Here is a 72089-nt window from a genome sequence, read left to right on the forward strand (position 1 = left end):
GACACAGAATTGTTACTGAGGGCCACATAACCGTTACTTAGGGCCACAGAATTGTTACTCAGGGACAGACACAGAATTGTTACTGAGGGCCACAGAACCGTTACTTAGGGCCACAGAATTGTTACTCAGGGACACAGAATTGTTACTGAGGGCCACAGAACTGTTACTTAGGGCCACAGAATTGTTACTCGGACAGACACAGAATTGTTACTCAGGGACACAGAATTGTTACTGAGGGCCACAGAACCGTTACTTAGGGCCACATAAACGTTAATCAGGGACACAGAATTGTTACTAAGGGCCACAGAACCGTTACTTAGGGCCACAGAATTGTTACTCAGGGACAGACACAGAATTGTTTCTTGAGGGACACAGAATTGTTACTGAGGGCCACAGAACCGTTACTTAGGGTCACAGAAACGTTAATCAGGGACACAGAATTGTTACTGAGGGCCACAGAACCGTTACTTAGGGCCACAAAATTGTTACTCAGGGACAGACACAGAATTGTTACTCAGGGACACAGAATTGTTACTGAGGGCCACAGAACCGTTACTTAGGGCCACAGAAACGTTACTCAGGGACACAGAATTGTTACTGAGGGCCACAGAACCGTTACTTAGGGCCACAGAATTGTTACTCAGGGACACAGAATTGTTACGGAGGGCCACAGAACTGTTACTTAGGGCCACAGAATTGTTACTCAGACAGACACAGAATTGTTACTCAGGGACACAGAATTGTTACTGAGGGCCACAGAACCGTTACTTAGGGCCACAGAAACGTTAATCAGGGACACAGAATTGTTACTGAGGGCCACAGAACCGTTACTTAGGGCCACAGAATTGTTACTCAGGGACAGACACAGAATTGTTACTCAGGGACACAGAATTGTTACTGAGGGCCACAGAACCGTTACTTAGGGCCACAGAAACGTTACTCAGGGACACAGAATTGTTACTGAGGGCCACAGAACCGTTACTTAGGGCCATAGAATTGTTACTCAGGGACACAGAATTGTTACTGAGGGCCACAGAACCGTTACTTAGGGCCACAGAATTGTTACTCGGACAGACACAGAATTGTTACTCAGGGACTCAGAATTGTTACTGAGGGCCACAGAACCGTTACTTAGGGCCACAGAAACGTTACTCAGGGACACAGAATTGTTACTGAGGGCCACAGAACCGTTACTTAGGGCCACAGAATTGTTACTCAGGGACAAAGAATTGTTACTGAGGGCCACAGAACCGTTACTTAGGGCCACAGAAACGTTAATCAGGGACACAGAATTGTTACTGAGGGCAACAGAACCGTTACTTAGGGCCACAGAATTGTTACTCAGGGACAGACACAGAATTGTTACTCAGGCACACAGAATTGTTACTGAGGGCCACAGAACCGTTACTTAGGGTCACAGAAACGTTACTCAGGGACACAGAATTGTTACTGAGGGCCACAGAACCGTTACTTAGGGCCACAGATTTGTTACTCAGGGACACAGAATTGTTACTGAGGGACACAGAACTGTTACTTAGGGCCACAGAATTGTTACTCGGACAGACACAGAATTGTTACTCAGGGACACAGAATTGTTACTGAGGGCCACAGAACCGCTACTTAGGGCCACAGAAACGTTAATCAGGGACACAGAATTGTTACTGAGGGCCACAGAACCGTTACTTAGGGCCACAGAATTGTTACTCAGGGACAGACACAGAATTGTTACTCAGGGACACAGAATTGTTACTGAGGTCCACAGAACCGTTACTTAGGGCCACAGAAACGTTACTCAGGGACACATAATTGTTACTGAGGGCCACAGAACCGTTACTTAGGGCCACAGAATTGTTACTCAGGGACACAGAATTGTTACTGAGGGCCACAGAACTGTTACTTAGGGCCACAGAATTGTTACTCGGACAGACACAGAATTTTTACTCAGGGACACAGAATTGTTACTGAGGGCCACAGAACCGTTACTTAGGGCCACAGAAACGTTAATCAGGGACACAGAATTGTTACTGAGGGCCACAGAACCATTACTTAGGGCCACAGAATTGTTACTCAGGGACACAGAATTGTTACTGAGGGCCACAGAACTGTTACTGAGGGCCACACAATTGTTACTTGGACAGACACAGAATTGTTACTCAGGGACACAGAATTGTTACTGAGGGCCACAGAACCGTTACTTACGGCCACATAAACGTTAATCAGGGACACAGAATTGTTACTGAGGGCCACAGAACTGTTACTTAGGGCCACAGAATTGTTACTCAGGGACAGACACAGAATTGTTACTGAGGGACACAGAATTGTTACTGAGGGCCACAGAACCGTTACTTAGGGCCACAGAAACGTTAATCAGGGACACAGAATTGTTACTGAGGGCCACAGAACCGTTACTTAGGGCCACAGAATTGTTACTCAGACAGACACAGAATTGTTACTCAGGGACACAGAATTGTTACTGAGGGCCACAGAACTGTTACTTAGGGCCACAGAATTGTTACTCGGACAGACACAGAATTGTTACTCAGGGACACAGAATTGTTACTGAGGGCCACAGAACCGTTACTTAGGGCCACAGAATTGTTACTCAGGGACACAGAATTGTTACTGAGGGCCACAGAACCGTTACTTAGGGCCACATAAACGTTAATCAGGGACACAGAATTGTTACTGAGGGCCACAGAACCGTTACTTAGGGCCACAGAATTGTTACTCAGGGACAGGCACAGAATTGTTTCTTGAGGGACACAGAATTGTTACTGAGGGCCACAGAACCATTACTTAGGGCCACAGAAACGTTAATCAGGGACACAGAATTGTTACTGAGGGCCACAGAACCGTTACTTAGGGCCACGTAAACGTTAATAAGGGACAGACACAGAATTGTTACTGAGGGACACAGAATTGTTACTGAGGGCCACAGAACCGTTACTTAGGGCCACAGAATTGTTACTCAGGGACACAGAATTGTTACTGAGGGCCACAGAACCGTTACTTAGGGCCACAGAATTGTTACTCAGGGACAGACACAGAATTGTTACTCAGGGACACAGAATTGTTACTCAGGGACACAGAATCGTTGAATTAAAGAGTATGTCAGACAACATGCAGAGGAGTGGCAGAGGAGGCAATGTTTTAGGAGCGAGCAGACGTGGCAGCAGAGGAAGGGGTCGAGGCAGCACTATTCGCAGCCAGAGGCCAGTGCTCCCGGTGTCATCCAGCGGTCGTGTCTCCACCGACAACCCTGCCGTCATCGATTGGTTGGCTCGGTCGTCTTCCTCTTCCCAGGTCACCTCTGACACCTACAGCCAACGGTCGGTGGGTACGTCAGACACAACCGTTAGTTGGCATGGCCCGGGAGCAAGCCCACTGAAATCACGTGTCCTCTACCTGCCCCTGTCCTTTGCTGTTCCCTCACCAAGCGAAGTATCGCATGCTGTGGGCTCAGCCCCACTGTACAGTGAGGAAGAGCTAACAGAGGGCAGTCAGGAACGGGGGGAGACATCCGCCTTTCAGCAGCCAGGCGAAGAAGTACTGGCGAGGAGAGTGGCTCGGTAGCCGGTCTAGAGACAGGTCTGTCTCCTGACCCAGACGCAGCCGAGGGGGCTAGTAGTGAGGCGGAGACCCTACTTGATGATGAGGAGGTTGATCGCACTTGGCAGCCTCGTCGTCATCAGGTAATTTCTTCCGCATCATCAGGAGAAGAGGGTGCCAGCTTGGCAGCGAGCGAAACAGTCGGTGGGTTGCCCAGGAGGCAGCAGGGTCGCAGCAGTGTCAGTGGAGCCAAACGGCCACGGAGTAGAGCACCAGCTCCACTGCAGCCTACCACCACGGCCAGTAGTGGTGCCGGTGCGCACGGAGGAAGTAGCAGTCAGCCAGTGAGGAGTAGCGGGGGCAAAGTTTCCTACTCGGTGGTGTGGCAATTTTTCGTCAAGCCGCCCGAGGAAGTAAACGTAGCCGTATGTCGACTATGTGGCCAGAAAGTAAAGCGTGGCCAGGGGGCCCATGTTGGGACTACAGCGTTGCGTCAGCATATGCAGCGTCGCCATTCGGTGGCCTGGGAAAACCGTGATAAAGATACGGCGGTTCTGCCTGCCCCAGCCCCCGCTCCATCACCCGCTCCGTTACTTGCTCCGTCACCCGACGTCAATCGCCCTCTATCAGCCAGTCAAGGCTCCAACACCTCTGCTGAGGGGAGTTGTCGCTCGTTGGCATCTTCCGCTCGTTCAGATGCTCCTTCTCCTGCTACTCCTCTTCTCGGATTCCGTCAGCAGTCTTTCTTGGAATCCGTTTCCAAGAGACAACAGTTTGCGAGCACGCACCCGACGGTGCAAAAGCTGAATGTCCTCCTGTCCAAGTTGCTGGTGCTGCAGTCCCTCCCTTTCCAACTGGTGGACTCAGCACCTTTCCGAGAAATGATGGCTTGTGCCGCGCCGCGGTGGAGAGTGCCAAGCCGTCATTTCTTCGCCAAAAAGGCAGTGCCAGCCCTGCATTCACATGTAGAAGAGATGGTGGGCCAGTCTTTGAGCATGTCGGTCTCTGCCAAAGTGCACGGCAGCGCCGACGTGTGGAGCTGTAACTACGGTCAGGGACAGTACATGTCATTTACGGCCCACTGGGTGAACGTGGTGCCGGCACAGCCGCACCAGCAACTTGGACAGGTCACGACGCTTTTGCCTCCACGTTTGCACGTCCTTGGTCCAGCAAACATGTCCGCCTCTACCACCTCTTCTTCCGCCATGTCCTCAGCCGCCACCCCCGTGCCAAGTCCCATTACCCGACCGGCATATCACATGTGCAGGGCGCAACGGTGTCACGCTGTGCTGCACCTGGTATGCCTTGGCGAACGTAGTCACACAGGGGAGGAACTTCTGAGTGTAATGAACAGAGAAATCGACAGATGGCTGTCTCCGCGCAAACTGAAAATCGGAACCATGTTGACCGACAACGGAAAGAACATGGTGTCTGCTCTGCGTCAAGGAAGGTTGTGCCATGCGCCATGCATGGCTCACGTGTTCAATCTGGTTGTCAAGCGGTTCCTAAAATCCACCATCCCACTGCAAGACATCCTTAAAATGTCACGTAAACTTTGCATGCATTTCAGCCATTCCTACACCGCAAAGCACACCCTCATTGAGCTGCAGCGGCAGAACGGAATTCCACATCATCACCTGATCTGCGACGTTGCAACAAGGTGGAATTCAACCCTACACATGTTAGACCGCCTTTACGAGCAGCGAAAGGCCATCACCGATTTCCTGATGTTACAAGCGGATAAAGGTACTCCCCTGTGTAACTTCGATGTCAGCCATTGGCAGCTCATGCGTGACACCTGCCGCTTGCTCAGGCCCTTTGAGGAGGCCACGCTATTCGTGAGTCGGCAGGACTATGGGATGAACGACGTCATTCCTCTGTTGCATGTCCTGGAACAAATGCTGTTAACAATGGCTGGTCAGGGTGCGGTAGACGTGGCGCACAGATCTCAACGCCACATGACCCCTGTGGGGGCAGGACAGGAAGAAGAGGAGGAGGTAGAGGAGGACATTTGTGCTCAGGAATTATTGAGTGAAATGGGTGGTTTTTCCACTCAGCGGACAGGAGTGGAGGAGCAGGAGCATCTGGTAGAGGAGGAGGAGGAGGAGACAGAGGACCCAGACGCACCGTGGCAGTATGCTGTGGAGATGGAGGCAGGGAGTCCCTCGCATTCCTTGGCGCAAATGGCCCATAGCATGCTCGGTTGCTTGCGTAGCGACAGCCGAATAATAACCATCAGACAGAGGGATGACTTTTGGCTGTCCACCTTGTTGGACCCTCGCTACCGTTCCAAAATGGTGGCCTTTTTCACACCTGCTGAGAGGGAGGCCAAAATTACGTACTATAAAAACCACCTATGTAGTCAGTTGGTCTCTGCCTTTCTGCGCCAACGTCCATCCTCAGACACTGTGGGCCCTGTGCGCTCGCGTTCCGCTGCCATGGCAGCAGGGGAGGGGTGGGGTGGTAGGAGCAGTGGCAGCTCCACCAGCAGCGGCTGCCTCAGTCTGCAGTCGATGATGAGTAGCTTTCTTCACCAGCGCAGTGAGGAAACTACGAACCAGCCGCAGCAGCAGCAGCAGCATCAGGTGGACCTGGAGCAGGAGCTCAAACAACAGGCTTGGGCCTACTTGGACAGCACCCTGCCAACCGAGGTAGACAATCCCCTTGACTACTGGGCAACGAAACTTGACCTTTGGCCCCAACTAGCTGAATTTGCCCTTGAAAGGCTGTCATGCCCGGCCAGTAGCGTGGCATCGGAGCGCGTGTTTAGTGCGGCAGGAGGTATTGTAACTTCGCGGAGGACACGACTGTCCACCCAAAGTGTGGAGAGACTCACGTTTGTGAAAATGAATCAGGCGTGGATTAGTCTGGATTTCAAACCACCAGTTCCTGACACAACTGACTAAATCCGCCATGAATCATGCCACAAACATGTGCCACTTTCAGGTCTCCTCACACACTGCTGGTGTGTTCCATTTTTTGTCATAGGGTGCTGGCAGATTACGGGCCTCCCATAGCTGCTGCCAGGCCCCTAATCTGCCATGGGCCCCTATACCGCCTCCTCATGCTGCTGCCAGGTCCACAGTCTCTCATGCCATGTGCCACTTTCAGGTCTCCTCACACTGCTGGTGTGTTCAATTTTTTGACATAGGGTGCTGGCAGATTACGGGCCTCACATAGCTGCTGCCAGGCCCCTAATCTGCCATGGGCCCCTATACCGCCTCCTCATGCTGCTGCCAGGTCCAGAGTCTCTCATGCCATGTGCCACTTTCAGGTCTCCTCACACTGCTGGTGTGTTCAATTTTTTTGACATAGGGTGCTGGCAGATTACGGGCCTCCCATAGCTGCTGCCAGGCCCCTAATCTGCCATGGGCCCCTATACCGCCTCCTCATGCTGCTGCCAGGTCCACAGTCTCTCATGCCATGTGCCACTTTCAGGTCTCCTCACACTGCTGGTGTGTTCAATTTTTTGACATAGGGTGTTGGCAGATTACGGGCCTCCCATAGCTGCTGCCAGGCCCCTAATCTGCCATGGGCCCCTATACCGCCTCCTCATGCTGCTGCCAGGTCCACAGTCTCTCATGCCATGTGCCACTTTCAGGTCTCCTCACACACTGCTGGTGTGTTGAATTTTTTGTCATAGGGTGCTGGCAGATTACGGGCCTCCCATAGCTGCTGCCAGGCCCCTAATCTGCCATGGGCCCCCGTACCGACTCCTCATGCTGTGACGTTGCAACAAGGTGGAATTCAACCCTACATATGTTAGACCGCCTTTACGAACAGCGAAAGGCCATCACAGATTTCCTGATGTTAAAAGCGGATAAAGGTACTCCCCTGTGTAACTTAGATGTCAGCCATTGGCAGCTCATGCGTGACACCTGCGCTTGCTCAGGCCCTTTGAGGAGGCCACGCTATTCGTGAGTCGGCAGGACTATGGGATGAACGACGTCATTCCTCTGTTGCACGTCCTGGAACAAATGCTGTTAACAATGGCTGGTCAGAGTGCGGTAGACGTGGCGCACAGATCTCAGCGCCACATGACCCCTGTGGGGGCAGGACAGGAAGAAGAGGAGGAGGTAGAGGAGGACATTGGTGCTCAGGAATTATTGAGTGAAATGGGTGGTTTTTCCACTCAGCGGACAAGAGTGGAGGAGCAGGAGCATCTGGTAGAGGAGGAGGAGGAGGAGACAGAGGACCCAGACGCACCGTGGCAGTATGCTGTGGAGATGGAGGCAGGGAGTCCCTCGCATTCCTTGGCACAAATGGCCCATAGCATGCTCGGTTGCTTGCGTAGCGACAGCCGAATAATAACCATCAGACAGAGGGATGACTTTTGGCTGTCCACCTTGTTGGACCCTCGCTACCGTTCTAAAATAGTGGCCTTTTTCACACTTTTTTTTTCCATTTTGTCATAGGTTGCTGGCAGATTACAGGCCTCCCATAGGTGCTGCCAGGCCCCAAATCGGCCATGGGCCCCCGTACCGCCTGGTCACGCTGCTGCTGGTCCCACAGTGTGACCTGGGTCCCTGTACCACCTCCCATTGCTCCCACTCTGCCATGTGCCACTTTGAGGTCTCCTCACACTCCTGCGGTTTTCCATTTTGTCATAGGTTGCTGGCAGGTTACAGGCCTCCCATAGGTGCCGTCAGGCCCCAAATCGGCCATGGGCCCCCGTACCGCCTGGTCACGCTGCTGCTGGTCCCACAGTGTGACCTGGGTCCCTGTACCGCCTCCCATTGCTCCCACTCTGCCATGTGCCACTTTGAGGTCTCCTCACACTCCTGCGGTTTTCCATTTTGTCATAGGTTGCTGGCAGGTTACAGGCCTCCCATAGGTGCCGCCAGGCCCCAAATCGGCCATGGGCCCCCGTACCGCCTGGTCACGCTGCTGCTGAGCCCACAGTGTGACCTGGGTCCCTGTACCGCCTCCCATTGCTCCCACTCTACCATGTGCCACTTTGAGGTCTCCTCACACTCCTGCGGTTTTCCATTTTGTCATAGGTTGCTGGCAGATTACAGGCCTCCCATAGGTGCCGCCAGGCCCCAAATCGGCCATGGGCCCCCGTACCGCCTGGTCACGCTGCTGCTGAGCCCACAGTGTGACCTGGGTCCCTGTACCGCCTCCCATTGCTCCCACTCTACCATGTGCCACTTTGAGGTCTCCTCACACTCCTGCGGTTTTCCATTTTGTCATAGGTTGCTGGCAGATTAAAGGCCTCCCATAGGTGCCGCCAGGCCCCAAATCGGCCATGGGCCCCCGTACCGCCTGGTCACGCTGCTGCTGAGCCCACAGTGTGACCTGGGTCCCTGTACCGCCTCCCATTGCTCCCACTCTACCATGTGCCACTTTGAGGTCTCCTCACACTCCTGCGGTTTTCCATTTTGTCATAGGTTGCTGGCAGATTAAAGGCCTCCCATAGGTGCCGCCAGGCCCCAAATCGGCCATGGGCCCCCGTACCGCCTGGTCACGCTGCTGCTGAGCCCACAGTGTGACCTGGGTCCCTGTACCGCCTCCCATTGCTCCCACTCTACCATGTGCCACTTTGAGGTCTCCTCACACTCCTGCGGTTTTCCATTTTGTCATAGGTTGCTGGCAGATTAAATGCCTCCCATAGGTGCCGCCAGGCCCCAAATCGGCCATGGGCCCCCGTACCGCCTGGTCACGCTGCTGCTGAGCCCACAGTGTGACCTGGGTCCCTGTACCGCCTCCCATTGCTCCCACTCTACCATGTGCCACTTTGAGGTCTCCTCACACTCCTGCGGTTTTCCATTTTGTCATAGGTTGCTGGCAGATTACAGGCCTCCCATAGGTGCCGCCAGGCCCCAAATCGGCCATGGGCCCCCATACCGCCTGGTCACGCTGCTGCTGGTCCCACAGTGTGACCTGGGTCCCTGTACCGCCTCCCATTGCTCCCACTCTGCCATGTGCCACTTTGAGGTCTCCTCACACTCCTGCGGTTTTCCATTTTGTCATAGGTTGCTGGCAGGTTACAGGCCTCCCATAGGTGCCGCCAGGCCCCAAATCGGCCATGGGCCCCCGTACCGCCTGGTCACGCTGCTGCTGGGCCCACAGTGTGACCTGGGTCCCTGTACCACCTCCCATTGCTCCCACTCTACCATGTGCCACTTTGAGGTCTCCTCACACTCCTGCAGTTTTCCATTTTGTCATAGGTTGCTGGCAGATTAAAGGCCTCCCATAGGTGCCGCCAGGCCCCAAATCGGCCATGGGCCCCCGTACCGCCTGGTCACGCTGCTGCTGGTCCCACAGTGTGACCTGGGTCCCTGTACCGCCTCCCATTGCTCCCACTCTGCTATGTGCCACTTTGAGGTCTCCTCACACTCCTGCAGTTTTCCATTTTGTCATAGTTTGCTGGCAGGTTACAGGCCTCCCATAGGTGCCGCCAGGCCCCACATCGGCCATGGGCCCCCGTACCGCCTGGTCACGCTGCTGCTGGGCCCACAGTGTGACCTGGGTCCCTGTACCGCCTCCCATTGCTCCCACTCTGCCATGTGCCACTTTGAGGTCTCCTCACACTCCTGCGGTTTTCCATTTTGTCATAGGTTGCTGGCAGATTACAGGCCTCCCATAGGTGCTGCCAGGCCCCAAATCTGCCATGGGCCCCCGTACCGCCTGGTCACGCTGCTGCTGGGCCCACAGTGTGACCTGGGTCCCTGTACCGCCTCCCATTGCTCCCACTCTGCATGTGCCACTTTCAGGTCTCCTCACACTCCTGCTGGTTTCCATTTTGTCATAGGGTGCTGTATGGCCTCCCATTGCTGCTGCCTCCACCGCCACACTGTGGCTCCAAACACTGGTTTTGGCCCCGTGACTGGCCAAATGAGTGAAGTGTGCGGTGATTCTAAGATCGACGGCACTCATCTGCATGTCATACTGACTGACAGTATTATTTCTCTTCCCCAGCAGACTCCAAGGGCATTTAAATTAAAGGTACAGTGTTCTGCACTAATATTAAGTCTCTCTGAAGCCTAGAAACACCCTTTTTTAAGTTAAATTCACAGCGAATATATTCGACTCGAATCTAATATTTTCCACGAATTCGCCGAATCAGTCGAATCGAATTTTTGAATACTTCGCTCATCTCTAATATTAATGGTTGAAAAAATTGAAATAAATAAATTAGCAGAAAAATAATAGCTAAAGACTGATGAGAGAAGGAATTAACTGGGACAGAGTAGGTTAACATTTAATTGAAAAAAAAAAAAAGAAATTGATCATTTGACCCTTCTAGTTTGGGGTAACCCACTGCAAGTGTCAAATTTATTTTTTTTAACTGGAGTTCAGCTTTAAAGAAAAATCATCATTGCAACTTTTTTACGTGCTCATTTCCTTTGCTTTATTTTTAGTTATGTTATTTGTTTCTTTGACCTTTTTTTGCGGGCGCTCATAACACCATTGACATGTTCCGGAAAACCAAGTCCTCATACGTTCTATACATGCTAATATTTAGCCACAAAACTGCAATGATGGTCCAGTACACAGCTCTGATAGTCTTCATCTGTAAGTATCTACTTTTACTATTGTCAGTATTTAATTATCGACCTATTTACCTTTATGTTGCCATATACACTCACCGACGACTTTATTAGATGCAATTGCTTGGTAACACAAATTGTTAATCAGCCAATCACATAGTAGAAACTCAATGCATTTAGGCATTTAGCCGTGATAAAGACGACTTGCTGAAGTTCAAACCGTACATCAGAATGGAGAAGAAATGGGATTTAGGTGACTTTGAACGTGGCATGGTTGTTGGTGCCAGACGGGCTGGTTTGAGTATTGTCAGGGCAGGGCTGTGGAACGGACAGGTAGGCCTAGTGGCAGGGTAACGCACTGGCTGACGACAACCACCACCAACAGACTGAAGTCCCTCAGGGCGCGGAGTCTAAGTCCCAGGCTGCCCTTCACCAGGGCCCCTGATGGTGGGGATGGACTTGACGCAACCAGGGACCAGGTCGCGGCCCCCAAGACACCCCAGCTGCGGTAATGGCCGCCGCCAATGGCGTGTAGTTGGTGAGAATGACAATAGCGTAGTCAGACAAGCCGGGTCAATAACAACGGGACAAAACAGTACAGAACAGTAGACAGAGAATCACAGGTCACGGGCCGGGTTCAGCAACGGAAGGTCAGATCAAAGGGAAACGCAGAGAATGGTCTTAGTCACAAGCCGAGTCAGAATACCAGAAGAGTCACGAGCGTATACACAGAGCTGTAGCAAGACAAAGACACAAGACACAAGTGCAAAGAGCATGTGCAGATCCCAGGCTTATATGTACTCAGCCACACCCCTCTGGGGGATGGACCTCAGAGACCTGAAGGCATAAAAGATTCCCATCATGCTCAGCAGAAATCCAAGATGGATGCTAGCACATGGAGTAACATAACCTCTGGGAAAAGGTAGGACCTTGACAAGTATGTCAAAAATTGCTGATCTGCTGGGATTTTTTCCACAACCATCTCTAGGGTTTACAGAGAATGGTCCTGAAAAAGAGAAAATATCCAGTGAGAGGCTGTTGTGTGGAGGAAAATGCCTTGTTGATGTCAGAGGTCAGAGGAGAATGGGCAGACCGGTTTAAGATGATAGAAAGGCAACAGTAACTCATGACAATATGGACCAACATCTCTGAGGAATGTTTTCAACACGTTGTTGAATTTATGCCACGAAGAATGAAGGCAGTTCTGAAGGCAAGAGGAGGTCCAACCAGATACTAGCAAGGTGGACCTAATAAAGTGGCCGTTGAGTGTATATCCTACATGTTGTTACTTATTCTACTTATTCAGTGAACGAGGATCTAGTCATTTTTTTTAACACAGTTGTGAAAAATAGAATGATTTTACTTGAAGAGGCGGGACATTCTATCATCCTCATGGGACTTGTAGTTTGGCAACACCTGGAGGGCCGCCAGTTTGACACCCGTGCTTCTAGAATGCAGGGGAAAACATTCAAACCAGCAGACTGTGAAGCACAGAACAGTCCAAAGCAATCAACAACTCCACTGTAGACAACATTAGAGTTTGAGCTTCACTGATTACAGAGGAGCCCAAAAGAACTAAATTTGCCAAACAACCTAGCAACCTAACTGAGGAAGGGGGGGGGGGTGATAAAATCGTATCTCCATCCCCTTCATCAGGATTTGAACAAACCAGCTGCTGATGGTTTGCTGTGCAAAATCACATTGTCAATAAAAAAAAAAACTTGTATTTTGACTTGAGTATTATCATATGGGGCTTCAATTATTACTCACAATTAACACATCATACAGTATATTTATATATATTTATAATTCTTTTTGTAGACACAATGTTTTTGCATAGACTGCCATTTGTATTTCAAATATGTAACAGTTTTTGTTTTATTTTACAGCCACGATCCTTGGACACTCAGGTGAGTCTTTATTTTAGATCTATCATTCATTCAATCAATCAATCGATTTTGCTAAATTATTGAAATGGCAGAAACATAAAGAGGATTCTAGTAGCTATGGAGTTAAATTGTTACTTGTGAGCCACAAGGAGTTATTTACTAAATACAAACTATAATATTACTAAATTAAGTGCATAAAAAACATATATATTAGATCGCAAGGTACTACATACACCCTCTCTAGGTGTGTAAATGTAAACCATATAATCCAATTTTGTACCGCGCTCCAATATATTCTACCTCATGTGATATAGTGAATACCTGTGTGTGTCTCCAATTGACAAACAATTACATCAAACTATGATACTTAAATCCATAATTAGTATAAATGTGAAAGATATTAAATTTTCTATAAGTGAAAAAACAGAAAATAAGGTGAGAGAGGAGACTATTTCTATGCTATGATCTCCCAAATAGATTGATATTTCTCCTCTGTGTTTAATTTTAATCTGAACAAAACATCTATAATGTTAAAATGTATGTGGGGAAAAATATGTATATTTTTCTATTTATGTAGTATATTATTTAGTCATTCAGATGGGTACATCATATAATGTGCCGTTCAATTTGCCATATGATAGTCCTCCTCTGTATGAATTGAGATGGTATATTCAAACTGGATAATATTATAGATCTGTGTCCACTGTGTGAACCTCTCTCTCCTTAGCACAGCCTCCTCAATAGATCATTCTCCACTGGCTGCTTGGCTTAATCCTCCATATTTGGAACATAAAAAGAAGGGAAAAGAAACATAGTGTCTTATCCGGGATTACAGTTGTTTAATGTGCTTTGATTTTCCACTCACATGGTGAAAGATATAATAGCGCTTTACATAAAATGTATCCAAATCGCATTAAGATCAGCCTCATAGGTGTGTCTGCCTTCAGTGTGTATACTCGCCGTTCCTCTGTGGATGCGTGATGATGTCACCGCCCCTCCCCTACGCGTTACGCTACAGGGACTCGTAGCTTCCTCTGGGGGATGTAGTTTTTCTATTGATCTATTGAGAAGGCTGTGCTAAGGAGAGAGAGGTTCACGCAGTGGACACAGATCTATAATATTATCCAGTTTGAATATACCATCTCAATTCATACAGAGGAGGACTATCATATGGCAAATTGAACGGCACATTATATGATGTACCCATCTGAATGACTAAATAATATACTACATAAATAGAAAAATATACATATTTTTCCCCACATACATTTTAACATTATAGATGTTTTGTTCAGATTAAAATTAAACACAGAGGAGAAATATCAATCTATTTGGGAGATCATAGCATAGAAATAGTCTCCTCTCTCACCTTATTTTCTGTTTTTTCACTTATAGAAAATTTTATATCTTTCACATTTATACTAATTATGGATTTAAGTATCATAGTTTGATGTAATTGTTTGTCAATTGGAGACACACACAGGTATTCACTATATCACATGAGGTAGAATATATTGGAGCGCGGTACAATATTGGATTATATGGATTCTAGTAGCTACATACATACTGTATCTCAATGCACCCTTTCAACACTGAAAATACCGCATACTCCTGATCGTGTGGATATGATGTTTGTACATCATGATTCCAGAACACCGATCGCTGTACGGGACCTCTGTGTGAGGTCCTGATCATGTGATCACTGATTGGCCAATCACTTCTGACATCATTGCTTACTACGTGTGAATGATTACAGAGGTCACATGGTACAAGGCTATTCACAACAGCCTTGTACCATGTGACAAGCTTTTTAAAAATGATAATTTTTGGTTATAAACTAATTTGTGTTATTTTTTTTTTACTAAAAAGATAACTGAATAAATTTTGTCCAAGATTTATGAAGAAAGATTATTTATTTTCAAAATTTTATAAGAAAAACACTTTTTTTTGTTCCAAATTTTTGGAATTTTTCATTTATAAAAAATCCCAGTAGTGAATAAATACCACCAAAATAAAGTTTTATCTATCTCAAAAAAATGTTAAAAAATTCAAATGGGTACAGTGTTGCATGACCGCGCAATTGTCATTCAAAGTGTGATAGCGCTGAAAGCTGAAAATTGGTCTGGACTGGAAGGGGATGAAAGTGTCCGGACTGGAAGGGGATGAAAGTGTCAGGACTGGAAGGGGGTGAAAGTGTCAGGACTGGAAGGGGGTGAAAGTGTCCGGACTGGAAGGGGGGAAAGTGTCCGGACTGGAAGGGGATGAAAGTGTCAGGACTGGAAGGGGATGAAAGTGTCCGGACTGGAAGGGGGTGAAAGTGTCCGGACTGGAAGTGGTTAACTTTGTTGCCCTTCTCTGGACTCTCTCCAGTTCCAGCACATCTTTCCTGAGAACTGGTGACCAGAACTCATACCACTCCAGACCAGTCAGAGTATACACTATTTATCACCATCCTCTGTACGGCCCCTGTAACCAATTTTCTATCCATGTACAAACCCTATGGTTCATGCCTACAGACCTCAGTTTGTAAATTAAGCGTTTATGGGGACTGTGTCGAATGCTTTTACAAAATCTAGATACACCACATCCACAGGCCTTCCCTTATCTAGATGGCAGCTCACCTTCTCATAGAATGTTAACAGATTGGTTTGGCAAGAATGATCTTTAGTAAAGCCATGCTGATTAATACTAATGATACCATTTTCATCAGCAAAATCTTGGATGTTGTCCCTTATCATCCCCTCCAATAGTTTACATACTATTGATGTTAGACTGTCTGGCCTGTCGTTTCTAGGAACATATCTCTGGCCTTTTTTATATATTGGTACCACGTTGACCCTTCACCAATCTGCTGGTACCATTCCTGTCAGTATGCTGTCTGATCACTGCGAATCCCGCACTGCAGCAGTGTGAACCTAGACTCAAGTGACTAGCTTTCGAGGGACCCTTCTGTGACAGGATTATGTTTAAGGCACCCTGTGCCTGTTAAGGGGTACAGGGTGTGTATGTGAATGTCTGAGTCTTGTGTATAGTGTGTGTTCCTTTGTTCTCGGCCACATGGCTGTCCATTGTCTGTTTGCCATGTGCTACCCCCCATTGTGCTGTGTCTTCCTGTCCAGCCAACTATTATGGGATGTACTGTTTGTGTATTGGTGTGGGGGTTGGTCAATGTCCTTTACCATGTGTTTCATCCCATTGTTCTGTGTCTTGGTTGGATGGGGAGGGGTGATGAGGTGTTTCCTGCCTATACTGTAGCCCTTCCCACTGATAGGGTGGGCTGATGATGTGTTTCCTGTCCCTGGTTGTCTTTCCCTGCCCTCTGTATAAAACATGTTGTTTGTGTACAATAAAAGGAGTTGGCTTTCTGTCTTAAGAAGAGCTGGGTGTTGTATATTTTCCTGAGGGATTTCAAGGGTGTGGTCCGTGGATGGTGTTCGGACAGGGGAAGCTGCGGTATAACGGAATATACCCAAGTGCGGTCGGGTACCGGTTCTGTTACACCTTCTATTCTGCATTATAGCAGAATACTACAAAACTACATTTTATTGTGTGCAGTTAACTTGGCATAAGTTGCAATTCCATTTGAATCCTCTTCAGGATCAGCAGTCAGCCCTGTGGTAACCTTCACCCCAAATGTGAGGAAGATCTTCACAGTAGAGTCTATGAGAATGACGTGTGATGTGGGGTCTACTGCAAGCGGAGAGCTGACCTACGTCTGGTACAAAGATGGTAACAGGGTGTTTGACGGAAAAATCTATAACATTACATCTGCAAAGATTGTGCATAGCGGGAACTACAGATGCTGGGCCAATGGAGAAGGAAGTGACACTGTCAGACTGGATGTCGTTGCTGGTTAGTTGGAAATGTACAATTTAATGTGTTCTTTGTCCATGCCAGACCCTCTTAGGGTCTACTGTATATCAACAGGTTCTTTTTCCATAATCAGTGCAAGGCAGCCAGGCCCACAGCAACAGTCCATCCACAATGGCTCAATAAACAGTCTAGAGGTGTCTTGCCTTAGCACAAATAAAGAGGCTTTAATTACAAGATCCCAGTAACAGTCAGAGGTGTAGCCTCCAGTCTGGAAAAGAGGTGATGTCTAGGGATAAGCAGTCTAACTGGAGGAAAGTTCAAAACTAACCTCAGAAAGTACTATTGTACTGAAAGAGAAGCTGATGCTTGGAATAAACTTCCAGCAGAGGAAGTGAGCCAGTCAACAATAAATAGCTTCCAACATGCTTGGTACAAGCATAGATCTATACTCTAGACCAGTGGTCTCCAAACTGTGGCCTGGGGGTGGGGGGGGGCAGACGTGGCCCTTTGCATGCCTTCATCTGGCCCTTGGGGCACTATTTCAACAATGGGGCATAATTCCTCCCACTGACATATATGATGGGGCAGAATTCTTCCCAATGACACAAAAAATGGAGTCCACTAAAACCATTGATGGGGCACAATTCCTCTTAATGACACCAATGATGGGGCACAATTCCTCCCACTGACAGCAAAAATGGGGCATTGTTTTTTTCCCACTGATAGGATCTTTTCTGCTTCCAGTTGGTACAGTTCAGCCCCCCTAAAGTCTGAGGGACAGTAAACTGGCCCTCTGTTTTTAAAGTTTGGAGACCCTTGCCTGCTCTAGACAAAAAAGTTAATGAAAAAAACTCCCCAAAAAAAGGAAAAAAAAAAACAAAAATAAAAAAACAAATTGGGTGGACTCGATGGACCACTCGGTCTTTTTCTGCCGTCACTTTTCTGTGTTTCTATGTAATTGATAAAGGGAACATGGGGGTGCAGGGCACAAAGCATCTGTTGTATACCTATACTCAGTGCCGGGCCAAGACTATCCAGTCCCCCCTCCCAAGATTAGGTTTTCCCCGGTTGTCTTCTGCAACTGGGATCTATGATATTAGCACTACAGCATTGCCTGTTTGAGAGCCGCAAGATAAAACAAAATAAAAATTGTTGAGCGTCTTGCTGGCACCCCGAAATGCAGACCAGACCCTCACAAGCATGCCACTGGTGCAGTCAATGGACCGCACCATCAGAGACATCATTGCTCCTCTGTTCATGCTCCTCCTGTCAGGTAAGGCAGCCTGTAGGCAGCAGGGTGGGTCAGTAAAAGATGGAAGAGGTGAAGGCAGGTTCTCAGTCTGGTTGAAGGTACTCTGCAGGCTGCTTCCCCGCACAACACACTGCACCCGGGGCAGCTGCCCCTGCTGCCCCTCCTAGTCCCAGCTCTGCCCATACTACAAATGAACCTCATTGTAGAAGCAATACTGTGTCCTGTAACCATCATTTGATCGTGTGATGTGACTATGTGTTCCAGACCTGGTGATCCTGAAGGTTCCGCTCTATGTTCATGAAGGAGATGATCTGACTTTGGAATGTCGCCATCGTTTTGGCTACATGGAAAAATATACAACTTTCTACAAGGAAGATTCTGTCATTCCAAACCAGGGATATACATCTACATTACATGTAGGAATAGTAAACTGGATGAACAGCGGGAGATACAAATGTACAAAGGAAATAACTTTGTATCCAAATGCAACGTTCACAGATGAAGCTTTTATCTCCATACAAAGTAAGTCATAGGATCTTTACCTATCTAAGCTTTAACATAGCTTTAGGGTTTTATTAAACCTTTGGCTACCAGTTTACATTTGTGCCCACTTTTAAATGCACATTTTAGTCCTGAAGATGAGTTAAGCACCCAAACATTTTATATTTTCTGAAAGCAGAGACCCTGGGGAAAAAAATGGTAGTAGTTCCAATTTTTTTTATTTATGTCAAACGATGTTACTGCAATGTTTAATCAAACCCATATTTTGACTAGAGTGATGAAAGGTTACTTTTAGTGCACACAAACACATGATATTATCAAATTTTGGTGAAAAATATAAAATGGGGTTGCATCGAGTAAATAGACACCGAACATGCCAAGCCTTAAGAATTCACTCCTGAAATGGTGACAAACTTTGGTATCTAAAATTGTCCAAAGGCAATGCTTAAGGCTCCATGCACACTAGTGGTTTTTTTTTTAAGTTCAAAAAACGCTGGGAAAAAGCGCTGGTAATAGTTAGAGATGAGCGAATCGAACCAGGCGAACCGGAATTCGATACGAATTTCAGGAAAAATTCGATTCGCGGCGAATCCGAACATTTGCCTACTTCGGGTGCGCGAATCGGATTTTTCCCGATCAGCCGGCAAAAGTGTCCCTGCAGAGAGCTCCGCTATTTCTGACATTTCTCTGACAGTTCCTTCACATGTACAGCGGTTGAAACATTGTATCTATTTGTTTCCATTTAGGATACAGATGTTTCAACCGCTGTACATGTGAAGAAGCTGTCAGAGAAATGTCAGAAATAGAGGAACTCTGCACATACACTTTTTGCCGGTTTGGAATTCTTATTTTCATCCTACTTCTTCTTCTTCTTCTTCTTCTTCTTCTTCATCCTCATCCTCAGAAGAAGAAGAAGAGGATGAGGATGAAGAAGAAGAAGAAGTAGGATGAAAATAAGAATAATTCCAAGCCGGCAAAAAGTGTATCTGCAGAGCTCCTCTAAGTGTATCTGCAGAATGTCATTTATGGAAACAAATAGATACAATGTTTCAACCGCTGTATGGAGGGAATGTCCCAGAACTGTCAGAAATAGACTATTTCTGACAGTTCTGGGACATTCACTCCATACATGTCCCAGAACTGTCAGAAATAGACTATTTCTGACAGTTCTGGGACATTCCCTCCATACAGCGGTTGAAACCGCTGTATGGAGTGAATGTCACAGAACTGTCAGAAATAGACAGAAACTGTCACAGAACTGTCCTTCTTCTCATCCTTCTCCTTCTTCTCATCCTTCTTCTCATCCTTCTTCTCATCCTTCTCCTTCTTCTCATCCTTCTCCTTCTTCTCATCCTTCTCCTTCTCCTTCTTCTCATCCTTCTCCTTCTTCTCATCCTTCTTCTCATCCTTCTCCTTCTTCTCATCCTCCTTCTCATCCTTCTCCTTCTTCTCATCCTTCTTCTCATCCTTCTCCTTCTTCTCATCCTTCTTCTCATCCTTCTCCTTCTTCTCATCCTTCTCCTTCTCCTTCTTCTCATCCTTCTCCTTCTTCTCATCCTTCTCCTTCTCCTTCTTCTCATCCTTCTCCTTCTTCTCATCCTTCTCCTTCTCCTTCTCCTTCTTCTCATCCTTCTCCTTCTTCTCATCCTTCTCCTTCTCCTTCTTCTCATCCTTCTCCTTCTTCTCATCCTTCTCCTTCTCCTTCTCCTTCCTCATCTCCAAGGGCATTTAAATTAAAGGTACAGTGCTCTGCACTAATTTAAAGGCTCTCTGAAGCCTAGAAACCCTTTTTATAAGTTAACTTCGTAGCGAATTAATTCGCATCGAATCGAATTTCTTCCTGAAATTCGCCGAATCAGCCGAATCGAATTTTTGAAAAATTCGCTCATCTCTAGTAATAGTGTTTTTAGTAGCATTTTAGTAGCGTTTTAGTAGTGCTCAGCATTAAAAATGCACTGGAATGCACTGGAGTGCACCAAAAACGCACTGGAACACACATGTCCCTATTTGAATTGAAGAAAAAGAGAGGGAAAAAATTAATTGAAATGTATAAAAAAAGCACTGGAACACGTCAAAAACACATAAAAAAAAGCACCGGAATGCACCAAAAACGCCATAAAAATGCACATGCAAAAACACATCCGTAACGCATCTGGACTGCGCTTCTATATTGTGAACCAGCCCTTAAAAGGCATCAGGGGCATATTAAAGCTTTACATGTCACCTCTGGACCCCATTGTTCCATTGAAGCTGATCAAGAACAGATAGTGCTTGATCAGCTTTTTCCTCGGCCACAGTGGCCAGGGAATTATAAAAAAAAAGGACACCCATGCTTCAAAAACCTCAATCAGAAAAATAAAATGAACACATGTGTAAATCATATAAATATAGAAAATATGTATAGGCAGTATGTATAAAAATATCCAGCTGCAGCTCACCAAATGTATTTAAATACCTCTAAAAACTAAAGAAAAAAGAGAGCTGCGCCATTTAATAAATACTAATGAAATACTATGTGTCAAAATATGAATAAAGTGTCCAATCTGTGCCCACTCACCGGATTTAGTTGACCCCTTGTAAGAAGGTCTATCAGTGCTCTTAATGTAACATTCTCCTCCTCCAGAAAAGATCACCCCCAAGAGGCACAAAACCAGACCTCCACAGGCGTATTCAATCACACATGGGAGTCATGAGAGACACAGACCAATAAGTATTGTGCACCGTCATTACTAAAAACTGTTCAAAATAAAATAAAAGGCACTCGCAATAGCAAGGTGACCATCCTGGCACCCAGAATTAATAGCTCACCAAGAATCAGGAACTGCGGCTGCTCCGCTCACCCTGGAGCCAGTGTGCGTTCCACCGAGCAGAAATGACATTACTGGAAGTCCCGCCTGTGTTTCATTACTGACTGAACGTCTTCAGGAACCCCTCCAGGGTGAGTGGGGTGGCAGTTTCCTATCGACACACCTTGAGGTATTTCAAAGAATTTATTAGGCCAAACGTAGCCTGAAAGAAGAGAGAATTAATAAGTGCATTTGTACAATCAGTAAAATGTTAAACACCTGCAGTATTCTGACTAACACTAATTAACAAAACCGATCTGCATTCACCTAACAGCATATAAATACAGTCCTAACTTGCTATATGAGTGTCAGAGATGCGGGTGTGACCAGAAGTGTGTGGACTGACACAGGGAAACGCAGGCTTCAGATATGGTATAAATAAGACAATTTATTAAGACTAACAATACAAATATAAACGCAGTGCACCAAACCCCAAGCTAACACAAAAAAATACAACAAGGTGAAACAAACCCAAACCTAAACTGATACAGATACACAGGTACATACACATATAGAGCACAACGTAGTCAGGCAGGCCGGGTCGATAACTATCGGGCAGGTAGGTACAGGGGGTCAGGCAGAGGGATGGTCAGGGTCACAAGCCAGGGATCAAACAGGAGAAGTCAGCAGAGGTCAGGATCAGGCAGGGTCGGCAACAAGTCAGGCAAGGACAGGGACAGGAACAGGAATGCAGGTTACAAGGTACAGGGGCCCATGGAAAAACACACACCAAGGCACAGACTGCAGGTCTGGCCATTCCTTAAATACACCTGCAATCAGCCCCAGGTGATGGCTAATTGCCGAAGTGAACCTCTGGTTGTTGAGAGCACCCGCTGGCCAGCCCTGGTACTGTAGCCCACAAGGCAGGTGAGTCCCACCATTATTGGCAAGTCCATTCCTGACAAGGAGTCCCAGTTTAATCCTACTGGCCAGTGATTGAAGGAAAAAAATATTGGCCGGCAAAGTTGGGGCCCTTGAAAAAAGCACAAGCAGACAAGAGATTAACTTGTATGGTGTTTCTCTCCTACCAGACCCAGGACCCCCCTTCTGGGTCTCCAAGCACATAGTCTGGTTCAGTTCTAGTCCTCAGAGCGGGATAGGACTTGCTGTGATGTCTCTCTTTAAATCCTCCTCAGACAGTCTCTCCTTTCCTTCCTCACGAGCGTTAGAAGTGCTTTCCACTACAGTCTAATCTTGCCAGGCATCGAATTCACACCTCACACCCTCCCAGGGAGAAGGTTCTCCATCTCTTTCTTTGCTTCTCTGAGTTCTCACCCATCAGTTATGACAGGGATTCATTCAGCTAACAGCAGCCCAGTCTTTTCCCCACATACCTGCTTGCATCAAGACAGTCCTCTCCTTTTACCTCAGCAACCTACCAGCCTCCCCTTCTTCTTGCTCTGTTACATCAACCAATCATCCTCCTCTAGGAACAAATCAGACCCGGCCAAGATGGCTTCCCCATGCACTTGAAACACACCCTAGATCAGCATTAAAAAGTGGTCTCCATAATGAGGGCTGCATGCATCACTTCTGCATTAATGAACATTCAGTTTAACCCTGTCCACACTGCAGAAGGATAATACAGCAGTAACAAAGGAAGACGTTCCGCAGCAGTTATCAGCTACAGTCCTGGGTACAGTCAGTTTACAAGGCTGTTCTGCCACGAACATAATCCGTAATTCCCTGAAAGTGAAAATTGTTGGTTATGTGTTAGAGAAGACACTGGTAGTGATGAGGCAGAAGTCTGACTTTACTTGTGTGGCTTAAGTTACAAACATACAGAGCACATTTCAGCAGTGATAGCAGACATGTTACTTCCTGAAGAGAGATAGAGAAGACATAGAACCAACAAGTTTTACACATGCACAACTAGTAACCTTTAGAGTACAGTGCCATCTACTGGTCAAGTGATATTAACACAGAAATACTATATACAATACATTATGGTACATGCTGTTGCATTCCCAACAAAAATAAATAAAACAGGGCAAGGAGGAAGGCAATAAATTGAAAGTATTGCACTTGCATCAGCCCATTTTGTACGGTGTGATGTGAATTCTGCACTCATCAATACAAAAAGATACATTACTATTACAGATTGTCTATGTGATTACTTTTTAGAGCTATTTGAAATCCCAAAGATAAAAGTAACCCCAGATCCAGTGGTAGAAGGTGATGCGATGTCCCTGACATGTGACACCAGTCTCAGCCCTCTCAGACCGAGGACAGAACTGAAATTTGCTTTTCACAAAGAAGGATGGAATGTCAAACAATTCACTTTGCATAATCAATATAAAGTTCAGTCTGCTGAGGTGAAGGACTCTGGGAAATATTCCTGTGAAGTGACAACTGCAACCAACAGTGTAAAGAAGAGGAGTCAGGAGATATTGGTCAAGATAAACGGTGAGTCAGTCACAGGACCAACCAAGGGATTGCGGAACATTTTATAGCAGGTTTGTGAGGATTAGCATTTAATTAAAAATGAATGAACCATAATTTCACTCCAAACTTTCAATGATGCCCAGGCTGAACTGCAATAGTCCCTAAATATAAGAGATGCACAAACCTCTTGGTATGTAGCACCCCTCACCCCCTACAATCCGTTAGGGACCCCCAAGTGGCTCAGGGGGCTGATATTTAATTTAAACATTATGTGGGCCCTAAGGTACCACTAAATACCAAGCAGCACAATGTCAAATGCACAGTGCCAGAGTTGGACCCCTGACCAGCACATCCTACCTGGCATCAACAAGTCAAACTGTTCAAAACATTTCATTAAGCATCTGGTGTGATCGGGGATAGGGAGGAGGAATAGGGGAGGAGGAAACAGTTCACTGGTCCAACGTTTTATTAAAGAACAAAGACACATAAGGGAGAGTGGGGGAAGGAGAAATCTTCTCAGACGTCCTTTTCCTCATTAACGTCCATAGGTTTATACTCTATGAGTAGACTGTGGACCAGTCTGCAACGGTCTTCAATAGACATCAGTACAAACTGACCATTAATTTACTGATGGTTGGCACCCTGTCCTCTCATTCTGGTGGTTGAGGCCCTTTCTGGTGACCCACAGTACAAAGTTTTCAAGTTCATGCACTTGGACCCTCAACAGGTCCTGTGAAAGGGGCACTGTTGGAAGACGTGCAAAGCAGTTTCTGTGTGAATGATGCAAAAGGGGCAATGCCGATATCTCCACAGGTTTTTGGCATGCATGAAAGTTCTCAACCCCTTTTTGGATCGCTATCCATGCCAGATCCTTGTACCATATTGTGAGTCTCTTTGAAGAAACATTCCTCCAGACCACTTTACAAGTGGCTAAAGGTAGGCCAGGAACAGGCTCCACAGTGTCCTTGTCTCTGATCAGCTTGTAGACTTTGGTTTCCACAAGTCAGGCTTAACTCCTTCCAGCTCCTGCTCCTTTTAATAGTCAACCTAAGAGATGGATCATTGACTTGGGTGAAAGAGCTTGGGTGCCAGTCACTTTAAGACAGTTCCACAGAGTTTGTTATATGACCAGATAATCTCAAACAGTAAGGGAATAAGGCACAGGATACCCAAAAGAAAGAACAGTGCAGACCACAAATGTCTACTCAAAACAAAAAAAGGAACTTTAAAGGAGGCCAGAGCTCTGTATTATTCAGATTTGGATCAGCTTCAGCTCAGCACACTAACCCCTTGGATGAGCCACCAGAACTTCCTGCAATGTTCACTAATATAAGCTTCTCCCCAGCTCTTCAGGACATTCTTCAGCAGCAAAGTCTTCACTCCTGATGTTCCAATCCAAGCAATCACCTTCCTAGAGGACAGCAGGAAGCTTCAGGCCTCAAAGTTTAGGACAGGAATAAACAGCAACATACACTCTCCAGGAAGAGCCTGGGAAGCAACATAGGCTTTCCAAGGTCACTCCCAAATGTTTAAACCCTTCCCCAGCATGCACCACTAATGCAGCCACCATCTTTCCAACCGTTTTCTTCATTCCGGTTAAAGCTGAGGTTTAGGTATAGCAATTTTTACATAGATAACTTATGATAATCCGCGCTCTACTTTTGCCTACCCTTTTCTATATAATATATAAATTAAAGATAGTTATAATAGTAATATAAATTTTGAGTGTGATGTAATTTTGTTGTCCAGCCACTTATCCACTTGATTTACCTAAATTGATTTATTTATAATTTCCTAGTACTTAATTCAAAAAATGTTATCTGTAATTAGATCCAATTGTAATATATGTAAAATAAATGAATTAATTAAATATATGCGGTTTATAATTTGCACAATATTTTTGCACATTTTTTGCACATTTTTTGCACATAGTCTTGAGGTTATTTATTTTATGAATTGAATTTGGAGTTTTTTGTTTTTTAATTATATTACTTCACATATTTTAATTTTATTTATACACATGAAATTTATAGTAGGTATGATATTATTTGCGCATTAGATTAATCAAATTCACAAATAGTTGTATATATTTTTTTACACACTGGCACAAATATTTAATGAATTCATTTATTTTACATATATTACAATTGGATCTAATTACAGATAAATTTTTTTGAATTAAGTACTAGGAAATTATAAGTAAATCAATTTAAGTAAATCAAGTGGATAAGTGGCTGGACAACAAAATTACATCACACTCAAAATTTATATTACTATTATAACTATCTTAAATTATATATTATATAGAAAAGGGTAGGCAAAAGTAGAGCGCGGATTATCATAAGTTATCTATTTATAATATTCACATCCTATGAGAGTGAAATATATTCCAGCGATCTAACTTATTATTTCTCAGACTCCAGTGGCTCACAAGTACATCATAATAGCAATTTTTACATAGTTACACTGGTCCAGCTTGCACCAATGTACGTTTGTATGTGCTATGCCTGTGGGATATCCATGTAAGTTGGAGATCAATGTAGTAGGCATCAATACTCTAGTGATCTCTGCTAGCTTCCAGGTCCTGTGCCAAGCGGCTGTCCTGCTGCATTGTGCACAAAGGAAGGTGTCTGCTCGCAGAGACACCATTCAGGGAACACTTTGCTTTTTCCCAATGAATGCAAAGTGTTCTCTGGTTGGAGAAGGTGCAGTGGTGGTATCACAATCTTCACCTTGTCCAGTCCACATACATACTTAGATTGATCCAAGCTGGTCCAATGTAACAAATTCTTACATTCAATTACAACCTTAGCTTTAGCCTTACCACTATTTATTGAGCACTTAATATTTATTCTCAGCATGTAATCCCTAAAAATTTTAACCCCAAGTCTAATACAAACTCCAAACTGAATCATAATGCTAATTAACCCTTGTTGTAGTGAATAGCCACCTCAACATGGGTCAGGGGTCTCATAGCATGCTAGTAGCTCACCTGTTGTTTTTGCACATAGAAAAAGCAGTAATATTTTTCCTCCTGGATTTTCCTCTCTGCAGAACTGTTCGAAAGTCCAAGAATTATGAAAATCCAAAATCCGATGGTAGATGGAGATCCCATGACTCTAATATGTGAAACAAGACTCATGTTCAAACAGAGGACAGAACTGCAATTTGCTTTCTACAGAGATGAATGGAAAGTTCAGGAATTCAGTTCATCCAGTCAATATGAAGTCCATTCTGCCAGGCTGGAGGATTCTGGGACTTATTCCTGTGACGTGAGAGCTTCAAATGGCAAAGTGGGGAAACGTAGTGACTTCATCCCTATTATGATAAAAGGTGAATGTGAGTTATTGCTGAACAGATCACAAATATACCCCCCGGGCTTAGATTAAAAGACAATCTGTGCAGAATTACAGACTATCACCCAACCATTCCAATTATGTCCAACACATACTGGATCTGGATCAACTGTGGGTATAGGATTCTACCTTTTTTTTCTTTTTTGATGGTTGAACTGGATGGACTTTTGTCTTTGTTCAGCCAGACTAACTATGTAACTATGCCGTTTAGGCTACTAGCAACTTATGGAGACGAGCAGCAACATTTTATTACATTTCTGTCAAATTTAAACCTAATTGACTCCAAAATTGATAATGTTATTGTCACAATTTGTTGATTTTTTGGGCAAAATTCATTGATATTAAAGCTGAACTCTAGATTTTGATTTTTTTTTTTGCATAGTTACATTGGTTCAGCTTGGCACAATGTAAGTATGCATATTGCATACCTATAGAACCACAATGGAAGCAGAGAATCACTGTAGTATTCACTACTACAACAGCGATCGCTGCTTTGTGCCTAGTACAGTCTTATCTCAACCAGGGTTCCTTGGAACCTTAGGGTTCCTTCAACAGTTGCTTGAGGTTCCTTGAGCTGTGGCTTTATGACCTCCCATTTGATGGTGCTGCATAATTCTGGGGCTAGTGCCTCTTGCAAGAGCCAGCTGCATGACACCAATTACTTTTTTTAGCTATATGTAAGGGTGACACTCACAACACCACTGTAAGGGGGGCATTCCTCCCACTGACCACCAATGTAAAGAGCATTCTTCTCATTGACCACCAACGCAAGGAGCATTCTTCCCACTGACCACCATTGTAAGGGACATTCTTCCCAATGACCACCAATGTAAGGAACATTCTTCCCACTGGTCACTAGTGTAAGGAGCCTTCTTATCACTGGCCACCAATGTAGTGGTAATTCTTCCCACTGGCAACCAAATCAAGGAGCATTCTTCCCACTGACCACCAATGTAAGGAGCATTCTTCCCACTGACCACCAATGTAAGGGACATTCTTCCCACTGACCACCAATGTAAGGGACATTCTTCCCACTGACCTCCAATGTAAGGAGCATTCTTCCCACTGACCACCAATGTAAGGGACATTCTTCCCACTGACCTCCAATGTAAGGAGCATTCTTCCCACTGATCACCAATGTAAGGGACATTCTTCCCACTGACCACCAATGTAAGGAGCATTCTTCCCACTGACCACCAATGTAAGGGACATTCTTCCCACTGACCACCAATGTAAGGAGCATTCTTCCTACTGGCCACCAATGTAAGAAGCAATCTTTCCACTGGATACCAGTTTATGGAGCATTCTTCCCAATAGCCACCAGTGTAAGGAGCATTTTTCCCTCTGATCACTAATGTAAGAAACATTCTTCACACTGACCACCGATTTAAGGAGCATTCTTCCCACTGATCACCAATGTAAGGAGCATTCTTCCCACTGTCTCCCAATACTTTGGTTTTATCAGGGGTTGCACAAGACTTAAAAATTGTTTAAAGGATTCCTCTGGGGTAAAAAGGTTGAGAAAGGTAGGCCTAGTGGCTGTCCTGCTACCTAGAAGCCACAGAGAGTCACTCACTTGGCACATGTGCAATTCATAGAATGTCCTTTCATTTATCTCTATGAGTGAAAGGCTTTCCCTTTTTGGGCAAGGTGGAAATAGTGGCATCACCATCCCACCTCTCCACTTCATGAAATTAGGGAATGGCTTGCTTTCTTTGCATTGAGAAAAATGAAAGACGTTCTGTGAATTGCACCTGTGCCAAGCAAGCAAACCCCTAGGCCCCAGAGGAAAACGGCGAATACTGTACGTAAGGGTGACACTCACAACACCACTGTAAGGGGGGCATTCTTGCCACTGATCACCAATGTAAGGAGCATTCTTCCTGGTGGCCACCAATGTAAGGAGCATTTTTCCCACCAGGGGCCGACTGACCATTTGGAAACTCGGGCACTGCCCGAGGGCCCGGGGTCAGTAGGGGGCCCCATGAGATGCCCCTAGTACCTTTTTCATAGGCTTTTTTGAGTTTGGGCAAGGACACAGGGGCCCCATGATCCCCATGATTTGTCAGTCCGCCCCTGCTTCCCACTGACCACCAACGTAAGGAGCATTCTTCCCTTTGGCCACCAATGTAAGGAGCATTCTTCCTGGTGGCCACCAATGTAAGGAGCATTCTTCCTGGTGGCCACCAATGTAAGGGACATTCTTCCCATTGGCCACCAATTTTTCCAGAGGAAAGCAGCAAAGACTGCAGTAGTGGTGACCACTATGTTGATTCTCTGCGTCACATTAGTCCCAGTTGGACCAGTGTAACTATGCAAAAAATCTAATTCAGCTTTAATGGACACACAAATGTCATCAAATTTTCACAGAGTGTTGACACATCCTTTCTAGAAAATATGATTTTTCTTTTTTATTGCTTATTTTTTGCAGAGCTGTTTTCCACCCCAGTGCTAAATGTAAGCACATTCGAAGCCTTAGAAGGTGACACCATGACCATGAAGTGTGACACCAGTCTCAGTCCGCTCAGACAGAGGACAGAACTGCAGTTTGCTTTCTACAGAGATGGATGCCATGTTCAGGAATTTAATTTATCAGAACAATATGGAGTCCAGTCCGCTCAACTGGAGGATTCTGGGAATTATTGCTGTGAAGTGAGATCTGCATCCAACATTTCTAAGAAAAGCGAGGATGTCTTTGTTCAGATAAGAGGTAAGTAGTTTCATCATCAGTTATAAAAAAAAGTTACTCTACATATGTATGTACATCCAGTTCTGGGACAAGGTCATCCAGTGCCCTGGGCAAAGATGACAAACCTGTGACCACCCCCACCCTGAGCATCAGTAGAGTCAATAAGACAGTTAGAGAATGGAGCAGTGACCAGCTCCCAGTGTCCTCCTCCCTAACATAAAAAAACTGCCCAGGACAGGTGCCCCTCTTGCCCCCTCCCTTGTCCCGGCACTGTGTACATCTACTAATATGCAGTATCTATGCTCATGAGCTAAAACAGTGCTTATTTTTCTATTGCAGGGAAAAGTAATATACATGAAACACAAATAATCATTGTGACTCTTCTGGTCTTGCTCTTGGTTGCCACTTTCCTGCTCTTCCAGTACAGACACAAGCTGCACTGGCCAACCACTAGATATCCACATCAACGAGGAGGACTGCAACCGGAGCCTCAAATTCCTCCAACACGTATGAACATTTTCAATGTATTAAAGGCGTATTAAGGAATAGGATGTAGAACAAATATGCTACCAACAACCCAAAGCCAGTTTCTCTAATATATGTGACTTAAAATGTTACTAAACCCCGGACCCTGCATTCACTAGATCTGGTCTCTGCGGAACCTGCATTCACTATATCTGGTCTCCCCGGACCCCGCATTCCCTAGATTGGGTCTCCCCGGCACCTGCATTCACTATATCTGGTCTCCCAGAACCCTGCATTCACTATATCTGGTCTCCCCGGAACCTGCGTTCACTATATCTGGTCTCCCAGGACCCTGCATTCCCTATATCTGGTCTCCCCAGACCCTGCATTCACTATATCCGGTCTCCCCGGACCCTGCATTCACTATATCTGGTCTCCCTGGACCCAGCATTCACTATATCTGGTCTCCCCGGACCCTGCATTCGCTATATCTTGTCTCCTAGGATCCTGCATTCACTATATCCGCTCTCCCCGGACCCCGCATTCACTATATCTGGTCCCCCCTGGAACCTACATTCACTATATCTGCTCTCCCCAGACCCTGCATTCACTATATCTGGTCCCCCCTGGAACCTACATTCACTATATCAGCTCTCCCCAGACCCTGCATTCACTATATCCGGTCTCCCCGGACCCTGCATTCACTATATCCGCTCTCCCGGGACCCTGCATTCACTATATCTGGTTTCCCCAGACCCTGCATTCACTATATCCGGTCTCTCCGGACCCTGCATTCACTATATCCGCTCTCCAGGGACCCTGCATTCACTATATCTGGTTTCCCCAGACCCTGCATTCACTATATCCGCTCTCCCCGGACCCTGCATTCACTATATCTGGTCTCCCCGGACCCTGCATTCACTATATCTGGTCTCCCTGAACCTCGCATTCACTATATCTGGTCTCCCCGGACCCTGCATTCACTATATCCGCTCTCCCAGGACCCTGCATTCACTATATCTCGTCTCCCCGGACCCTGCATTCACTATATCTGGTCTCCCCGGACCCTGCATTCACTATATCTGGTCTCCCCGGACCCTGCATTCACTATATCTGGTCTCCCCGGACCCTGCATTCACTATATCCTGTCTCCCCGGACCCCGCATTCACTATATCTGGTTTCCCCGGACCCTGCATTCACTATATCCTGTCTCCCCGGACCCCGCATTCACTATATCTGGTCTCCCACAGTACACAAAACATGGAAATGCAATTATTTTAGTAAATATAAACTGCTAAATACCTTTTCTCATCAGCAGTATATAGAAGTCTTCTATTAGTGTCCAGCTGATCACTGGTTAAAGCTTGTGAGAGGAGTTTTCATTCTCCACTGACTATCCTATGAGGCTGCATAACCTCTAACCCTCTCTCTGGACAGTGCTGATTGGCCCTGTGCTGATCACATGCACTTTCACAACAAAAAAACCTTCTAGCAATACACACCAAGCTGAGCATATGCAGGCTCTGCTTTATTAGCAGATGGATTGAGGACAGTAGAAGAAGGGGGGATCAGAGAAGACGGGATCAAACAGCCTTTTTAAACAATGTAGGGGATTAACCCCTTAGGTTCCACATTGAGTATAACAAGCATGCTGTACTGCACATACATACATGGAGATAGGTTGGCACAAATGAATGCCCTCTGGTTTGTCCATAGTCCCACTGTAAGGGATGAAAGAGAAGGGGGGACCAGAGGAGAAACCCATTGCTGATTCCAGCAGAGGATCCTCGGGGGCTCCAGAATAGTAGATACTTCAAAGCTAGCCTTCAGGGTAGAGCAGAAGCAGATCTCCAATGTGACTTGTGGAAAGAGAGGTAAAGAAGGGTTCAATGAGTGCAGACTGTAACACACTTTATTATAAAATAGCTGAGAACACACTCACATTTGGGAAGATATATACAGACCAGGGGCGGACTGACCATTTGGAAACTCAGGCACTGTCCGAGGGCCCAGGGTCAGTAGGGGGCCCCATGACAGGCCCCTGGTACCTTTTTCATAGGCTTTTTTGAGTTTGGGCAAGGACACAGGGGCCCCATGATCCCCTATTGCCAGGGGGCCCCATGCGTTGTCAGTCTGCCCCTGATACAGACACATCTAAAGTCTATAGGAATCTTCTGGGACTGGTGGAGGATATCCAAAACCTGGGTCCAGAGCTGGCTGTGAGGTGGAGCAATGCCGGATTGCCACTGTGAAGTGCGGTGAAACTCAGCGTTCGACGTGACCACGTGACTGGAAGTGACGCAACGACGTTGCGCACCAGCATACCAGCTATGGGGGCTTGACAAAGGAGCACGCCCCCTGTAGTTGGTGAGCACGCTCCGAAACGTCACCACGTCACGTCGAACGCTGCGTTCCACCGCCTTCACAGTGGCAATCCGGTCTTGCTCTGTACAGCACCCACTAGCACAATTCAGTGCAGTAGTGCCCTGGGCTCAAAGGAAGTAGATTGAATGATGCTGATCATCATTTAACCTGGAGGCGGAGGATACTGAGAAGGATTGATGGTTGATATTTTCAATGGTGATTTTTTTTTTTTTCGTACTCTGAAATTTTTTCTTTTTTTTTAATTTCATCTTTAAAATGAATAAAAGTAAATAAAAATAAGTATTTTCATACTTTACGTAAATGTTGCATTGTGAAAACATGATACAGAAGAATGCGTCATTACCATCTCTCTATGTTTCAGATGCTGCCGGAGAGTCGGCTGATGATACTGAAGTCACTTACATTAACCTCATTTTGCATAGTGAGCCACGAGGTAATCCATGTAGGAGTTCATATTACGTGATACGTGAGGTTACATGACTATAATGGTCACGAATACTAGTCTCCTTGCCCATGGGCTTCCATTTTCTGATGGAAACCTCAGACTGAGCCATCCCATGTATGTATGTAGATCTTAGCTTCAGCTATTTATCCCTGTAGACACAGGCCTTTGGTAAGAAGATATGGAAAGCATGTGAGAAGGGGGCTATAGCTCCATCTGATGGCAGGATTGAAAACTACTATTCATAAGTAATGATCATATTTGACTGAAACAAAAAGATTTTTAAAATGTGAATATTTGGCATGGAAAATGAGGTTTAATATTGAAAAATGTAAAGTAATGCACTTAAATGTGATAGCGGAGAAGCGGCGCTCAGACTGGAAACACACCTGATTCAGCAGTGGGATCCAGGGTTCAGGCTCCAAAGTGTGCTCCAAACACTGGATACATGGGCAGCACAGTGGCTAAATGGTTAGCACTTATGCCTAGCAGTACTAGGATTATTGGTTTGAATCCCAACCACGGCACCACCTGCCTTGAGTTTGCATGTTCTCCCTGTGCCTGCGTGGCTTTCCTCCGGTTTCCTTCCACACTCCAAAGACATGCTGGTAGCAGGGGCGGACTAACCATTTGGAAACTGCCCGAGGGCCCGGGGTCAGTAGGGGGCCCCATGAAATGCCCCTGGTACCTTTTTCATAGGCTTTTTTGGGTTTGGGCAAGGACACAGGGGCCCCATGATCCCCTATTGCCCGGGGGCCCCATGAGTTGTCAGTCTGGTAGGTTAATTGGCTCATGTCTAAATTGGCACTAGTATGTGTATGAATTTAGGTTAGGGACCTTCGATTGTACACCCCTTGAGGGTTAGGGACAGGGGCGGACTGACAACTCATGAGGCCCCCGGGCAATTGGGGATCATGGGGCCCCTGTGTCCCTACCCTCACTCAAAACACACCCAAAAAAGCCTATAAAAAGGTACCAGGGGCATTTTATGGGGCCCCCTACTGACCCTGGGCCCTCGGGCAGTGCCCAAGTGCTCGAATGGTCAGTCCGCCCCTGGTTAGGGACTGATGTGAATGTATAATATATATGTAAAGCGCTATATAAGTAACTGTAATAAATAAATACAGGATGCAAGAAGACCCAGCGACTCCAAAATCCTCATGAAAGCTATATTAGTGATACAGGAGTTACAAAAAAGCACGCTGACGCGTTTCGGCAAATAGTCTTGCTCACAGCATGAAAAATAATGTACTTGGGCGCTAAAAATATTGACGCAAGTTACTCACTAGGGGATGAACCTCTGGGGCAGGGGCGGACTGACCACTGGAGCACTCAGGCATTGGGCCCGAGGTCAGTAGGGGGCCCCATGAGATGCCCCTGGTACCTTTCATTGGCTTTATTGGGTGTGGGCGAGGACACAGGGGCCCCATGATCCCCTATTGCCCGCGGGCCCCATGAGTTGTCAGTCTGCCCCTGCTCTGGGGGAATCCAGGATGGATAAAGATCTGGGGGTCATAGTAGATGACAGACTCAGCAGTGGCATGCAATGCCAAGCTCCAGCAAGCAAAGCTGGTAGAATTTTAGTATGCATAAAAAAGGGAATTTACTCCAGAGATAAAACAATAATTCTGCGAATTTACAAAACTCTGGTTTGGCCACATCTGGACTACGCCATCAAGTTCTGGTCACCAGTCCTCAAAAAGGATGAGCTTGAACTGGAGAGAGAGAAGAGAAGGGCAACAAAGTCAATTAGTGCCCTGGGGAACCTCAGTTACGAGGAACGACTACAAACATTCAACTTGTTATCCTTGGAGAAGAGAAGGGAATATGAGAGCCAGGGGCGGACTGACAACTCATGGGGCCCCCGGGCAATAGGGGATCATGGGGCCCCTGTGTCCTTGCCCAAACTCAAAAAAGTCTATGAAAAAGGTACCAGGGGCATCTCATAGGGCCCCCTACTGACCCCGGGCCCTCGGGTAGTGCCCGAGTTTCCAAATGGTCAGTCCACCCCTGGCCTCACCTGTTCCATCCCACAATTAAAGCCTTTGAAATGTGTTTATCACCATGGATAATGATAATTCATATTTATAGTGGGGGACATGGCAACACAAGCTATTTCTTATAAATTATCATTCTGAAGTATTCTTTTTTTAAAGTGTACCAGAAAGTATATTTTCACATTTTCAGTTTTGTTTAATTGTATGTTGATAGCCCAATAATGGATATCTGTTTGTCAAAAATGGCAGTTGATATCTATGCTGGACATTTGTTGAGCTTAACCTATTCCAGGGTAGATGGCATATTGCTTACATTGCCTCACTAAGGTCTGTCCTTACATTTGTAGTGGAATACGAGAAGTAAATCATGAGAAATGTGTACATTTATTGTGTTGTTCATTTTCTAGGGTCTTCAACATTGGCCAGAGAACCTGTGAGTATAACTCGATATTAAAACATTAGTTAAGCAGAAGATTTACAATGTCAGGTTCAGAAGGGTTTATGGGTGGTGGCATTTCAATATTGGACTGGCTTTGCTTTCAAACCAAAGGGCTTCCAAGGACATTTTGGACTGATACTGGAAAAATAGATAGGGACTGGAGAGGAACAACAGAGAATTGAACCATCAGATGCTGAGGAACGAGCTTAAAAGATGCCTTATAACAACACTGTCACTCTTATGCCTAACTTCCATTCCCCAGATCAGCCTCTCTCAACCTTTGTACTACTGAGGAACCCTTGAAATCATTTTCAGGGTTCAGGGAACCCTTGCAAGAACCAATTCATTGGTGGTCAATGGAAAAATGTCCCCTGCATTAGTGACCAGTGGGAAAAATGTCCCTGGTAGTCAGTGGAGGAAATTCCCCCAACATTGGTGACCAATGGGAAAAATGCCCCCTACTTTGGTGACAGTGGGAAAAATGTCCCCTTCATTGGTGACCAGTGGGAAAAATGCCCCCTAAATTAGTGACCAGTGGGAAAAATATCCCCTACAATTGGTGCCCAGTAGGAAAAATGCCCCCTACATTGGCGACCAGTGGGAAAAATTCCCCTTACATTGGTAACCAGTGGAAAAATATCCCCTACATTGGTGACCAGTGGCAAAATATCCCCTACATTGGTGACCGGTAGGAAAAATGCCCCCTACATTGGCGACCAGTGGGAAAAATGCCCCCTACATTGGCGACCAGTGGGAAAAATGCCCCCTAAATTAGTGACCAGTGGGAAAAATGTCCCCTACATTGCCTTATAACAACACTGTCACTCTTATGCCTAACGTCAATTCCCCAGATCAGCCTTTCTCAAACTTTTTACTACAGAGGAACCCTTGAAATAATTTTCAGGGTTCAGGGAACCCTTGCAAGTACCAATTCATTGGTGGTCAGTGGAAAAATGCCCCCTGCATTGGTGACCAGTGGGAAAAATGTCCCTTACATTGGTAGTCAGTGGGGAAAATTACCCCTACATTGGTGTCCAATGGGAAAAATGCCCCCTAAATTAGTGACCAGTGGGAAAAATGTCCCCTACATTGGTGACCAGTAGGAAAAAATGCCCCCTACATTGGTGACCAGTGGGAAAAATGCCTCCTAAATTAGTGACCAGTGGGGAAAATGTCCCCTACATTGGTGCCCAGTAGGAAAAATGTCCCCTACATTGGCGACTGGTAGGAAAAATGCCCCCTACATTGGTGACCAGTGGGAAAAATTCCCCTTACATTGGTGACCAGTGGAAAAAATATCCCCTACATTGGTGACCAGTAGGAAAAATGCCCCCTACATTGGCGACCGGTAGGAAAAATGCCTCCTACATTGGTAACCAGTGGGAAAAATTCCCCCTAAATTAGTGACCAGTGGGAAAAATGTCCCTTACATTGGTGCCCAGTAGGAAAAATGCCCCCTACATTGGCGACCAGTAGGAAAAATGCCCCCTACATTGGTGACCAGTGGGAAAAATTCCCCTTACATTGGTGACCAGTGGAAAAAATATCCACTAGATTGGTGACCAGTGGTAAAAAAGTCTTCTACTATAGTATAAAGGATATTGTGCTACTACCCATACAGACCTCCATCAATAGAGCTCACGGGTGCTCGATCTCCAGTCGCACAGCTGAAAGTAATTGTCCATAAACTTGATCTGCACAACCAACGTAGCTCCAAAATCTTATCTTTAGTCACAGTCATAGTCCTAACTGACTAAAGCTGTGTAGGCTGAAACGCGTCAACTGTTACTGTAACTTTTACACTGTTTTTTTCATAATAAAATCAAGATTTTAGAGCTACGTCAGTTGTGCAGATCACGTTTATGGACATTGGTGTCCAGTGGGAAGAATGCTCTCCATTAGTGGTGATCCGAATGCCACCCTTACAGACAGCTAAAAAGATAATTGGGTTCATAGATACATTGTTAGTAAGGATGAAAAAAGGCTCAAGTCCATCTAGTTCAACCAACAAAAAAACAAAAATAGAATAAATAAAATACAGGTGGTGTTGACCCCGAACTATGCAGAACCATCCGTCATATCTCAAGGAACCCATGACAACCTCTGGAGGAACCCTAGTTGAGAATGGCTGCCTTAGATGTTTCATCTGTATATCAAGCCCTGATGAAGATGGCACCCGACAACCTGAAAGAGTTAACTATACACACTAATTCTGCTTGAACTATATATTTGAAAAATATTTTGGACTTCAATACTCTGATGTGGCACTCCAGTCCTTATCTCATTTTCTCAGGTTTGGGAAGAATATGAATACTATGTGAGCTCCCTCTGAATATAAGGTTTCTTTTTTTCTCTCTGAAAAAGTATTTGCTAAACTATTTACAAATATATGTTGCGCTCCTGAATATTTCTCAATTACTGATAAATAATAATTAAATTAATGCCATTAAATTAATTCACATTCATAATACAAACAACTCATAAAAGTGTATAAATGCCAAATAAAGTAATTAAATAATTTTAAAACCAAATTATCACCTTCAAATCAATTTCACATTAAATACTCCTCTAAAAATAAAAATAGTGATCGGGTGCTCATTAATCATCAATTAGTGACATATTATACTTACTAATACCCTCAATTTCATTTAAATTCATAATACCCACAATTAATTTAATAAAAAAATCTAAACCAAATTATAACCATCAACTTAATCATATTTAAATAATCCCCCATAAATAAAAGTGACCAAATACTCATAAATCATTAGTTAGTGACTAATATAAATCCGAATATCATCAAATCAATAGTCCCATCAATTGAAAAATATATAGTGACTTGGTGCTTGTTGTTCTTCAATTAGTGACTTTTGTGAATCCTTCAAATAGTGAAGATGTGCGCTCACCTCCTTTAATGCCTACAATTAGGCTATACACGCTTTCGGTTCACTTCCCCTGGAACCTGCTAGATATAGGCTCTTGCTGGTTAAATAGGGAGATGCTTCCTTTAGGAGTAATAGATATATCCTCTGATGGCTGATTATCCCCTCAGGGATTGCTCACTCCTTTTGTTATCCCAGACCTCCTAATTATCCTCTCCTTATGTTTCTCCGCATGCAAGAAGAAATTGAAGACACAGTGCTTTTACCTTTTAAAACTTTTTATTCCCACCATCCAAGTATTAAACTCACATTGCACAGGTTTGAATATCGCAATATCGCATTAAGAATCCTCTCCTGGCCTCTGAGTCATACACCTGCCGTCTATCGTGTAGTTCGGCTCCTCCCGAGTGATGACGTAGCCCCTTCCCTACGCGTTACGCCACCAGTCACATGGCTTCATCAGGGGGTTGTGATCACAGGTTTGTGATATTCAAACCTGTGCAATGTGAGTTTCATACTTGGATGGTGGGAACAAAAAGTTTTAAAAGGTAAAGCACTATGTCTTCAATTTCTTCTTGCATGCGGAGAAACATAAGGAGAGGATAATTAGGAAGTCTGGGATAACAAAAGGAGTGAGCAATCCCTGAGGGGATAATCAGCCATCAGAGGATATATCTATTACTCCTAAAGGAAGGATCTCCCTATTTAACCAGCAAGAGCCTATATCTAGCAGGTTCCAGGGGAAGTGAACCGAAAGCGTGTATAGCCTAATTGTAGGCATTAAAGGAGGTGAGCGCACATCTTCACTATTTGAAGGATTCACAAAAGTCACTAATTGAAGAACAACAAGCACCAAGTCACTATATATTTTTCAATTGATGGGACTATTGATTTGATGATATTTGGATTTATATTAGTCACTAATTAATGAGCACCCGATCACTACTTTTATTTTTAGAGGAGTATTTAATGTGAAATTAATTTGAAAGTGATAATTTGGTTTTAAAATTATTTAATTACTTTATTTGGCATTTATACACTTTTATGAGTTGTTTGTATTATGAATTTGAATTAATTTAATGGCATTATCTTAATTATTATTTATCAGTAATTGAGAAATATTCAGGAGCGCAACATATATTTGTAAATATATTTATACACAGTTGTAGTTATGTGTTTCATGTTGGCGATCCTCTAGAAATTGTCACACCTTTGGCTCGCAAGTTATTCCAATTCACATATACCTATTTGCTAAACTAGTTAAGGCAGACTCAGGTATAAGAGGTGCACTGAATGGCAGAGGAAGGAACATCAAGGAAGGCAAGCAATCCTCATTCATGTCTTGTACCCAGGGTGCAGGAGCCTCAAATTGCATGTGTTTTATGGTTCCTAATATCTTGAGTATTCCTTTACATCAATGATCTTGAAAATGCATAGGATAAGGTTTGCTGTAATTATACTCATTAGTACTAGAGATCGGTGTAAATCAGTTGTGGTTTTAGAGAACTTTAAAATATTTTTTAAACTTCCAAAGTACGCATTTTACTAACCCAAACTTCCAATTGAAGTCACTGAGAATCTGTATTAGGCTCCAAGAAAGTGTGTATTACAGAACAGTAAATGATGCAAAATGTGAGTAGGATGGTTTGGTAAGCTCTTGGCAGCTTTTTCCGATAAGATAATGGGGGTCAAAAACATTGAAAGAACTGGGACACAGTCTGTGGGAATCAGAAAAACCAGAAACAGTTCCTATCAGTCGTGAAAGTTCATGCATGCGACCCTTTCTGGAAAAAAATATTCCTATGGATTCTCGTGGAGGGAATGGCTGATTCGGTGTGTCCATAGAACACCATCAGGAATACAGCCAGAAGCAATGTAAGCCACAAGTAGTGTGAACCACTTATTTAAACAATTGTACCAGAGATATTAACCAGCGTTTGGTCTTGGCATCTGGGATATCAAGATAACTAGAACAGTGGTCACAGACAAGGGCAGAAGTAGGGTGAGCTTCTTATTCAAAAACATGTGCAAGGAATAGTAATATGTTTTTCAGATTTTAAGCCTGGCAGGAGCATTGGGTTTCAGGGTAACTAGAGCAGTAGGCATAGGTCAATGCACAAGTAGACAAGTAGGATAAGATCTTCATTCCCAAACTTGTACAAGGAATAATAGTTATATTCTTCAGATTTTGCTCCTGGTAGGAGTCCTGGTCATGCAAGGTTACTAGAGCAGTAGCCATAGGTCAATGCACAAGTAGGACAAGATCTTCATTCCATAATTTGTACAAGGAATAGTAATTATATTCTTCAGATTTTGCTTCTGGTAGGAGTCCTGGTCATGCAAGGTAACTAGAGCAGTAGGCATAGGTCAATGCACAAGTAGGACAAGATCTTCATTCCATAATTTGTACAAGGAATAGTATTTATATTCTTCAGATTTTGCTCCTGGTAGGAGTCCTGGTCATGCAATGTAACTAGAGCAGTAGGCATAGGTCAATGCACAAGTAGGACTAATCTTCATTCCATAATTTGTACAATGAATAGTAATTATATTCTTCAGATTTTGCTCCTGGTAGGAGTCCTGGTCATGCAAGGTTACTAGAGCAGTAGCCATAGGTCAATGCACAAGTAGGACAAAATCTTGATTACATAATTTGTACAAGGAATAGTAATTATATTCTTCAGATTTTGCTTCTGGTAGGAGTCCTGGTCATGCAAGGTAACTAGAGCAGTAGGCATAGGTCAATGCACAAGTAGGACAAGATCTTCATTCCATAATTTGTACAATGAATAGTAATGATATTCTTCATATTTTGCTTCTGGTAGGAGTCCTGGTCGTGCAAGGTAACTAGATCAGTAGATATAGGTCAATGCACAAGTAGGACAAGATCTTCATTCCATAATTTGTACAAGGAATAGTAATTATATTCTTCAGATTTTGCTCCTGGTAGGAGTCCTGGTCATGCAAGGTAACTAGATCAGTAGGCATAGGTCAATGCACAAGTAGGACAAGATCTTCATTCCATAATTTGTACAAGGAATAGTAATTATATTCTTCAGATTTTGCTTCTGGTAGGAGTCCTGGTCATGCAAGGTAACTAGAGCAGTAGGCATAGGTCAATGCACAAGTAGGACAAGATCTTCATTCCATAATTTGTACAATGAATAGTAATGATATTCTTCATATTTTGCTTCTGGTAGGAGTCCTGGTCATGCAAGGTAACTAGATCAGTAGATATAGGTCAATGCACAAGTAGGACAAGATCTTCATTCCATAATTTGTACAAGGAATAGTAATTATATTCTTCAGATTTTGCTCCTGGTAGGAGTCCTGGTCATGCAAGGTAACTAGATCAGTAGGCATAGGTCAATGCACAAGTAGGACAAGATCTTCATTCCATAATTTGTACAAGGAATAGTAATTATATTCTTCAGATTTTGCTCCTGGTAGGAGTCCTGGTCATGCAAGGTAACTAGATCAGTAGGCATAGGTCAATTCACAAGTAGTACAAGATCTTCATTCTTCATTCCATAATTTGTACAAGGAATAGTTTTATTCTTCAGATTATGCTCCTGGTAGGAGTCCTGGTCATGCAAGGTAACTAGAGCAGTAGCCATAGGTCAATGCACAAGTAGGACAAGATCTTCATTCCATAATTTGTACAAGGAATAGTAATTATATTCTTCAGATTTTGTTCCTGGTAGGGGTCCTGGTATTGGAAGGTAGGCATAAGTCCTGCACAAGTAGGGTAAGCACCTCATCAAAAAAAATTGTATTGTGATTATATACTTTAGAGTTTGGAACTAACAGGAGATAGAAGCCTTGGGGTGGCATGATAACTAGAGCACCAAGTATAGGGCAGGGCACAAGTATGGTGAGGTGCTCATTCCAAAAATCATACCAGGAATGGTAGTATACAGGGGCTGACTGACCATTCAGGAACTTAGGCACTGTCTGAGGGCCCGGCGTCAGTAGGGGGCTCCATGAGAAGCCCCTGGTACCTTTCATAGGCTTTTTTGGGTGTGGTTCGAGTGTGCGCGAGGACACAGGGGCCCCATGATCCCTTATTGCCCGGGGACCCCATGAGTTGTCAGTCCGCCCTTGTAGTATAGTCTTACAAACGATTTTGGTCCTTAGGTGGCAAGAAAACTAGAGCAGTAGGCATCACCTGGTGTACAAGCAGGATGAGACCCACATTTCAAACATTTTACAAGGGAAAGTAAAATATTTTTCAGATTTTTGGCATGGCAAGAGCCTTAGTGTGGTAGGATAGAGCAGTAGGCTTTGGTTGGTGCACAACTAGCGTGAGTCACTCATTCCATATAATTGTATAGGGAATCGTAATTATATTCTTCAGATGTTGGACCTAGCGGTAGCCTTGGGGTGGCATGATATCAGGGAAAGCAAGATTTTGCTCAGAGTTTGGACCTGGCAAGCAAGCAGTAACTTTAGGCTCCATAGTTGAAAGCTGTAATAGCCAAGTTAAGTATTTTGTTTGCTGGTCAAAGTTGACATCTATGAGGACAGGTATTCAGATTACTTCGGAGTCAAAAAGTCAGGATCCCTAGCCTGCCCTTAGGTGTTGGTCCTCATATGCAGTGCAGTTACACTTTTGAATGTTCCAAGCTTCCTATGGTGAACAGTTTTATGCGGGGCATTCACTGAAAGGTTGAAAATAACGTCTGTGAAACAGAGATAAAAGAAGAAATGATTTATAATGACCAATGTCTATAATTCTTGTGATTTTACAGGATGTCACCTACACCGCTGTGAAATGCAGAAAAGTGCCATATTAGAGGAGACCTCCAGTGAACTCTGTCTACAATGACCACATGACGTCACCCCATTATTACCCCTGTTTGAGAAATAAACATGTTCATTGTTGTTAGCAGTGCCGATGTATTCCACTGGGCTTTGCCTATTACATAAAACTATATGTATCCGTTATTGGACCCACCAGAGCAGAAACTGAGCAGAGAAGAGGAGTGGAGAGAAAAGGAGAGAGGAGAGGAGAGGAGAGAAAAGGAGAGAGGAGAGAAAAGGAGAGAGGAGATGAGAGGAGAGAAGAAGATGTTAGCAGTGCCGATGTATTCCACTGGGCTTTGCCTATTACAAAAAACTATATGTATCAGTTATTGGACCCACCAGAGCAGAAACTGAGAAGAGAAGAGGAGTGAAGAGGAGTAAAGGCAGAGGTGAGGGCAGAGGTGAGGGCAGAGGTGAAGCCAGAGGTGAGGGCAGAGGTGAGGGCAGAGGTGAGGGCAGAGGTGAGGGCAGAGGTGAAGGCAGAGGTGAGGGCAGAGGTGAAGGTAGAGGTGAGGGCAGAGGTGAAGGCAGAGGTGAGGGCAGAGGTGAAGGCAGAGGTGAGGGCAGAGGTGAGGGCAGAGGTGAGGGCAGAGGTGAAGGTAGAGGTGAAGGTAGAGGTGAGGGCAGAGGTGAAGGCAGAGGTGAAGGCAGAGGTGAAGGCAGGGGTGAAGGCAGAGGTGAGGGCAGAGGTGAAGGTAGAGATGAAGGTAGAGGTGAGGGCAGAGGTGAAGGCAGATGTGAAGGCAGAGGTGAGGGCAGAGGTGAAGGCAGAGGTGAAGGCAGAGGTGAGGGCAGAGGTGAGGGCAGAGGTGAAGGCAGATGTGAAGGCAGAGGTGAGGGCAGAGGTGAAGGTAGGGGTGAAGGTAGAGGTGAGGGCAGAGGTGAAGGTAGAGGTGAGGGCAGAGGTGAGGGCAGAGGTGAAGGTAGAGGTGAAGGCAGAGGTGAGGGCAGATGTGAAGGCAGAGGTGAGGGCAGGGGTAAAGGCAGAGGTGAAGGTTGGGGTGAAGGTAGAGGTGAGGGCAGAGGTGAAGGTAGAGGTGAGGGCAGAGGTGAAGGCAGAGGTGAGGGCAGAGGTGAGGGCAGAGGTGAAGGTAGAGGTGAAGGTAGAGGTGAGGGCAGAGGTGAGGGCAGAGGTGAAGGCAGAGGTGAAAGCAGAGGTGAAGGCAGAGGTGAGGGCAGAGGTGAGGGCAGAGGTGAGGGCAGAGGTGAGGGCAGAGGTGAGGGCAGAGGTGAAGGCAGAGGTGAGGGCAGAGGTGAGGGCAGAGGTGAAGGTAGAGGTGAAGGTAGAGGTGAGGGCAGAGGTGAGGGCAGAGGTGAAGGCAGAGGTGAAGGCAGAGGTGAAGGCAGGGGTGAAGGCAGAGGTGAGGGCAGAGGTGAAGGTAGAGATGAAGGTAGAGGTGAGGGCAGAGGTGAAGGCAGATGTGAAGGCAGAGGTGAGGGCAGAGGTGAGGGCAGAGGTGAAGGCAGAGGTGAGGGCAGAGGTGAGGGCAGAGGTGAAGGCAGATGTGAAGGCAGAGGTGAGGGCAGAGGTGAAGGTAGGGGTGAAGGTAGAGGTGAGGGCAGAGGTAAAGGCAGAGGTGAAAGTAGGGGTGAAGGTAGAGGTGAGGGCAGAGGTGAGGGCAGAGGTGAAGGTAGAGGTGAAGGCAGAGGTGAAGGTAGGGGTGAAGGTAGAGGTGAGGGCAGAGGTGAAGCTAGAGGTGAGGGCAGAGGTGAAGGCAGAGGTGAAGGCAGAGGTGAGGGCAGAGGTGAGGGCAGAGGTGAGGGCAGAGGTGAAGGCAGAGGTGAGGGCAGAGGTGAGGGCAGAGGTGAAAGCAGAGGTGAGGGCAGAGGTGAGGGCAGAGGTGAGGGCAGAGGTGAAGGCAGAGGTGAGGGCAGAGGTGAGGGCAGAGGTGAAGGCAGAGGTGAGGGCAGCCAGATTCCAACAGCCATGTGGTCCTGAAAGGACGGGTCAGAGTCTAGGACGACACCCGGTGCCCCGACATGACGGGAGGCACTGATAGTGGGATCATTGATCTGGATGGAAAGGTGAGGGGAAGGAGCTCGGGGAGGAGGAGGTATTTAAAAAAATATATTTAATTCACAAATGCGGTAAAATTCCGCTTTGCAAAGAACACCCAATCATATACGAGGAAACCATTTTTACTTGCATATGATTGGATGATGGAAGTCAGCAGAGCTTCACCTCATTCACTGAGCACGTGCAATGCGCAGCTTCCCTTCCAAACAAGATGTTTGTGTGGACACCTGACATATATACAGGGGCGTCCCTAGGGTTGGTGTCATCCGGTGCGAGAACACTCAGTGACACCCCCTCCGACGATCCCCGCAGGATGGATCGGATCTGTGTGGCAGAGCTTTGTAAATCGCAGGACTGGATGGAAGTAAAAGTGAAACTGCAGCAGAGAAAGATCAATACCCCCTTCCCTGCCATACAGAGCTGTTCTGTGTGGCAAACCTGGGTAAATCTCAGGACTGGTGAATCTGCTCATGGTTGAGGCCTGTAAATGAAAGTGAAACCGCAGCAGAGAAAGACCAATACCCCCTACCCTGCCAGACAGGGCTGCGCTGCGTGGCAGAGCTGTGCAAATCTCAGGACTGGTGAATCTGCTCGTAATTGAGGCCTGTAAGTGAAAGTGAAACTGCAGCAGAGAAAGATCAATACCCCCTACCCTGCCAGACAGGGCTGCGCTGCGTGGCAGAGCTGTGTAAATCTCAGGACTGGTGAATCTGCTCATGGTTGAGGCCTGTAAGTGAAAGTGAAACCGCAGCAGAGAAAGGTCAATACCCCCTACCCTGCCAGACAGGGCTGCGCTGTGTGGCAGAGCTGGGTAAATATCAGGACTGGTGAATCTGCTCATGGTTTAGGCCTGTAAATGAAACTGCAGCAGAGAAAGAGCAATACCCCCTACCAGGGGCAGACAGACCATATGGAAACTTGAGGGCCTGGGGTCAGTAGGGGGCCCTATGAAATGCCCCTTGTACCTTTTTCATAGGCTTTTTTTAGTTTGGGCAAGGACACAGGGGCCCCATGATCCCCTATTGCCTGGGGGCCCCATGAATTGTCATTCTGCCCCTGCCCCCTACCTAGCCAAACAGGGCTGCGCTGTGTGGCAGAGCTGTGCAAATCTCAGGACTGGATGGACAAAAATATGCAAATCCATTGGCAGTAAAACGGCTCCACAGCTGCCATACGACCTTTTCGGGGCCCTCGGGCCCCATCCCCCTCCCCATGTGATCACAAGAAATGTGGGATCTCTTTTACTCTGTACCATTTTTAGACATGTGAGCGTCTTCTGCTTTTTTTGCCAGTAGAGGGCAGCATGTCCATACTGATACGTATGAGTTGTGTTCCTATGCTGCCGCCTGTGCTCTTCAATGCATGGACAGGATATCTCAGATTGATCGAACTTCCCCGACAAATCGTTCTCCTCCCACCATCGGAGGAAGATTCAGTAATATCAAGATGCTGGGCGACTTCAACAAGAAATGCTGCTGGGTGTCATGCGGCTGAAAAGGGCCCCCGCTCTGCCTGTGGAAGCCGGGGTCTCTCTGCAGAGGTCCAACCCCCTCCCCCTGCAATCTGCAAAGCTCATGCTACCTGCTGATTGCAAAGCTCAGACTCAGAAGGGTGCATTCTGGGCCAAATGAGACTCCGCCTCCCTTCCTTAGGGGCTACTAAACAGACATAAAAATAAATAAAAATATGATAATATAAAATAACGTCCATGCTTGTATGAGTTAAAGATTATAAAAAGTGTACAATTTTACAGCTAAATGTTAAAAATAAAAATGAACACATTAAAAAAAAAGATATAAAGTTAATGTATATATATAAAAAAGGTATGGTCAGCATGGAGGTATGGTTGGCATGGAGGTATGGTTGGCATGGAGGTACGGTCAGCATGGAGGTGTGGTCAGCATGGAGGTGTGGTCAGTATGGAGGTGTGGGCAGCATGGTGGTGTGGTCGGCATGGAGGTGTGGTCGGCATGGAGGTATGGTCGGCATGGAGGTATGGGCAGCATGGTGGTACGGTCAGCATGGAGGTGTGGTCAGCATGGAGCTGTGGTTAGTATAGAGTTGTGGTTAGTATGGAGGTATGGTCGGCATGGAGGTATGGTCAGTATGGAGGTATGGTCGGCATGAAGGTATGGTCGGCGTGGAGGTATGGGCAGCATGGTGGTACGGTCAGCATGGAGGTGTGGTCAGTACGGAGGTGTGGTCAGCATGGAGGTGTGGTCAGCATGGAGGTGTGGTTAGTATAGAGTTGTGGTCAGTATGGAGGTATGGTCAGTATGGAGGTGTGGTCAATATGGAGGTATGGTCAGTATGGAGGTGTGGTCAATATGGAGGCGTGGTCAGTATGGAGGCGTGGTCAGCATGGAGGCATGGTCAGTATGGAGGTGTGGTCAATATGGAGGTGTGGTCAGCCTGGAGGTATGGTCGGCATGGAGGTATGGGCAGCATGGTGGTACGGTCCGCATGGAGGTGTGGTCAGTATGGAGGTGTGGTCAGCATGGGGATGTGGTTAGTATGGAGTTGTGGTCAGTATGGAGGTGTGGTCAATATGGAAGTATGGTCAGTATGGAGGTGTGGCCAGCATGGAGGTGTGGTCAGTATGGAGGTGTGGTCAGCATGGAGGTGTGGTCAGCATGGAGGTATGGGCAGCATGGTGGTACAGTCAGCATGGAGGTGTGGTCAGCATGGAGGTGTGGTTAGTATAGAGTTGTGGTCAGTATAGAGGTATGGTCAGTATGGAGGTGTGGTCAATATGGAGGTATGGTCAGCATGGAGGTGTGGTCAGCATGGAGGTGTGGTCAGTATGGAGGTGTGGTCAGTATGGAGGTATGGTCAATATGGAGGTATGGTCAGTATGGAGGTGTGGTCAGCATGGAGGTATGGTCCGTATGGAGGTGTGGTCAGTATGGAGGTGTGGTCAATATGGAGGAATGGTCAGTATGGAGGTATGGTCAGTATGGAGGTATGGTCAGTATGGAGGTGTGGTCAGTATGGAGGTGTGGTCAGCATGGAGGTAGGGTCAGTATGGAGGTGTGGTCAGTATGGAGGTGTGGTCAATATGGAGGTATGGTCAGTATGGAGGAATGATCAGTATGGAGGTATGGTCAATATGGAGGAATGGTCAGTATGGAGGTGTGGTCAGCATGGAGGTGTGGTCAGCATGGAGATGTGATTAGCATGGAGGTATGGTCAGTATGGAGGTGTGGTCAGCATGGAGGTGTGGTCAATATGGAGGTATGGTCAGTAGGGGACGCTGTGATCTATAAATACTTGCAAATGTTTCCCCCAAACATCCCATATCATGACAAATAAATGTGGCGTCAGGTTCCCATCAAGTCTTCGGACCCCCGTAGAGAAGCTGCTGTTTCCTCCACTTTAAATCTGGATTTCCCAGCTGCTGCGCGAACGTTCGGCTCGATGGAAAGAGCGCTCTTTAATCCCTATCAGGTCCAGCGGCGGTGGGGAATTCTATTCGCGGCGCTCCGTTTTCACACGCTCAGCAGAAATTTCCGCGCAGAGCTGCAGCCAAACCACAAGTCATTTGTTTCAATTACTCCGGGAAACACGGAAAAAGTGCGTTCACCGAGGAGGGCCGGGCGGGGTATCTACTTCTAGGTGATGTTTAACAGCGCCGACGTCTGAAATGGAAACATCGAGTCAAGAAGATTTTTGCTGCGTATTCCATCCGAGTTGTATTTCATTTCCTTTCTGTCCTTCTTTTCCTGATTTTTGATTGGTTTTCTGGACCCGACAACTGTTTTACTGACTGCCGGCGGTAAATAGTAGCTCATGCTTTAGAAACAGAAAAAAGGAACGACAGACCTAATGGGATGAGAGCAACCAAAATCATTTTAATTGATAAATAAATTGTTATTTAATTAAATTAATTAGATTAAATAAAAAACAAAATCTGATGTGTGGGGGCCAAATCACCCCCCCCCAAAAAAAAAGGGATGAAAGAGTCCAAAATAATCTTAATTAATAAATTGCTGTTATTTTAAAATATTAAAAATAATTTAAGTAAATTTATTTTTTAAAAAAACACGTGTTTCAGAGCCTTCAAAAGTTGCTATTTGCTAGTGAAATTTCATCCTTTTTACAGAAAGGATGAAAGAGACCAAAATATTTTTAACTGATAAGTTGCTTTCTATTAAAAAATGTAAATAATTAATTAATTTTTTTTTTTTTATTTTAAATGTGTTTCAGGGACAAAACACTCTTCAAAAGGGATGAAAGAGTCCAAAATTATTTGAATTAATAAATTGCTATTTAATTAAATTAAATACATTAAATAAAAAAAAAATCTGATGTGTTTTGGAGCCAAACCCCCCCCCCCCCAAAAGGGATGAAAGAGTCCACAATAATCTTAATTAATACATTGCTGTTATTTTAAATATTACAATTAATTAAAGTAAATTAGTAATAATAAAAAAAACAAGTTTCAGTGCCCCCCCCCTTTACATAAAGGATGAAAGAGTTCAAAATGTTTTTATTTGATAAGTTGCTATTTAATTAAATTAATTGTAATAAATAAAAAAACATCTGATGTGTTTTGGGGCCAAATCCCCCCCCCCCCCCAAAAAAAGGGATGAAAGAGTCCACAATAATCTTAATTAATACATTGCTGTTACTTTAAATATTACAATTAATTAAAGTAAATTAATAAAAATAAAAAAAACACGTTTCAGTGCCACCCACCCCCCCTTTACATAAACGATGAAAGAAACCAAAATATTTTTAACTGATAAGTTGAAGACTAATTGGTGCTGATAAGTTGCTTTCTAATAAAGATTTTAAATAATTAATTAAATTATTTTTAAAAAATGTGTTTCAGGGACAAACACTCCCCCTTCAACAAGGATGAAAGAGTTCAAATTTTTTTTATTTGATAAATTGCTATTTAATTAAATTAATTGCAATAAATAAAAAAACATCTGATGTGTTTTGGGGCCAATTCTCCCCCCCCCCCCCAAAAAAGGGATGAAAGAGTCCAAAATAATAATTAATAATTAAATTATTAATACATTGCTATTATTTTAAAATATTAAAAATAATTTAAGTAAATTAAAAAAAAAAAAACACGTGTTTCAGAGCCTTCAAAAGTTGCTAATTGCTAGTGAAATTTCATCCTTTTTACAGAAAGGATGAAAGAGACCAAAATATTTTTAACTGATAAGTTGCTTTCTAATAAAAAATTTAAATAATGAATTAAATTATTTTAAAAAAATGTGTTTCAGGGACAAAACACTCTTCCTTCAAAAGGGATGAAAGAGTCCACAATTATTTGAATTAATAAATTGCTATTTAATTAAATTAATTACATTAAATAAAAAAACAAATCTGATGTGTTTTGGGGCCAAACCACCCCCCCAAAAGGGATGAAAGAGTCCACAATAATCTTAATTAATACATTGCTGTTATTTTAAATATTACAATTAATTAAAGTAAATTAATAATAATAAAAAAAAACACGTTCCAGTGCCCCCCCCCCCCTTTACATAAAGGATGAAAGAGACCAAAATATTTTTAACTGATAAGTTGAAGACTAATTGGTGCTGATAAGTTGCTTTCTAATAAAGATTTTAAATAGTTAATTAAATTATTTTTAAAAAATGTGTTTCAGGGACAAACACTCCCCCTTCAACAAGGAAGAAAGAGTCCACATTTTTTTTATTTGATAAGTTGCTAATTAATTGCAATAAATAAAAAAACATCTGATGTGTTTTGGGGCCAAATTCCCCCCCCCCCCCAAAAAAAGGGATGAAAGGGTACAAAATAATTTTAATTAATACACTGCTATTATTTTAAAATAGTAAAAATAATTTAAGTATATTTATTTTAAAAACCGTGTTTCAGAGCCTTCAAAAGCAATGAAAAAGTATAAATGGATTTTAATTGACAAGTTGCTATTATTTTAAATATTACAATTAATTAAAGTAAAAAAATGGAAATACAAAGAACACTAAAGGCCTAAAGAAAATATATACAAAAAAATTGCACTTTTTTTTATGCAAATCATGGCTACAACACTATTCAAAATGTCCTGTGTGTCACATAAAAATGTATCTAAAAAAAAAAATACAAATAAATATATATATATATATATATATATATATAAAATTTACCCCCACACAAAAAAACACGCCCTTTATTAAATAAAAATGCGAATTGCACCCTATAAAAAAATGCGCTTGCAAAAAATTAACACCCTTTAAAAAGTAAAAACACAAATTACATCCGAAAAAAAAAAATAAAAATTCCACCATCTAAAAAAAAAAAAATCCTTTAAAAAAGGAAACGCTTACGCTCTTAAGAAAAAAAAAAACATCCTGTTAAAAAAAGTCACCTTTTCATAAATAAATCAAATCACACACCATCAAAAAAAAAAAGAACTTTTTTTTTTCTAACTTGTTCTAGTGACAACTAACAAGTAATTCTGGGAAGATTTCCTCTTCCTTCCTGTTGTGTCTCCGGGACAGGAAATGGAGGGGAATCTCCCCGGAATAAAACCTGACGGGGTTTTCACCTTTCCCAGCGCTAGCCACAACATAAAACATTATTTTTTTATTTTAGATACATTTTAAATTTTTGTTTATTAGATGACTTCCCTATCGACAAAATCCCACTAATTCTTGTTCATCCCCCCAAAAACTGAGATCTCCATTGTGATTGGACAGACCCTTTAACCCTTTTCAGACTAGCAGTCCCTGGTGTGTGTGCACTAGGGGGCAGCAAAACCCCTCTCTTCACTGGTAACCCCAGTTGTGTGCAATGTAAGAACCCTTTCCTGACCAGTGGCCCCCGATATATAAGGGGACTATTAACTCTTTTGTAACAGGTGCCCCCGAAAAAGTTAGGGTAACATTAACCCTTTCCTGACCAGCGGCCCCTGATACATGAGGGGGCATTAACCCTTTCCTGAGCAGTGGCCCCTGATAAGTGAGGGGTATGTTAGCCCTTTCCTGATTAGTGGCCCCTGTAAGTGGGGGGGGGGGGGACATTAACCCTTTTCTGACCGCTGGCCTCTGATAAGTGAGCGTGTCATTAAAACTATCCTGATGGGTGGCCTCTGATGAGTGAGGGGGCATTAACCCTTTCCTGACCGCTGGCCTCTGATAAGTGAGGGTGCCATTAACCCTCTCCTGAATGGTGGCCCCTGATGAGTGAGGGGGCATTAACCTTTTCCTGACCAGTGGCCCCTGATAAGTGAGGGGGACATTAACCCTTTCCTGATTAGTGGTCCCTGTAAGTGGAGGGGGTCATTAACCCTTTTCTGACCACTGGCCCCTGATAAGTGAGGGGGCTATTAACCTTTTTCTGACTGCTGCCCCCTGATAAGTGAGGGCACCATTAACACTCTCCTGACCAGTGACCCCTGATAAGTATTAGGATCATTAACCCTCTTCTGAAGGGTGGCCCCTAAAAAGTGAGGGGGCATTAACCCTCTCCTGAATGGTAGCCCCTGATGAATGAGGGGGCATTAACCCTCTTCTGAATGGTGGCCCTTAATGAGTGAGGGGGCATTAACCCTCTTCTGAATGGTGGCCCCTGATGAGTGAGGGGGCATTAACCCTTTCCTGACCAGTGGCCCCTGATAAGTGAGGGGGACATTAACAGTTTCCTGATTAGTGGCCCCTAATAAGTGGGGGGGGGGGCTTTTAACCCTTTTCTGACCGGTGGCCCCCAATAAGTGAGGGGCACCATTAACACTTTCCTGACTGGTGATCCCTGAAAAGTATGGGGGCCATTAACCATTTCCTGATGAGTGGCCCCTGATATGTTTGGGCGGCATTAACCCTTTCTTCAAGGTCAGCCCCAGCTCAGTTTGTGTAGAGGGTGATTGACCCTCTCCTGACCAGCGATCCCTGATAAGTGATGAGGGGGTATTAACCCTTTTTTTAACAGTGGCCCCCGATAAGTGAGGGGGCATTAATCCTTTCCTAACCAGGGTCCCCTTGTAAGTGAGGGGGGCATTACCCCTTTTCTGACTGGTGGTCCCTGATATGTGAGGAAGCATTAACCCTTTCCTGACAAGGGGCACCTGGTAAGTGTGTGTTTGTGGGGTGGGGGACATTAACCCTTTCCTGACCGGTGGCCCCTGATAAGTGAGGGCCCATTAACCCTTTCTTGATTGCAGCCTCAGTTGTGTTTGCACACGCATGTGTGTGTGTAGGTACAATTGACCCATTACTGACGCCTTGAAAAGTGAGGGGCGATTAACCCCTTCCTGACCAGCGGCCCCTTGATAAGTGAGGGGGGATTACCCCTTCCTGGCCAGTGGCCCCTTGATAAGTGAGGGTGGGATTAACCCCTTCCAGACCAGTGGCCCCTTGATAAGTGAGAGGGGATTAACCCCTTCCTGACGAGCGGCCCCTTGATAAGTGAGGGTGGGATTAACCCTTTCCAGACCAGTGGCCCCTTGATAAGTGAGGGGGGATTAACCCCTTCCTGACCAGTGGACTCTTGATAAGTGAGGGGGATTAACCCCTTCCTGACCAGTGGCCCCTTGATAAATGAGGGGGATTAACCCCTTCCTGACCAGTGGCCCCTTGATAAATGAGGGGGATTGACCCCTTCCTGACCAGTGGCCCCTTGATAAGTGAGGGGGCATTAACCCTTTCCTGATATGTGACCCCCTGATTAGTGAGGGGTGGGGGCATTGGCCCTTTCTTGATTGTCAGCCTCACACGCATGTGTGTATGTGTATGGACAATTGACCCTTTCCTGGGCAGGGGACCTTTGATAAGTGAGGGGGCATTAAGCCCTTGCTGGCCAGTGGCCCCTGATATTGAGAGGGCATTAACCCCTGATCTGTGACCCCCTGATTAACCCCTTCCTGGCCAGTGGCCCTTTGATATGTGAGGGGGCATTAACCCCTTCCTGACCAGTGGCCCCCTGATAAGTGAGGGGGATTAACCCCTTCCTGACCGGCGGCCCCTTGATAAGTAATGGGACTTTAACCCCTTCCCGACCAGCGGCCCCCTGATAAGTGAGGGGGGATTAACCCCTTCCTGAACTCGGCCCCTTGATAAGTAATGGGGCATTAACCCCTTCCTTACCAGCGGCCCCCTGATAAGTGAGGGGGGGAGTAACCCCTTCCTGACCAGCGGCCCCTTGATAAGTGAGGGGGGATTAACCCCTTCCTGACCAGCGGCTCCTTGATAAGTGAGGGGGCATTAACCCCTTCCTGACCAGTGAACCCTTAATAAGTGAGGGGGGATTAACACCTTCCTGACCAGCAGCCCCTTTATAAGTAATGGGGCATTAACCCCTTCCTGACCAGCGGCGCCCTGATAAGTGAGAGGGGATTAACCCGTTCCTGACCGGCGGCCCCTTGATAAGTGTGGTGGCATTAACCCTTTCCTAATCTGTGACCCCCTTGATCAGTGAGGGGTGGGGGCATTTGGTCCTTCCTTGATTGTCAGCCTCGGCTGTGTTTGTGTGTTTAGGAAGCAATTGAACCTTTCTTGACCAGCAGCCCCTAATAAGTGGGGTGAAATTAATTCTTTCCTGGGGTGGGGGGGGCATTAACCCTTTCCTGACTGGAGGCCTCAGTTGTGTTTGCACACGCATGTGTGTGTGTAGGGACAGTTGACCCTTTCCTAACCAGGGGCCCCCTGATAAGTGGGGGGGGGCATTAACCCCTTGCTGGCCAGTGACCCCTGAAAAATGAGAGGTAATAACCCCTTCCTGACCAGTGGCCCCTGATAGGAAAGGATGAATGCCCCTCTCACTGAAGTGACAACTCTTGATAAAATTGGGGATTATCCCTTTCTGGAGTAACATATTGAAAAAAAAAAATCAGATTGATCGTGCTTAGCGAACACTCAATCTTCAAGTTTTTGAATGCGCTTGTTGGGGTTCTTTTTTAGGAAAGCAGGCGGCACGAAGCGCGAGGCCTGGAGGCCGGAGATGACAGGCAAATGGCTTTACCCCAGAGAGCAAACACTTCCCTGCAGCTGACCTCCTACTGACAACTCATATTAAGCAGATCCTGATGTAACTACAGCCAGGCCCAGCATCAGCCCGAGATGAAATGTCGCCCTGAAACAACGAGGCCACCGAGAGGCCAGGCCCTATCACTCATTCGCACTCACATATTTTTTGAATAAAGCCCCCCCCCCACACACACCACCACCTCCTGCCCGCCTCGTCATGGCATTTCCACTTTTTCCATCATTTCCTTTTTTTTGGATAATACAAAACAGTTTTTTTTTCTAAAAAAAAAAGGTCAACCGTTGGCCAAGCGATGGATCCCAGGCCAGGCCGGAATGACCAAATCCCTCCGATAATTGCTCCACAACCTCCCCGCTTTTCATTACGTAGAGAGCCGAGCAATGGACTTGAGGCCCTTTTGACCTTGCGCAGCCATAAAGGGGGGAGGAGGGCCAGGGGAAAGGCCGGCCACCTTGGCTTTGAAGTGCAACTAGGCCAAAGTTCAGGTTTATGAGTTGGAAGTCCGTGACCGAGAGGGAGGGGGGTGGAGTGATTGATACCAAGTTACGAGATGCCGGTTTCCACATTGGAAAAAGATAAACAATGCAAATGAGCCCCCGTAGCAGAAATGGAGGCCTCCCTGTCTCAATAGAGGAGCCGGGGGGGGGGGGCCCACGTGCATAAATCTGGCCTGTTTAAGGAACATATTCTTTGACCCGGCAGGGGTTGGGGTGGAGGTCGTAGCCGATGTTCACCTAGCCAACCCAAGAGGCTTCAATGAAAAGAAAAGTTCAATGCCTTCTAGGCAGCAAACAGCACCGTAAATCACAAGGGTGCGTCATGGCTTCGGGGGCAGGGTGAGCGCAAACATGGACGCCATCTGCGAGGTGGGGAAACCTTGCGGGGCCAAGCGGATTTATTGCTGTGAGGAGCAGGGGCGGACTGACAACTCATGGGGCCCCCAGGCAATAGGGGATCATGAGGCCCCTGTGTCCTTGCCCAAACTCAAAAAAGCCTATGAAAAAAGGTACCAGGGGCATCTCATGGGGCCCCCTACTGACCCTGGGCCCTCGGGCAGTGCCAGAGTTTCCAAATGGTCAGTCCGCTCCTGGTGAGGAGACATCTTGGATGAAGGTTCGGTAGAAAGCTGAGATACCAAAAGATGTTGACATTCCTTCGAGGAGAACTCCACCCCAAACTCAAAAAAGCCTATGAAAAAGGTACCAGGGTCATCTCATGGGGCCCCCTACTGACCCCGGGCCCTCGGGCAGTGCCAGAGTTTCCAAATGGTCAGTCCGCCCCTGGTGAGGAGACATCTTGGATGAAGGTTCGGTAGGAAGCTGAGATACCAAAAGATGTTGACATTCCTTCGAGGAGAACTCCACCCCAAAGTCAAAAAGTTGAACGTCCAACCTAGCTAGGTGGTTACGTTCAGTACCAGAATTGGTTTGCCCAGCGACCATGGCGAGGATGTGGAACTGCACCCCCCCCCCCTGCTGCTAATGGATGATATAGGATGGGTGCACAGTCCTGTGTCCGTTCTCCTGTTACAGGTTCCCATAGTTGGTGTAGAGCGTGCACTACGCATGCATGGCCATTCGCTTGTTATCTAACAGCTGTACGGTGGTTGCGCATGCGCAGCATGCTTTTTGAGCTGGCTGCTGATCCTGCCAGTAACACACCTTCTGTCCTAGGGGGACAATGCTCACTCACTGTGCAGAGTTTATGGAGCAGCAGCATTGTCATCGCATGGCAGGACTTCACTTACCTCCCATCTCCTGTTCTCCATAAAAAGGAGGAAGGTGCTCTGTAATCCACCAATTACATAACACGGAGCAAAGAATGGTGCTAACTGAGTGCATCCCAGGGAGAGGGCACAGGAAGTTATGAGTACACTGGATTGCTGGTAGGATCAACAGGTTGTTTTTTGCAAGAGATGGTTAGAGACTGCAGAAAGCCTACAGGAGATGGTCAGAGACTGCAGGCATACTACAGGAGATGGTCAGAGATTGCAGACACGCTACGGGAGATGGTCAGAGACTGCAGGCATACTACAGGAGATGGTCAGAGACTGCAGACACACTACAGGAGATGGTCAGAGACTGCAGACATACTACAGGAGATGGTCAGAGACTGCAGACATAGTACAGGAGATGGTCAGAGACTGCAGACATAGTACAGGAGATGGTCAGAGACTGCAGACATACTACAGGAGATGGTCAGAGACTGCAGACATAGTACAGGAGATGGTCAGAGACTGCAGACATACTACAGGAGATGGTCAGAGACTACAGGCATACTACAGGAGATGGTCAGAGACTGCAGACATACTACAGGAGATGGTCAGAGACTGCAGACATACTACATGAGATGGTCAGAGACTGCAGACACAGTACAGGAGATGATCAGAGACTGCAGACATACTACAGGAGATGGTCAGAGACTGCAGACATACTACAGGAGATGGTCAGAGGCTGCAGACATACTACAGGAGATGGTCAGAGACTGCAGACCTACTACAAGTGATGGTCAGAGACTGCAGACATAGTCCAGGAGATGGTCAGAGACTGCAGACATAGTACAGGAGATGGTCAGAGACTGCAGACATAGTACAGGAGATGGTCAGAGACTGCAGACCTACTACAAGTGATGGTCAGAGACTGCAGACATAGTACAGGAGATGGTCAGAGACTGCAGACATAGTACAGGATATGGTCAGAGACTGCAGACATAGTACAGGCGATGGTCAGAGACTGCAGACTGTAACTGGAAAGAAGCTGTAGTCCTGATTAATGTCCCCTGAAAGTAATGCTTCATTGTGAGTGAAAAACATGATAAAAAGCTGGAATGAATGTGAGCGGAGTGCCCTCTTATAGCTGGCGGTGTATTCTGGCTGTAAGCGTGCCCCTCCCTGTAATATCAGTCCATCTGCCTCTCCAATCTCCTCTCCTTGGCTGGTATTTCCACTCGGACTTATCTAACAATGCCCCGGCTTTTATAATGACTTCCTGGGCCTTGATTATGGTCCCGGCTTGCCCCGGTCACGGTGTCTCCGAGAGGGCACAGTGGCACGTAGCAACGTCTGGCTCCGGCACGACCTCTTAGTTTGGGAATTGAAATGCGTTTTCGGGCCCCGTGCCTGGACTTCTGACCTGAACAAGTGCGGAGCCCGAGTTCAGGACCTTTCAAAGAAGGAAGGTTCCCTCTCTCCGTACCAAGAGATAAGGGCTGACTTTTGTCTGCAAACCCGGAGTGACCTTGTAGTGACTCACAAAGAAAACACGGAGCTTTCTGCACCAACTAATGCCTTCTGGGTGACCTTCTGGTCTTGTGATGTCCTACAAGGTCACAACATTTTTTAAAGGGAACCTTCCAGTCGGGTCAAAAGTCTACAGAAATACTTTTTAATGTGCCATAATATACAGTAGCAAAAAAAAGTTCCACCTTTCATCATTAACCCCTTCCCTACAGGGCACTTGTACCCCCTTCCTGCCCAGGCCAATTTTCAGCTTTCAGCACTGTCACACTTTCAATGACAATTGCGCGGTCATGCAACACTGCACCCATATGACATTGTTGCTGTTTTTTGAGACAGATAGAGCTTTCTTTTGGTGGTATCTAATCACCTCTGGGTTTTTTATTTTTTGCTAAACAAACCAAAAACCACTGAAAATGTTGAAAAAAATTTTTTTTCTTAGTTTTTGTTATAAAATTTTGTAAATAAGTAATTTTTTTACTTCACTGATGTGCGCTGAGGCTGCAGTGATGGGCACTGATAGGTGGCACTTATGGGCACTAATTAGGAGGCACTAGTAGGTGGCACTGATGGGCATTGACAGGCATCACTGATGGGCACTGAAAGGCAGCACTCATATATGGTACTGACAGGCGGCACTGATAGGTGGCACTGATTGGCACTGATAGGCGGCACTGATAGGCAGCACTGACGGGCACTGACAGGCGGCACTGATGCGAACTGATTGGCGGCACTGACTGGCACTGATAGGTGGCACTGATTGGCAGCATTGATAGGTGGCACTGACTGGCACTGATAGGTGACACTGAAGGCAGCTCAGATGGGCACTGATAGGTGACATTGATGTGCACTGGTAGGCACTGATATGTGGCATTGATGACGCACTGATGTGCAATGGCAGGTGGCATGGATGAGCACTGACAGCTGGCATTGATGGGCACTGACAGGTGGCACTTCTGGGGCTACACTGATCATCAGTGCCCTGATGATCAGTGTACATGTCCCCTCCGAGGAATGCCGATTACCGGCTCTCCTCTCCTCTGTCAGCGTGACAGCTCGTGAAGAGAGAAATGCTGATAACCAGCATTTCCCTATTTACATGCGAGCAGCTGTGATTAGACACAGCTGATCACATGACCGAGCTGACATCTTTGGCTCTTTCCGTTGATCAGTGATCCGCTGTGTCCGAGGGACACAGCGCACCACCGATCGCCGTGCTGCACGCTCCCGGAGCCACGCACGCGCGGTTAGAATGGAAGGCCGTCATATGACGTCCTTCCACAACGAGAGAACCGCCTTGCGCCCTTCATTTCCTTATATGGCGGGCAGGAGGCAGATAAGATCCACCCCTGAGGTCCAATCCAGTGACTTTACTTAGGCTGACATAATGTCTTCAGTCTGCTGCAGGCAGGAAGAAGAAATTCCCCATTCACTTTTCCCAAGTGATCAGACTACAACTTTGTAACAAATCACAAGGTGTTTGTAATAAAACTGCACAGATTTCTGAGCTGACATCTCAGCCAGGAACTACCCTGAATGATGTCTGAACAAATATGGTGCCATCCTTCTGGAGAGAAAAGCAGATGACGGCATTGTCAGTGGGAGTACTGGAACTGTAAAATGTAGCTGATGCATTTCGGGGGGCCAACAAACCCCCTTATCCTGGAGTCTCTGGAAATAGAGTCATACAGGAAGCCTGTTCAGTTTTATCAAGCCCCGATGGGTTGTTGGCCCCCAAAACATGTTGGATACTTTTTGCCTTCCTGAGATCTGAAGTTAGCAAAAAAACATTTAGGACTTTTAAATCCCATCTCCGGCCAAAAAAAAAAGTTTTCCCATAATAGAGATATACTTACGTAATCCTACAATCCTCCTCACACAATACCGGTTCTGTTTGGCTTCTGCCTCCCCCCAGTGGTCTAGCGGCGTTGTGCGGTGGACTGTTCCTGACATCATCAAACCTTTAGACCTGCTCTGGACACGAGGACGTCAGGAACAGTACACAGCTGGATCATGGGGGGAAAGCTGTTTGCTGGTAGAACAGAGGATTGGGTGAGTATACTGCTTTGAAAGTAGCTCTGAGGAAAGGGACTCGTCCCCGAAACGCGTCAGCAACCTGACCACACTGACAACTAGAACACCTTGCCCGTTGATGGGGCCATCTCCATTATGCAAAGCTTTTTATACATGCTATGTCTGTGAGTATGTTTTTGCCTTTTACACCGTTTAATAAATCTTGGATAATGCACAAGGTATTTGCGCCACCTGTCTGCTCTTTTCCCAGTGGTTGATTTACCCCATCTGAGGAGGGCTGCATCCCTGATGCATTGTCTGTAGGCCATTCCTGTCCTGGTTCCCTTGGCCTCCCTTTGGCAATTTATTTCCTGGAGTGCTGGAGAGTACACGCAGTTATCAAGTATACTGCTTTCTCCTATCCCCTTGACAAAATGAGCAGTTGGTCCATGTAGTGTGGGCACAGCCCCACTGCATGGGAAAACATTTTTCTGCCCAGAGTTGAACCTTAAGACAACCAATTGGTACTCTTTTTTTGGCGATTCACTTGGATTTCTTAAGTGAATGGCCTAGGTTTAGTCATAAAGTCCAAGTTTAAAATAAAGTGTTGAGTCTTAGTCTTGAGTCTGAATGGTCTTGAGTCTGAATGGTCTTGAGTCTCAATGGTCTTGAGTCTCAATGGTCTTGAGTCTCAATGGTCTTGAGTCTTAGTCTTGAGTCTGAATGGTCTTGAGTCTGAATGGTCTTGAGTCTCAATGGTCTTGAGTCTGAATGGTCTTAAGTCTCAATGGTCTTGAGTCTGATCCTCATATCCGCTTGTTCTTTAAGAAGAATTCTAAGTACGGATATTTTCTATATTGCTACATTGGTCCAGCTTGGGCCCATGTAACTATTTATTCAAATATCATACTTGTGGGATCCCCTTAGAAGCTGGAAATTGTTCTAGTAGCAACCACTACTCCGATGATCTCCACTATCTCCTGGGCCTCATACCGATTGGCATCCCTTCTGCATTCCAAATGAAGAATGTGGGCCACTCAACACAGGTGCCGTTCAGAGATTGCTTTGCATTTTTCTCAATAGATGCAAAGAATTCTCTGACTAGATGAGATGGAGAGGTGGTGATATCATGTTGTCCATCTCGTCCAATCAGGTCCATTCACTGAAAAATCACAACGCATTTTTTAAATGAATGGCACCTCTACCCGGTGGTCAAACTCCTATGTTCAGGGAGAGCATCTGGGCACAGGACCCAGAAACAAGTGGAGAACACTGGAGTAGCGGTGGAGTAGTGGTGCCTACTACAATGATTAAGCTTCTAGAGGGATCCCACAGGTATGGTACAGTACAGGTGAAACTCGAAAAATTAGAATATCGTGCAAAAGTTCATTTATTTCAGTAATGCAACTTAAAAAGGTGAAACTAATATATGAGATAGACTCATTACATGCAAAGCAAGATAGTTCAAGCTGTGATTTGTCATCATTGTGATGATTATGGCTTACAGCTCATGAAAACCCCAAATCCACAATGTCAGAAAATGAGAATATTCCATGCAATCAATAAAACAAGGATTGTTCATAGAACAATATCGGACCTCTGAAAAGTAGAAGCATGCATATGTACTCAGTACTTGGTTTGGGCCCTTTTTGCAGCAATTACTGCCTCAATGCGGCGTGGCATGGAAGCTATCAGCCTGTGGCACTGCTGAGGTGTTATGGAAGACCAGGATGCTTCAATAGCGGCCTTCAGCTCTTCTGAATTGTTCGGTCTCATGTCTCTCATCTTTCTCTTGGCAATACCCCATAGATTCTCTATGGGGTTCAGGTCAGTTTGCTGGCCAATCAAGCACAGTAATCCCACGGCCATTGAACCAGCTTTTGGTGCTTTTGGCAGTGTGGGCAGGTGCCAAGTCCTGCTGGAAAATGAAGTCAGCATCCCCATAAATCTCGGCTGCGGAAGGAAGCATGAAGTGCTCTAAAATCTCCTGGTAGACGGCTGCATTGACCCTGGACTTAATGAACCACAGTGGACCAACACCAGCAGATGACATGGCTCCCCAAATCAACACAGACTGTGGAAACTTCACACTGGACTTCAAGCATCTTGCAGTGTGTGCCTCTCCATTCTTCCTCCATACTCGGGGTCCTTGTGCCTCTCCATTCTTCCTCCATACTCGGGGTCCTTGGGCCTCTCCATTCTTCCTCCATACTCGGGGTCCTTGGGCCTCTCCATTCTTCCTCCATATTCGGGGTCCTTGTGCCTCTTCATTCTTCCTCCATACTCGGGGTCCTTGTGCCTCTCCATTCTTCCTCCATACTCGGGGTCCTTGGGCCTCTCCATTCTTCCTCCATACTCGGCGTCCTTGGTTTCCAAATGAGATGCAAAAGTTGCTCTCATCAGAAAAGAGGACTTTGGACCACTGAGCAACAGACCAGGTCTGTTTTTCTTTAGCCCAGGTAAGACGCTTCTGATGTTGTTTGTTGTTCAGGAGCGGCTTGACAAGAGGAATACGACATTTGAAGCCCATGTCCAGGATCTGTCTGTGTGTGGTGGCTCTTGATGCACTGACTCCAGCCTCAGTCCAATCCTTGTGAAAGTCCCCAACACTTTTGAATGTCCTTTTCCTGACAATCCTCTCCAGGCTGCGGTCATCCCTGCTGCTTGAGCACCTTTTTCTTCCACACTTTTCCCTTCCACATAACTTTCTATTAATGTGCTTTGATACAGCACTTTGGGAACATCCAACTTCTTTTGCAATTACCTTTTGAGGCTTTCCCTCCTTATGGAGGGTGTCAATGATGGTTTTCTGCACAACTGTCAGGTCAGCAGTCTTTCCCATGATTGTGATTCCTACTGAACCAGACTGAGAGACCATTTAAAGGCTCAGGAACCCTTTGCAGGTGTTATGGCTTAATTAGCTGATTAGAGTGGGACACTTTGAGCCGAGAATATTACACCTTTTCACAATATTCTCATTTTCTGAGATTGTGGATTTGGGGTTTTCATGAGCTGTAAGCCATAAGCATCACAATTATGACAAATCACGACTTGAAATATCTTGCTTTGCATGTAATAAGTCTATCTCATATATTAGTTTCACCTTTTAGGTTGTATTACTGAAATGAATGTTTGCACAATATTCTAATTTTTTGAGTTTCACCTGTATATGTATAGTCATATTGGTCCAAGGTGGGCCAATGTAAAAATATCCTTACCTTAAATTCTTCTTCAAGATCAAGTAGATATGAAGATCTGGAATAAGATTCAAGATCATTAATTGGGCTTGATGACAAAACCCAGGCAGCTTAACCAAAAACTGAGTCCCCATGAAGGGGCAAAGTCCATCCCTGTAATTCTTTAAACTTATTTTTGGGAAATTGGCTTTGAGATTTGCATAACAGAGCACCCTAGGTTTTGGGGCTCCTGGGGCTCTCCTGAACCTCTCTCGTGGTATGCCCAGGTCCCTCTAGAGAACCACTTTGCCGAAATGCACAAGTATCTCTGCAACCCTTAGAATGTAGACGCTGCAACAGGGGCGGACTGACAACTCATGGGGCCCCCAGGCAATAGAGGATCATGGGGCCCCTGTGTCCTTGCCCAAACTCAAAAAAGCCTATGAAAAAGGTACCAGGGGCATCTCATGGGGCCCCCTACTGATCCCGGGCCCTCGGGCAGTGCCCAAGTTTCCAAATGGTCAGTCCGCCCCTGCGCTGCAACACCCCAATAATAAATAAGCATTGTCTACATATATCCTAATATTGCATACGTTCATATTACTCTGAATTAAGCTTTCCTTTACTTACATTCAGAGTTGGCCGACTTGTCTTTCCAAAAGCCGTGAGTTCATTCTCAGCGAGAGCCAAAAGCTCGCTCACTTTCCAGCTGAACCAACCTTCGCTGCTCCTTTGACTCAGACATTCCAACACCATGACGCCCAACCAAAAAAAGGTGTGGAGCTATTGTGTTAGGAGGGGACCCGCCTGTAGAATAAAACAAAAGTCACAGCTTGAGAAGTCAATTTGCCTAATTGGCCAAGTAAAATATCAGCGCTCTGACATCACCGGCCTTAGCAACAGAGCCAAACAGCTGTGAGGTGGAGAATCTCCAAGAGATTTGGTGCCGCACAGAAGGAACGGATGACAGGATCAGATTAAAGAACAGAAGAAAGGTTGATATTTCCTGAAAGAAGCAAGGAAGCGGCCATTGCGGACTTCCAGTGGCCTGGCTGCCATGTTCATGTGTTGGCTTCAATGCTTCGAGTCAATGACCCACAACAAGTATGCAGATAAAGACTTCGTAATTTTCTATGATTTTCTCATATACTCATTCCAGATCTGTAACTCAAAAAGTATTGAATCCTGGCTGGAGGTTTAGGGATCTTGGAGGAATGCAAAAAAAACCTGGCTGAGAAATAGACCCCATCCAGGTATCTCCCGGATAGATTCTCTCTATATCTCTCTTCGTCTATCTTTGGAATCTCTATGCAAGCAGCATAGTATGGAATCTTCTAAGTTGGGTAGTGTTTGAACTTCTGCGCATGCTCACAAAGATCTGAGCATGCACAGAACAATATCCCTCTTCATATAGCTCACTGGGGCTTTTTACCCAAAAAAGTTCTTCTTGAACCATTTAGCTGCCACCCACATAAGCCTTATGATGGGGACAGAATGGGCCTGCAAGCACTTCTTCAGCTGACTGTTGGCTTTCTACTGGAAGTGATTGGGTGGTTTTATAAGCCACCTAAATCACTTCAACATGCATCAAAAGATGTATGTTGAAACCCTCCCTCTTGCCATGTATCACAAGCTCTGCTGCTCCTCCTGTGGGTGGGGTGTGCCTACATACAAAAATAATAACTGCGCTACACATGTTAGTTGTAGCACTACCCCTGTAAGGGGGCCACTGTTAATAGTTGTATCTTCCCAAGTAGTACAGAGACTGTCCATCCCCACAAGCACCAGTCCTTGCACATTGGCTCCAATTACTTAGTCTAGGGGATGTCTTTTTTGTATTTATTGCTTGAAGAACATTAAACAGGGGGTTACGGCACAGGATACTCCAAACTCTGCATAGTAACAGGAGGACACTTTTCACTAGGATCTTACTCCAGGATTCTGCTGAGGAGAGGTGAATAGCCAGTATTCTGAAACCCTATGAGAGACATCTCAGTCCATAGCTACCTCTGACACCAATACCCCAAAAGCACACAGTCACCAGGAATCAAGTCAGGGTCATTACTCGCAAGCCCCCAGGACAACTGCACACTTTCAAGCTTCTTCTGGACATGGTCTAGTGAGGGAGACAATCCTTCTCCATACCAGATCCCTTATGGTAAAGTCCCACAGCCAGCTCTTCAGAACATTGCTTCAGGTCTTCAGCTCTACTACAGCTGATACCTCAATTAGCAGAAACTCAGTCCACAGTCTGCCTCCTAGGGCAGCAGCCCTAGATGCTTTGGAACGCTCCCGGCCGAGGAAAGAAAAATCTCTCCAGGGCCCCAAACTATTTATCACCTTCCCATTCACCTTCCAGACACTCTTCCCCAGGGATTGGCCAGAGCATGACAAATATTCAAGCCGGTCATTCGAACGCCCCTCCATATGTCCTGGAAGCCTCTTCCAGAGACAGAAGTTGACAAAACAACCTCCCATCCTGTGAAACCCTGAGAAGACCAGGACAAACAATCACTGCTATCTTGACTAAAAATGGGCATCCAGGGGCGGACTGTCCATTTGGAAACTCGAGCATTGCCCGAGGGCCAGGGGTCAGTAGGGGGTCCCATGAGATGCCCCTGGTACCTTTTTCATAGGTTTTTTTGAGTTTGGGCAAGGACACAGGGGCCCCATGATCCCCTATTGTCCAGGGCCCCATGAGTTGTCAGTCCACCCCTGTGGGTATCTATGACAGCGAAAAGGTTCATGATAGCCATGCATTTGATAGAGTTTCATTCCTAGTTAGTGTACATGTTAAAAAATGCTACCAACCGTTAGCAAGGCCAAAAACATTACCAAAAACCTCACTTTTAGGCACAGCTTACTCAATTGGAGTGCACATTCTATAGCAAACCACATTTCCTGGTAATTATATACACTATAACCACTGACCGCATGACATACTTTACCAGCACATAGTACATTCCATGAGCATGTGATTTGCTTGCTAGTGCATGACCAATGCACCAACATACAAGCTTCCTTTAGTAAACCAAGCCCATTACACTACTTTTGGCAATCAACAGTTGATTATTATCGTGGAGGTTCTTTATCTTATTACCCAGAGCCCCTTGCAGCTCCCAGGCTATGTGGCGGTATCGGCCAGAGAGCAGAAACCTGCTTGCAAACACTCCCAGAGTTATAATGGTCTAATTAGGACATAGTAACCCAGTAGCCCCTCGGGGTAGGACTGTGTAGACTTTATTTTTAGACTTCTGTCTAATAGTGTATCAGGTGTCAGCCACTAGAGGATAACCGATACCTCTCCTCCCATGATCCTCAAAGAAGGCCTGGAGAACACAAATAATACATTGACAGTAATAGGAACAAAGCCTTGGTGGAGGCAACTGAAAACAGAATTGTCCTTTTTTTTCATCAAAGTGTCTTCAAGAATTGACTGAGTTGACCCTGAAAACCATTTAGATTTCAACTCATGTTTCTTTTGGATGTTTAAAAGTAAAATGAAGAGGCTGATTTGGTGCTATTATGTGGTTCTTTCAGCCAGGTTGATAAATGAATCACATTTCTGATTAAAGTTATAAATAGGCTGTCTTCTACACACATTGTATAGCCATAGGTTTGTGAACACTTGACCATCACACTTTCCTTATCTTTCAAGTGTATAAGGTCCCCACTATAAATGATTGAGTTCAGGTCTTTCCAGTGAAGGGTACTCTCAATACTACAACATACAATGACATTTTAGACAACCTCGTGGTACCAGTTTGGTGAAGACCAGGGGCAGACTGACCATTTGGAAACTCAGGCACTGCCAGAGAGCCAGGGGTCAGTAGGGGGCCCCATGAGATGCCCCTGGTACCTTTTTCATAGGCTTTTTTGAGTTAGGGCAAGTACACAGGGGCCCCATGATCCCATATTGCCTGGGGGCTTCATGAGTTGTCAGTCCGCCCCTGCCCCCATCCTCTGCCCTCCCAGCAGTGACCCCCATCCTCTGCCCTGCTAGCAGTGACCCCCATCCTCTGCCCTGCCAGCAGTGACCCCTGTCCTCTGCCCTGCCAGCAGTAACCCCCATCCTCTGCCCTGCCAGCAGTGACCCCTGTCCTCTGCCCTGCCAGCAGTGATCCCCATCCTCTGCCCTGATAGCAGTGACCCCCGTCTTCTGCCCTGCTAGCAGTAACCCCCGTCCTCTGACCTGCCAGCAGTGACCCCCGTCCTCTGCCCTGCCAGCAGTGACCCCTATCCTCTGCCCTTCCAGCAGTGACCCCTATCCTCTGCCCTTCCAGCAGTGACCCCTGTCCTTTGCCCTGCCAACAGTGACTCCTGTCCTCTGCCCTTCCAGCAGTGACCCCTTTCTTCTGTCTTGCCAGCAGTGACCCCTGTCCTCAGCCCCGCTGACCTCCCATCTCCCCCTCCCCGACATTTTTTACTACACCCCCACATCAGACAGGCTAGATCTGGCCCTGACGTGATGTAAAAAAATTGCAACACTACTTTATTCTCTAAGCCCTATGCTTTAAAAAATATATATAATGTTTGGGGGCGGGGGGGTCTAAGTAGTTTTCTAGCAAAAAAAAGTCAATTTTTACACAGTGAGACATGTCAGAATTGGCCGGGGGGCTGAAGTGGTTACATTGCAGTTGTTATATTTGCTTGGGTGTTTTATTTTTACTGAGCATGACAGGTCCACTTTAAAAAGCCAGAAGAGGCGAATAATATATGGTTACTGCTAAGTAGATGCGTGGATTGGAACAGCTTCTAGGACACCATAAATCTGATTAATATCAGCAATCTTCCAGGCTGCACTATTACCAGGTGAAGGTGAAGAGCGAGGCTGAGGGGAAGGCTGGAGGGAAGATCTGAGAGAGCCATATATTCCCCTGACAGGGTTAAGAATGGTATAGATCACTTTTATGGTCCCATGTGGCAGACAGGCCTCTCTATGACTTCCCCTTTCATTAAGTCAGGAAGGAAAATTCTGCTCCTTGTTTAATGAAAGGTCTAAAGAAACCTTCCTGTGCTGCCCACTCGAACCCTTCCCAGCCGCCTGCCCTCACCCAACCGGAACATTCTTAACTGTTTAATGGTGCACAGGAGAAAGGATAGACAGATAGATAGATAGATAGATAGATAGATAGATAGATAGATAGATGGATGGACATATGTAGAAATAGAAGGGTAGAAGAAAGGCAAATAGAAATAGAGGATAGATAGATAGATAGATAGATAGATAGATAGATAGATAGATAGATAGATAGATAGATAGATAGATAGATAATGGATAGATAATAGATAGATAGATAGATAGATAGATAGATAGATAGATAGATAGATAATGGATAGATAATAGATAGATAGATAGATAGATAGATAGATAGATAGATAGATAGATAGATAGATAATAGATAGATAGATAGATAGATAGATAGATAGATAAATAGATAGATAGATAATAGATAGATAGATGATAGATAGATAGATAGATAGATAGATAGATAAATAGATAGATAGATAATAGATAGATAGATGATAGATAGATAGATAGATAGATAGATAGATAGATAGATAGATAGATAATAGATAGATAGATAATAGATAGATAGATGATAGATAGATAGATGATAGATAGATAGATAGATAGATAGATAGATAGATAGATAGATAGATAGATAATAGATAGATAGATAATAGATAGATAGATAATGGATAGATAATAGATAGATAGATAGATAGATAATAGATAGATAATAGATAGATAGATAGATAGATAGATAGATAATAGATAGATAGATAGATAGATAATAGATAGATAGATAAATAGATAGATAGATAGATAGATAGATAGATAGATAATAGATAGATAGATAGATAGATAGATAGATAGATAGATAGATAATAGATAGATAGATAATGGATAGATAATAGATAGATAGATAGATAGATAGATAGATAGATAGATAGATAGATAATAGATAGATAGATAGATAGATAGATAGATAGATAATAGATAGATAGATAGATAGATAGATAGATAGATAATAGATAGATAGATAGATAGATAGATAATAGAGAGATAGATAGATAGATAGATAGATAGATAGATAATAGATAGATAGATAATAGATAGATAGATAGATAGATAGATAGATAGATAGATAATAGATAGATAGATAATAGATAGATAATAGATAGATAGATAGATAGATAGATAGATAGATAGATAATAGATAGATAATAGATAGATAGATAGATAGATAATAGATAGATAGATAGATAGATAGATAGATAGATAGATAGATAGATAGATAATAGATAGATAGATAGATAGATAGATAGATAATAGATAGATAGATAGATAGATAGATAATAGATAGATAGATAGATAGATAGATAGATAGATAGATAGATAGATAGATAGATAATAGATAGATAGATAGATAGATAGATAGATAGATAATAGATAGATAGATAGATAGATAGATAGATAGATAGATAGATAATAGATAGATAGATAGATAATAGATAGATAGATAGATAGATAATAGATAGATAGATAGATAGATAGATAGATAGATAGATAGATAGATAATAGATAGATAGATAGATAGATAGATAGATAGATAGATCAAGTCCCTAAAAGTTTTGCCTTTAGATTGAGTTCAACTTGGAAACAGAGCACATTTTTTAAGAGCTGTGGAACTGGTTTATCCTCCCATCTGCAGACATTAACAGAAAGAGAACAACTTCAGCCCAGATGTGTCCGGACGTCACACACTGTCCACATCTCAGGAAACAACGAAGAGCATGAATAACTTGACTCCACAACTACGTAACTGAAGAAACCGGTGAAATGTGGGGGAATCAGTTCCTTTTGGCAGCTGGCGGACTTCCAGGCCGGGTTTCACTGGGATTAATCAGAACACAACAGTAAAAGATAAAATAAAAGATATACATATACTGTAACTGCACATGACGCCATTACTGGCTCGTAACATGGAATTGCCTGAAGATACGGTTTCGCTGCAAGGAACGTATCAGTGGGCTAAGCAAGAGAAGATGTGGAAAACATGTTCTAGGATCTAATGCCTCTTACTCTTTTGTAGCTAGAGGAAGTGTGAGGGTATGGAAGGTTTAGGCGATTGAAAACCAAAACGTTATTGAGCTTTGCACTGGGAATATGGAGCATTACACTATCTGGGCAGACATTTGTGGACACCTGACCATCACCCCAATGTTAGCTTGTTGAACATTCCATTCCAAAGCAGTGGGTGGTTTCTGCCCCTACAACTTATACTCTTCTGGGAAGGCTTTCCAAAAGATTTTGGAATGAGTCTGGGGGAATGTGTGTCCATTCAGTGAAAAGAACAGTGAGGTCAGGTACTGCTGTTGCAAGAGAAGACATGTCTCACAATTGACATTCCAATTCATCCCAAAGGTGTTCAGTAGGGTTGAGGCACCAACCTTGTGGTAACAGTTTGGTGAAGGACTTTTCTGTTCCAGGAAGACTGTGCCTCTATGGTACAAAACCAGTTCCATAACGACATGGTTTGATGAGGTCGGCATCAACTTGAGTTGCCTGCACATACATTCTGGAAAAAACGGTGCTCCTCAGACCGTTACCCAAGATTGGAAGTACACAATTGTCTAAAATGTCTTTATATACTGTTACGGTAATTCTAGACTTCACTGGAAACACCTGGCTTCCATAATTTTGAGGGATCTCAACATACTTTGAACCATATAGTAGACTTCTCTGAGGAGCAAAACCCGATTTTAATATGTTTGAAAGGGGTGATTTCAGAAGGAATTACATGAAGATTTCTTATATATAAAAGGTATACATACAGCAGGGGTGGACTGACCATTTGGAAACTCGGGCACTGCCCGAGGTCAGTAGGGGGCCCCAGGAGCTGACTGACCATTTGGAAACTCGGGCACTGCCCAAGGGCCCAGTGTCAGTAGGGTGCCCCATGAGAAGCCCCTGCTACCTTTTTCATAGGCTTTTTTGCGTTTGGGCAAGGACACAGGGGCCCCATGATCCCCTATTGCCCGGGGGCCCCATGAGTTGTCAGTCCGCCCCTGACATACAGTATATGAAAATATATATTTTTTATTTGTTTTCCATTGGGGAGATTTACCTTCACTTCTTGTCCATAGCCAAAACAAGAAGTGAGAAAATCTCTGCAAATTAAGGGAATTCCTTGGGGATCCCCAGGTCGCCAGGACTAGTGTCCCCACTGGAAAATTTCACCTCTATTATTTTTTCGGGGACAACCACAAATCTGGGGTTTATTTTACTTTCCCTTTTGATGATAATGGTAAACAGAACAAATAGAGAGAGTGAATCTCCCTAATGGGGGGGCACAGGCTGCAATGAAATTCTAGTAGGTTTTCTCCACGCTATCCAAAAAAAAAATCTGCCTTTAGTTATACTTTATTATTATAAAATATTATAAATAAAACTTAAAAAATATTATAATAAAATATTTTTTTTTAATTTCATA

General features: G+C 45.2%; 1 protein-coding gene and 1 long non-coding RNA gene across 2 annotated transcripts; both read left to right on the forward strand.

The window, feature by feature from the left end:
- The first annotated feature begins 10967 nt into the window (after positions 1–10967).
- On the forward strand, positions 10968–29802 carry LOC149444898 (Fc receptor-like protein 5). The gene is made up of 7 exons (XM_089654418.1): positions 10968–11067; positions 12932–12952; positions 16529–16783; positions 18261–18518; positions 23444–23749; positions 26783–27061; positions 29516–29802. The coding sequence occupies exons 1-7, from the start codon at positions 10968–10970 to the stop codon at positions 29800–29802; spliced, it is 1506 nt and encodes a 501-aa protein (XP_089510544.1).
- Positions 29803–30120: 318 nt separating this feature from the next.
- On the forward strand, positions 30121–43238 carry LOC149444899 (uncharacterized). The gene is made up of 4 exons (XR_016306517.1): positions 30121–30280; positions 32986–33057; positions 35471–35496; positions 43136–43238. It is a non-coding gene; the product is annotated as an uncharacterized LOC149444899 (long non-coding RNA).
- Positions 43239–72089: the final 28851 nt, after the last annotated feature.

The sequence above is a fragment of the Staurois parvus genome, unplaced genomic scaffold (assembly GCF_062004578.1).
Source record: "Staurois parvus isolate SC_StPar_1 unplaced genomic scaffold, SC_StPar_1.0 ptg000766l, whole genome shotgun sequence".
Classification (NCBI taxonomy): Eukaryota; Metazoa; Chordata; class Amphibia; order Anura; family Ranidae; genus Staurois; species Staurois parvus.

What these genes read in the sequence shown, in the direction of transcription:
- LOC149444898 (XM_089654418.1), top strand. Translation starts at nt 10,968, where the DNA reads ATGTTCCGGAAAACCAAGTCCTCATACGTTCTATACATGCTAATATTT. An exon ending in CACGATCCTTGGACACTCAG is followed by an intron (nt 12,953 to 16,528) that starts GTGAGTCTTTAT and finishes AATCCTCTTCAG; the next exon opens with GATCAGCAGTCAGCCCTGTG. An exon ending in CATCCCTATTATGATAAAAG is followed by an intron (nt 27,062 to 29,515) that starts GTGAATGTGAGT and finishes TATTTTTTGCAG; the next exon opens with AGCTGTTTTCCACCCCAGTG.